This window comes from Somniosus microcephalus, chromosome 3 (assembly GCF_052327205.1).
Source record: "Somniosus microcephalus isolate GS21.2 chromosome 3, FLI_Smic_1.0, whole genome shotgun sequence".
In the NCBI taxonomy this organism is placed as follows: domain Eukaryota; kingdom Metazoa; phylum Chordata; class Chondrichthyes; order Squaliformes; family Somniosidae; genus Somniosus; species Somniosus microcephalus.
This window is the reverse complement of record NC_140989.1, coordinates 120754640-120826728: the sequence shown is the minus strand read 5'-3', so window position 1 is coordinate 120826728 and position 72089 is coordinate 120754640. Positions and strand designations below refer to the sequence as shown.

Below are 72089 nucleotides of genomic sequence, written 5' to 3'. Positions count from 1 at the left end.
GGATAAGTCCCTCCGTGTGTGTCGCGGCCGATACCTCTTTACAGTCGCAGGCTCGGCCGAGTATCTGTAGTGCCCGTAGGAATGCCTCCACCGATTCCCCGGACTGCTGTTTGCGGGATCTCAGGAGGTGTCTGGCATAGACCGTATTTACCGGGCGTGTGTAGTGTCCTTTTAGCAGATCGATAGCCGCCACGTAGGTAGTCGCGTCCTGGATGAGCGTGTAGACTTGGTGGCCCACCTTGGAGGCCAGGATTTTTAGTTTGTTTCCATCTAGTGTCACGGCTGAGGCTTCCAGGTAAGCTTCGAAGCAACGCAGCCATTGTGCGAACTTGGTAGACGAACCCGTCTCTTGACGGTCTAGGTCCAGGCATGTTGGTCTGAGGGCATGCAGCAGCGCCTGCTGCTCAGCGTTTGGTGCCGTCATTTGCTGCAGCGCCTGCTGCTCAGCGTTTGGTGTCGACATTTTGTTTTTGTTAATAAAATTGATGCGCTATTAATTACTCATAAAAGACGGAGAGTTAGGAGAGTAACTAAAAGGCTTTTATTAACAAAGAACAGAGCACGCCACTCGTGGTTGACTGGTTTCCAAGAAGGCAGGGGGCTGCAGAGCAGTCACCTTTATACCTGGGCATGTGGGTGGAGCCAGGGGCGGAGCCAGCTGAGGCATGCATAGATGCAACAGTGTGCAACAACAACAACAACGGTGAACAACAACAACAGTGGTTTACCACAGTATAGAGTACCCAAACCGGGCAACATAGTTCTGCAAGTCACTTACATTGTGCTGTACCGTGAGGTGAATTGTGGAGGGTTCTGGGATTGGAATGATCCTTTCCTGGGCCACTTGAACTTCTGCCCTAGGTTTAAAGCAAAAGCTGCTGTCCGGTATATCACACCACTCACTCGGGCCGTGCCTATACCGGCGGGCAGTCGTGGCGACACAATATGTCCCACCACCCACATATGCTATCTGTGGAGGCACATGGCCGGGCGCCATTACCTCCATCGTGCAATTTATAGGTCTGCCCCAGCAGTGCTAAACCTGCATTGTGACCTCCTGAAGGCGTTCAAGTGCTGGGGACACAGTATCACCTGTGTTCCCCGGCTACGGCAACCAGACGGGTCAGTACCCGTCACTGTGTGCTCCCACACAATGACATAGGGTGGGACCGTTGTGAAACAGACGTGTACCCCCCCACGAATGACCCCGACATTCTCCACACGATACAGGGGTGCTGGTTTGGCGGATGACCCCATCACTGGCATTCGCACAACCACACCCATAATAGTGTGGTTGGATTTCCCACAGTCAACCGGGACAGGATAGGCCTCCGACGCCACTCGGAGCTGGCATGGGCTGAGGGTGTGGCTATAGGGGTGCAGTGCCTCCAGGTGCTGGTTGCTGATCCAGGAGGGGACCCGACCTTGCCTAAGGTCTTCCAAGTTACTGCGGCCCTCTCCCAGCAACCAGGCCCCATAGAGCACACACACCTCATTCTGTGCCGCCTGATCGGAGGCCAGCCAGTCCTCCTTAATCAAGGTGTTTATTGTCCGAGCATGAGCCTCTAGCTGGGCGACAATCTCCTTCAGGTGCACTGTCATAGCCACCCCCTCGTGAAGCGTGGAGCCCAAAACATCATTCTCCTTCCCTAGGATGCTGCGCAGCTGAGACTTTAGCCCATTAATCTGTAGGGCCAGCTGCACATCATCCAGGCTGTTCATAACTGAGGCCCCAGTATTAAACCCAGTGAAAACATCGTTCAAAACCCCCCTGCGCTGTCTGCCCCTCTCGGTCGTGTCTTCTTTTGTGTACAGGTCTGCCACACTGATGCCCCCGAAGTCCAGCTCATAGAAGCTTCGGAACATCTCCCTCAGCAGAGCCTGATACAGCAACTCGGTTTTCCGGGGGCAGAACGCAGGTAGGCGAACTTCTGTTAGGTTAAGGACCACAGATGCAACTGCATAGTGCACTCCCTGGTACACCAACTTACCCGTCGGTACTAATACCAACCCATTCCCAGGTCCCCTAGTGGTGGTCGGACATCCGTGGGCGTCAATGGGTTTGGGCGTGGGTAGGGGTTTCCTCACCTGAGCCAGGAGCTCGGTGGCATTGATGGGCACTCGGATGCGAGGGGTGACGCAAGCTTCCCCGCTTCTATCCCACTCCAACCCGTACCCTGTGTCCTGCCACCACCTGACAAAGGCGATGGACAGCCCCGCTGGGCATACTTGGGCTGATCCCCATAGGCATACGTACATCCCTTCGTCGTAGGCCCACCATTTTTCCCAACACACTGTGACTTCCCCCGGTGACCCCGTGATGGTCCGGTAGGTATCGTTGCTCAGACGTTCCAAGTCTGAGCTCCTGTCCTCGATGTCCGTGCTCAATTTCCTGAGCCACCACCAGCGTCCTAAAGGTACGTCCCCCTTACACGTCAAACACACCCTTTTCCCCTCTGTCACCCTAACCCGGGAAGTGGCCACCTCGATGTTCGGACAGGGGATGGAGGCCTCTCCATAAGTAAAGCTCTTGTGGCTTGAATACCGGGTGGAATTCGAGCCCAACCACCCAGGCCATCTTCCCTCGTGGAAGTAGGTGGCCTGGTCTTCTGCCTCCATGATCCCTTCTCCCGTGGTTACGGTTGGCGCCCTGCCCCCGGAACGCCCGTACACCAGGGGCTCCTCGCTGTCCCCTCGGCGTCCGGCGCAGGTCCCCAGGTGGGTGAGTATCATCACAATGGTCTGGAGCATCTTCTGGAACACAAATTGAAAAACACAGTCTTGCCTGAGACTTCTTCAGGCTCGACTGGAGTAGCACCAACTTTTGTTTTCCTTGCTTAACCAAACACCCTCACCTCACTGTGAAATCACCCCAACTATCTTTCAAAAAAAACACTGCTATGTACAACGCCACCTGTCTCCGGGTGGCCAGGTCAGTCTCTGTAACTGCCTCCCCTTTCCTGGTCATCCTGTCGACCTTGCCCAGGGGATCGAGATACCCCTTTTTGTAGGGCTTGCAGGAGGACCTCCTTCAACTGTCCCCCTGTGTCTGGTACTCGTTCTGGGGATTGTGACGGGGACTTACCCCTCACAGTACAGAGTTTACCTTCCAGCGCTTCCTCTGCTTTTGAACCCTTGTATTCGGGGAAGGATACACGGGGGACCAAGTTACCCTGGGTCGGACCGCCTGGGAACTACACCTCACCGGCGGTACAAAGTCCCACATCATGGGCAGTATCCCTTCGTCCTCCCACTGATCCTCCCCTTCCTTTGCTTTTCCGGTTACTATGCTTAACACAATTCCCTTCTCTGCTGCGTGCCGTAGGGCTTCCTTCGGCTGCGCATTGGTTTCACACTGAGCTCCAGCCTCCCTGTGACCTTGACTTTGAACTTCCTGTCCTATCCTTCCTGCCTGTCTGTCAAGTGGTGTGATGTCTCCGCAGTGGCAGAGGACCATCCCGGGCGGCACAGCCTTTGGGCCGACATCGACCTCTGTCAAAGCTGCCACCTCCACTGGGGCGTCCCCTGTCACTTCTGGGGGTTCTCTGGGTTTGGGGACCTTCTTGCTTCCTGCCCTAGTGTGGTCAAACCGCTTACATTGGTTAATGTGGTACCACTTCACCCGGCGGGGTAATTGGACCGCATAAACCATTGGGCTGGCCTTATCAACGATACTATAAGGACCCATGTACAGTGGTTCAAACACCCCCACTCTGGCGAAGCTGCGGACCATGACCTGGTCGCCGACTTCCCAGTCCTGCTGCTTGCGGGGTTCCAGCAGCAGTTTGTTGCTGCGGTGCTGTTTCCCCATATTGGTGGCCGCTTGCCAGTGAATCTGCTGCAGTCGTTCCAGCAGATTCCCAGCAAAGCGGTCCCGGTCTGTTTCCCGAAGCTGACCTTCGGTGAGGCCGGGCACCAACACGTGTACCGAGGTCCTCATGGGCCGTCCAGTCATCAGCTCATGGGGCGAGTACCCTGTGCTCTTCGACTGACTGGCCCGAATTCCCATGAGGACCAGAGGCAAGACCTCTACCCATTTGTTCGGTGAGTCCCCAGTCTCCTTGCGGAGTCTTTCTTTAATGGTGCGGTTCAGGCGTTCCACTAGACCTGAGGACTGGGGGTTGTGGGCAACATGCCATTTTGCCCTAATTCCTAGTACCTTTAGGGTGGCCTGCATCACCTGGCCAGTGAAGTGCCTCCCCTGGTCGGACGCCACAAACTGTGGCAGTCCCCACCTTGAAAACACCTCCCTGACCAGGATCCTGGCCGTCCCTATTGCAGTGGCTGTTCGGCAGGGGAAGGCCTCCACCCACTTGGAGAATACGTCTACCAACACCAGGCAGTACTTGTATCCTCCCTGGGTGGTCGGTAGGGGTCCTATGTAGTCGACCTGGATCGACTGCCATGGTCCCTCTACCCGCCTTATGTGCCCCATGGATGCCTTTCTTTTCTGGGGGTCTGGGTTGTTTGCTGCACACACCAGGCAGGCTGCACAGAAGTCGCGGACGTCGGTCCGGAGATCTGGCCACCACGCTGCCTGTTCCACCTTCTGCCAGGTGGACTCTGGCCCGGGATGTCCTGCACCTGGGCCCTCATGGGCCAGTTGTAGGAACTCCCGCTGGTGTTGCACTGGGACCACCCAGTTGTCCCCCTTAAACAGCATCCCTTCCTTCACAGCTACGTCCACAGTATCATACGGGCCCTCTGCTTTTCCTCCACCGAGGATGGTTGTTATGGCCGCCTTGAGGACGGGATCCTGCGCCTGGACCATTCTCAGGTCCGGGGCCAATCCTACCCCTGCGCTCCCTGGTGTCCTCGGCTGGCCTCTGACAGCTACTACACTGCCTTTCTCGTACGGGTCCCAGAAGCGACTGGTCTGTGCTCCCTCTCTGGCCAGCAAGTCGGCTCGCTGGTTACCCTCTGCCCGTGGCTCGGTCTTAGAGTGGGCTTTTACTTTATGGATATAGACGTCCCTACTACTCTCTAGGGCTGCCACTATCCTCACTAGCAGGAGCTTGGTGACATGGGGTCTCCCATCCACGGAGGTGTACCCCCTGCGGGACCAAATCGCCAGATACTTCATACACGAATTGCATGTGAACATACTGTCCGAGCAAATCGTGTACGGGGTGGGGAATTTCTCGGGGTGAGTGACCACGTACATCACCGCCGAGAGTTCAGCCTGCTGGGCGCTCAGGGTGCTGGGGAGTTTAAGTGCCAAGGCTATGCCTGCCTTGGGGTCCCAAACTCCGCAGCCCGTGAGTCTTGTACCCGCGGACACTGAACTTGACCCATCGACGTAGATCTCGCGGCCTGTGGGATGTATCCCTGCCCAAAATCCGAAGTCGATGTCCCACACCCCCTCTACTGAGCATCTGTGCGGTTCCCCTGCATAAGTAAGGTTGGCTGCGAGCTTTGGCTCACAGAGGCCTCTGACCCTGATCGCCATCTGGGAGAGGAGGAGGGTCCAGCGAGTGATCCTTGCACTGCTGGCCGTCCCATCTTTTATCCTCCCATCAAGCAGCATCTGGGTCGGGGTATGATGGGTGAGGAGTGTGATAGGGGATACTCCTGTGAAGACCTGTGACCTCTTCACTGCCCAGTGAGTAGCCAACAGATGTCTCTCACAGTTCGAGTACCCCTTCTCCACATCCGTGAGGACCCTGGAGGAGTACACCACCGGTCTCAGCCGTCCGTGCCTTTCCTGTAAAAGCACGGCACTCAGGCTGTCCCCACTGGCTGCCACCTCCAAAAAGAAATCCTCACCCCCATCAATTGCCCCCAGTGCAGGTGCTTTTTGCAAATCTTGCTTCAATCGAAGGAATGCAGCCTGACAGCCGTCGTCCCATTGCCACTCAACCCCCTTGTGGAGGAGTCTGAGTAGGGGGGCTGCCGTGGCTGCATAATCCTGGATGAAGTCCCTGCAATAGCCCGTGATCCCCAGAAAGGATCGAACTCCGGACACGTTGGTCGGTACCGGGAGTTCCTGCACTGTCCGCCTTCGGGCCTCATCAATGCCCCTTTCTCCTGCCCTTAAGGTTAAACCCAGGAACTTGACTTCCCTCAATCCTATCTGGGCCTTCTTGGGGTTTATTTTAAACCCGCCGTCTTTCAGCACAGCCAACAGCTCAGCCAGCAGTGGACCGTGTTGTTCCCTGCTCTCTGTGAAGAGCAGCAGGTCGTCCACGTACTGCACCAGCTGTCCTGGCTGGCTGAAACCCTTTAGACAATTGGCCATGCACTGGTGGAAGATGCTAGGGCTATTGTGGAATCCCTGTGGGAGGCAGGTCCAAGTATACTGTTGCTCCTTGAACGTGAAAGCAAACTTGTATTGGTCTTCTCTCCTCACAGCGATCGACCAGAAGCCATTTGAAATGTCTAGCACCGTAAACGTGGTGGCTGAAGCAGGGATCTCTCGGATCAGGTCTGCAACTGCCGCCACCGTGGGAGCGCAAGCCGGGATGTTCTTATTGAGCACCCGATAGTCCACCGTGGCTCTCCACGAGTTGTCCGGTTTCCTGACCGGCCAAAGGGGAGAGTTTACGTGGGCGGCTATGGGCCTCAGAACACCCTGCTCGACTAGCGAACCCAGCGCCACCTCTAAATCGGCTTCCGCCTCTCTCGGGAAGTTGTATTGTCTTTGGGGCCTAGACATGGGATCCCCATCTATTCTGACCTCCACCCCTGTGACTCTCCCACAGTCGTGCTTGTGGGTGGCAAATGCTGCGAGATTGGCTCGCACATAGGCCCTGTACTCGGCTGGGGTGCCACTGGCCAAGAAGCTCCAGGTCGTAGCCCCCCTTTGGCTTCACTGTACAGAGAGTCCCCTTATCCTGCACCTTGTCAATCATCATAACTCCCTTCTTGGTCCCCGGGTCTACGGTTCCCCACAGACAATGGTTCCGCAAGTCCACCAGGATCTGGTGGGCGATTACAAAGTCAGCCCCCAGTATCCCCTTGTCAGCCTGCTCCCACTTCATCAGGACACACTTCCACTTCGCAGTAAGTGCGCCTAACTGAAGCGTAAGTGGGAGTGAGAAGTGCCCTGTCTTCTCATTCCCCGTGAATCCCACTAGTTCATGGGGCACCCCGCTGGATAGAGGTGAAGCTCCCGGATCCTCCGCATGGACGATGGTGCTGGAGGCACCTGTGTCCAACAGGTAGGTACCCCGTGCTCTCTCTACCTCCATCTTCACCTACAGTCTACCCCATGAGTCATTATCTAGTGGGCACAAGTAAGCAGGCTGCGTGGGCTCTAGTCATTGTTCCCGTGGTTGTGGAGCCGTGGGGATTTCCCTTCCTACGGCTACATCTATGCGTCCCGTCCCTGCCATCAATTGATGCGCTATCAATTACTCATAAAAGACGGAGAGTTAGGAGAGTAACTAAAAGGCTTTTATTAGCAAAGAACAGAGCATGCCTCTCGTGGTTGACTGGGTTCCAAGAAGGCAGGGGGCTGCAGAGCAATCACCTTTATACCTGGGCCTGTGGGTGGAGCCAGCAGAGACATGCTGAGGCATGCATAGGTACAACAGTGTGCAACAACAACAACAACGGTGAACAACAATAACAGTGGTTTACCACATTCACCCCTTGTTTAAAATTGAGTCCGGCGGGGTGAAGTGTACTAAAGGTTCGTGTAAGTAAGTCTATCAGGTGGCCTTGTATGCCGTCCTGATCGTCGTGGTGGCGGCGGTGATGGTGCAGCATCCAACGTTGAATCTGGCGTCTCATTGAGTGGTTGGGTGGTCAATGACGGGTCCTGGGGCAGCGGCATGCCGTCTACAGGGGTTGGGTTGTGGGTAGTGGTGGATGGCAATGGTAGTGTTTCAGGGGCACCCGAAGGTGCGAGGTCTCGTATGGAGACTGTGTCCTCCCGCCCGTCCGGGTACGCTACGTAAGCGTACTGGGGGTAGGCGTGGGTAGTGGTGGGTGGCGAGGGAGGTGTTTCGGGAGCACCCGAAGGTGCGAGGTCTCGTATGGAGACTGTGTCCTCCCGCCCGTCCGGGTACACCACGTAAGCATACTGAGGGTTGGCATGGAGGAGGCTCACCCTCTCGACCAGGGGGTCCGTCTTATGGGACCTCACGTGCTTCCGCAGTAGGACGGGTCCTGGAGAAGTCAGCCATGTCGGTAACGAGATCCCCGATGTGGACTTCCTGGGGAAGGAGAACATTCTCTCGTGAGGGGTAGCATTGGTGGCTGTACAGAGCAGTGACCGAATGGAATGGAGCGCCGCAGGGAGGGCTTCCTGCCAGCGAGAGGTCGGAAGGCCCTTAGATTTCAAGTTTAAAAGGACTGCCTTCCAGACCGTCGCATTCTCCCTTTCCACCTGGCCATTCCCCCGAGGGTTGTAGCTGGTGGTCCTGCTTGTAGCAATGCCTCTCACGAGCAGGTACTGCCGAAGTTCGTCGCTCATAAAGGATGAGCCCCTGTCGCTATGAATATAGCTAGGGAAACCGAACAAGGCGAAGAGGTCATTCAGACATTTAATGACCGTGGCACTGGTCATGTCTTAGCAAGGGATGGCAAACGGGAAACGGGAGTGCTCGTCAATTATGTTGAGGAAGTACACATTGCGGTCGGAGGAGGGGAGGGGCCCTTTAAAATCGACGCTCAGCCGTTCAAAGGGGCGCGTGGCTTTGATCAGGCTTGCTCTGTCTGGCCTATAAAAATGCGGTTTGCACTCGGCACAGATTTGGCAGTTCCTGGTCATGGTCCTGACCTCCTCGATGGAGTAGGGCAAGTTACGGGATTTGATGAAGTGAAAAAACCTGGTGACCCCCGGGTGGCAGAAGTCATTGTGGAGGGTCTTCAGTCTATCAACCTACGCGTTGGCGCATGTACCACGTGATAGGGCATCTGGGGGCTCATTGAGTTTCCCGGGCCAGTACAAGATATCGTAATTGTAGGTGGAGAGTTCGATTCTCCACCTCAAGATCTTGTCGTTCTTGATTTTGCCCCTCTGCTTATTATTAAACATAAAAGCTACTGAACGCTGGTCAGTGAGCAGGGTAAATCGTTTTCCGGCCAGGTAATGCCTCCAATGTCGCACAGCTTCCACAATGGCCTGGGCCTCCTTTTCGACAGAGGAGTGTCGAATCTCGGGGCCCTGGAGGGTCCTTGAGAAAAAGGCCACGGGTCTCCCCGCCTGGTTAAGGGTTGCAGCTAGGGCAAAGTCGGATGCGTCGCTTTCCACTTGGAAAGTGATGGACTCATCCACTGCGTGCATCGTGGCCCTTGCAATATCTCTTTTTATGAGAGTGAAGGCTGCACAGGCCTCTGCTGCCAGGGGGAAGGAGGTGGACTTGATGAGGGGTCTGGCTTTGTCCGCATAGTTGGGCACCCACTGAGCATAGTACGAGAAAAACCCTAGGCATCTCTTCAGTGCTTTTTGGCAGTGGGGGAGGGGGAGCTCCATAAGGGGGCGCATCCTGTCGGGGTCGGGGCCAATGACTCCGTTCTCCACTACACAGCCAAGGATGGCAAGGCGCATGGTACGAAACATACACTTGTCCTTGTTGTATGTTAGGTTCAGCCGCTGGGCCGTACGGTGGAATTTCTCTAGATTAACATCATGGTCCTGCTGGTCGTGGCCGCAGATGGTGACGTTGTCTAGATAGGGGAAAGTGGCCTGGAGCGCGTTCTGGTCAACCATCCGGTCCATCTCCCGTTGGAAGACTGAAACCCCATTGGTGACGCCGAAGGGAACTCTGAGGAAGTGGTAGAGATGACCGTCAGCTTCAAAAGCCGTGTACTGGCGGTCCTCAGCCCTGATGGGGAGCTGGTGGTATGCCGACTTCAGATCAATCGTCGAGAACACCCGGTATTGTGCTATCTGATTGACCATGTCAGATATGCGGGGGAGTGGGTATGCATCTAGCTGGGTGTAGCGATTGATCGTCTGGCTGTAGTCAATAACTAGGTGCTGTTTTTCGCCAGTCTTCACTACCACCACTTGTGCTCGCCATGGGCTGGTGCTACTTTCAATAATCCCTTCCTTCAGGAGTCTCGCTACCTCAGATTTAATGAAGCTCATATCCCCGGCACGGTAACGCCTGCTTTTGGTAGCGATGGGCTTACAGTCGCGGGTGAGGTTAGCGAACAAGGAGGGGGGGGGGACTTTAAGGGTGGCGAGGCTGCAAATGGTGCGCGGCGGGTGATTTAAAAGCTGCTGGCTGCAGACTGTGAGTGGGGGGAGGGGTCCGTCGTACGCTAATGTGACACTCTTAAGGTGGCACTGAAAATCCAACCCCAGTAGAACGGCAGCGCAGAGATGTGGCATGACCAGAAGTTTAAAATTTTTGTATTCTCTGCCCCGTACTGAAAGGGTCACTACACAGTAGCCAACGACGTCCGCTGACTGAGCTTTGGAAGCCAAAGAGATCCGATGGCGCGTCGGCAGGACCGGGAGAGAGTAATTGCGCACCGTGTCGGGGTGGATAAAGCTCTCCGTGCTCCCGCTGTCAAAAAGGCAGGTAGTGGCGCGGCCGTTTACCGTAATGTCCATCATGGACCTGGACAGTTGATGAGGGAGAGATTGGTCCAGCGTCACGGAGGCCAGCGTATGGTCGAGCGAGTCGATGTGGTCGTCAGATGAGGCGGTGGTTGAGTCCGGGTCCCCCGTGGTTGAAGTTGGAGACGTCCAAGATGGCGGACAAAATGGCGGCGCCCATGATCCCGATCCCCACGCGACTGGGGGAGCCCAAGATGGTGGACAAGATGGCTGCCCCCACGATTCGCACGCGGCGCTGCTGGCGTTAGCGGTTTTACCTTTGCAGGCGCTGACATAGTGTCCTTTCTTCCCGCAGCCGGAGCAGGTAGCGTTTCTCGCCGGGCAGCGTGCTCTGGGGTGTTTTGCCTGGCCACAAAAATAGCATTTCTGTGCCTTGGACATCGCAGCAGCAGTTGAAGGTGGCGGTCCCATGACCCAAGGTTGTGGCGTCCACGTTGCGGAGCGGTTAGGGGAGAAGGCGTCCATATTCCTGTGGGCCGCGTCGAGCGAGAGCGCGAGGGACACTGCCTTTCTCAGGTCCATTTCTCCCTTTTCCAACAGTCTCTGCCGGGAGTAGTCGGACCTTAGACCCGCAACGAAAGCATCTCGGATCAGTCCCTCCGTGTGTGCTGCGGCTGATACTTCTTTGCAATCGCAGCCTCGGCCGAGTATCCATAGTGCCCGTAGGAAGGCCTCCACCGATTCCCCGGGCTGCTGTCTGCGGGATCTTAAGAGGTGCCTGGCATAGACCGTATTTACCAGGCGCGCGTATTGCCCTTTTAGCAGATCGATAGCCGCCGCGTAGGTCGTCGCGTCCTGGAATATTGTATAAACTTGGTGGCTCACCTTTGAGGCCAGGATTTCCAGCTTGTTTTCGTCCAGGGTCACAGTTGAGGCTTGCAGGTAGGCCTCGCAGCAACGCAGCCAATGCGCGAATTTGGTAGCCGAACCCGATTCTTGGGGGTCTAGGTCCAGGCATGTTGGTCTGAGGGCTCGCAGCAGCTCCTGCTGCTCAGCGTTTGGTGCAGCAGCCTGCCGCTCAGCGTTTGTTGTCGACATTTTGTTTTTGCTAATAAAATTGATGCGCTATCAATTACTCATAAAAGACGGAGAGTTAGGAGAGTAACTAAAAGGCTTTTATTAGCAAAGAACAGAGCATGCCTCTCGTGGTTGACTGGGTTCCAAGAAGGCAGGGGGCTGCAGAGCAATCACCTTTATACCTGGGCCTGTGGGTGGAGCCAGGGGCGGAGCCAGCAGAGACATGCTGAGGCATGCATAGGTACAACAGTGTGCAACAACAACAACAACGGTGAACAACAATAACAGTGGTTTACCACAGGGATTTCCCTTCCTACGGCTACATCTATGCGTCCCGTCCCTGCCATTAGCTGTCGGAGTGCTACCACTGCATTTTCAAAAACTTCGTTTGCCTGTCCTTTCTTTCCTCCGGACTGGGCAGTCGCGGGAGGGTTCCTTCCTCCCTGCGCCTGGGGTGGATTGCTCCTACAACTACTTCGGTAGTGGCCGGGCTTCCCACACCCGTAACACACTCCCCTCTTAACGGACGGGTGCTTGCCCTCCTGATACCATTCCCTTTTTGGATTAGGGTTTGAGTGCACTTCGTGCACTCGCCCCTTTGTGGGTTTATCCAGCTTTTCATCTGGGGTTTCCCTGTTACGCTGGGTAACCGACATCCTTTCCGCCACCGCCTCTTCGGTGAGGTTAGGGTCTCTGGGGTTGAACCAGAGATCTGCCCGGGTCTTAATACAGGGCAGACTGTTTGCGATAATCATCCAGAACCACGCTTCACGCTGGTCCACTGTAAGAGCCCTTCTATCCAGGATATTGCCACAGGCTGCACGGTACACCGTCCACAGCCTGTCCACGTATACCTGCGGGGCTTCCCCAGGTAACTGGCTGGTCTTGTTGAGCCTGTCAAGGGGGTTCCCATCGTTACACCCCAGGGCTTCTAAGATGGCCCGTTGTAACCGCTCTGGGGTAACCTGCCCCATTCTACAGGCTGTTGGGAGGGCCTGGTACACCCTCCCCTCTATTGAGAATAGCAGCATCTTTACTGCTTCTTGGTCGTCACAATTGTTCATTTCTACCGCCTGTGCGATGTTTGAGAAATGTACAGATGGATCTCCCCCCCCTCTGGTGAGCGTGGGGATATGTGCAATCATGGCCTTCAGAGCTGGAGCTGCGTGCGGGACTACAAACTCACTGTCCAGTGGCCCACGGGCCTGTGCCCCATGTGGAGGCCCGTACTTTTTCTGGACCACTGGACGCATAGGTCCCGCTGCAGACTCTGTAGCTGGGGTCCCTATTTCCTCTACCTCCTCTTCCTCTGCCTCGGATTCCGATCCTACAGACCCAACTCCTTCTGTGGGTGACCCATACCCCTTGGGCTGGGCTGGACCTCCCTGTCCGGTCCCCCGCCCTGTGGGCTCCCTGGTCTGCACCCTTGTATCCTCCCGTGGCTCAACCGGACCTACCGGTGCTTCGGGAGGCGGTTGGCTGTCCTTCGCAGCCGGGTCCTCTACTATTCCCCAATACTCCGATCTGTTGTCAGCCCTCTTTGGCTCTAACAAACAGATCGTGCCCTTCGCCTGGGCAAGAGATTGGAGCAGCGACTGAACCCGTTCTCTGCAAGACCCGTGATCTGTTTTCTCAAAACCCTCCTTGCAGTTAACTCTATATGCCGCCTGCAAATCTTTCAGCTGGCCTTCCAGCTCTGCGATTTTCTGCGCATAAGTCACGTTCAACTTCTTAACCTTGCGCTCCCCAGCTTTAGCCTCGGTCAACTGCCCCTGCAGGTACTGTTGCTGGCTGCGGGAGGCTTCCTCCTCTTTGGCCCTTATTTCCCTTTCCTCAAACAGCTCTAACATGATCCTCTGCCCTGTAGCCTCCCTAGCTTCTGAGGTGAGCAGCGCCTCTCGCAGCTCCTCGCTAAGCCTGGCTATCTCGCAGTCCGATGCCCGGACCTGCCTTGTCAGACATATGAGCCAAATTGCCTTTTCTATCTTCTTATTATGCTTTGATCCTGCCATCCACTGGGCCGCCGCGTCCGCGGGATGTGGTGCCCTGCTTAGGTTCTGTACCCACTCTTTTGTGAAGCTTACCTTGGAAATAGCATAGGCGGAGATTCTCTTCTCCATCTTAGATTTACCAAAAACCACTGTTTCCGAGGCCGTGCATTCATTCACCCACTGGAGCCCTGCTGTGGTCGCCATTGTGTAGGGGGTTTTGCTCTGCCCAATTACAGGGGTCTTTAGTGCCTGTTAATGTATTGGGCCTCTGTCTCCTTTATACCCTTGCAGCTTATGTTAGCCTGCAGGTCGGGTGTCACTAAACACCCTCTAAGGAGATAGAGAACAACAGCTTATAGAGGAGGACTAGAATACGGTGACGACCCGCACAGTTTATACCTAATCTGCGGGGTACTCCTGAGCCCAAGGGCTCCTATAGTCCTCTCTCTTTTTCCCTAGCCTGCTGTTCCCTTGTTTGGCGGGTTCGAAGCGCCCTAATGCCCCTATCTGGTTCTAACTCCAGAATTTGGATGGAGAACGATGCACTTTAAATAGACACTCGGAGACAAGTAGTCCTTGGAAAAAACAGGTGACAACCAATTTTATTTGGTTCTACCACAAATGTAATAAACACACACACTCTATAACTATAAATAAAATATGGGAGAGAACGGACATAACGAAAATGTTTTACACTGTTTTAACTTTACCAAGTCCAATCCCACCTACCCACTTTCCTACCTAGACTAGACTGACAGTTGCAGGCCCTTGGATTATACTCACAGCCTACTTTGAGTGCGGTTGTTGGGTTGTTGCTGTTGTTGGTTGGTTTGTGCTTGATGGAAAAGGCTCCCGAAATAGCGGGAGTGAATGCCGTCTTCCACAGCCACTTCGGTCGTTGGTGTCTTCTTGTTGATGTCCCCGGGACGGGAGTCGGTATACGGTGCGGTTTCTTGCGGTGATGTTGCGCCGTCTGGTAGCGGAGTAAACTTTCAGTATGCCGATTGAGTCTGGGGCCTGATGGTGGATCTTCTCATCAGCGTGGTTGGAGTTCTTTAGATGGTAGTTTGCCCCAGCTCGTTTCTCCCTCAGCTTCTTAACTCGCTCTCCTGCTCTTTCTTCTGGTCTTCCTAATAATCTCTTGGTTCTGTATTTTATACCCAATTCCATTTCGGCCTCTTCGCGCCCAATTAAATTGGTGTTTACAAGTGGGAGGGCAGGGGTATTGGTTTGAGTGCACAGCGGCTCCTCCAAGTCTACGGTCCCATTGTGTCAGTCCTGGGACTTGATTATTTTGGGCCACCTCTTAACTGTAGTGATCCCAAAACTATTGTCCCTAGTCCGAGTTGATTAAGGTGATGATGGCCTGTACTCATAGCTCAATTAGGGGTGAGTCACATATTCAAACCTGGGCCAGGTAGACCCCATTGGCCGGGGATTTCCTTGCTTCAGGCCTGACTCAGTCCCCTGATTGGCCTTTGAGAATGCACTTTGTTTCGATTGGCCGACATCTATGGCTCGCTTCTGAGCCACAGTCCCCTGTATTCAGATATCCCAGCCTGCTTTTCGGGACCACTGCATTGGCCGAAAATGTTGGTTTTAAACTGTATAGGGCAATCCAATTTTGGTCACCTTGCCATTAGAGGGCTCCAATAAAACGTGGTTGTGGATTTTCAAACCCTACATACCTTTAGTACCAGTTGAACCATACTGACTTCTGTAACAGCTCTTTAACCATTTTGTGGATGTTCAAGGCTGAATAGAATGTTTGTTTTAGAAAAAAAACTCCCCACCCCTGTTGTGGACCTTTAAGAGAACTGCTTTTATGCTGTAGTACCAGCAGTGACCACACCTGTATATAAAGCAGTAGCAGGCTTCTGTACTTTCAGTTTCAGCATACCCTCTGTTCAGTAAACACCTCTTATCGTCCTCCTGCAGTCCGTGTGTTATTGATGCGCGGACACTACAACCCCCCCCCCAACTGAAGCTTCATATCTTTCTCCAAAGTTAGCTGCTGTAAGTATCCACATTGTACCTTTCTAGAATATGCAGAAGAATGTATGATCAAGGATGCATTAGTTAACATTGCCAAGATATCAATCACAGTATAAATACACTCTGTACTAGACGGATAAACTGCCAATGGGTTTTCCACACCCCCGATTTTACTTTTGGGTGAAAATAAAATCTGAATATGTACACACATTTCCCCAAGCACAAGGTAGCACATATAACAAGGCACTTCTGAGCTTCTCTGCACGAGCAACATAGGAATAGCAGTAGGCCATTCAGCCCCTCAAGCCAGTTCGGTCATTCAATTAAATCATGGGCGATCCGTACCTTAACTTCGTCTACCTTGGTTTCATAACCCTTAATACCCTTGCCTAACAAAAATCTATCAATCTCAGTTTGGAAATTTTAAATTGACCTAGCCTCAACAGCTTTTTGGGGGAAATTAGTTCCAGATTTTTCACTACTCTGTGTGAAGAAATGCTTCCTGGCATTACACCTGAACAGTCTAGCTCTAATTTTTAGGATTATGTCCCCTATTCCGGACACACCCACCAGAGGAAAGTTTCTCTCTACCCTATCAACTTCTTTGAACATCTCAATTAGATCACTCCTTAATCTTCTATATTCAATGGAATACAAGCCTCGTGTATGCAACCTGCCCTCATAATTTAACCCTTTTAGCCCCAGTATCATTCTAGTGAATCTGTACTGCACCTCCTGCAAGGCCAATATATCCTTAGTAAGGTGCAATGTCCAGAAGTGAATGCAGTACTCCAGAAGGGGTCTCGCCAGGCACTGTACAGCTATAACAGAACTTCATCCCTCTCGAGATAAAGGAAAATAGTCGTTTCAAATTATTCTTTGTATCTGTCCACTAGCTTTTAGTGATTTCTGTACTTGGACCCCTAAATCACTTTGCTCATCCAATTCCTAGCTTCTCACCACTTAGAACATACTCTGATCTGTCTTTCTTTCGGTCCAAAGTGGATGACCCCACACTTTCCTCCATCTGCCAGTTTTGCCCACTCACTTAATTTATCAATGTCCTTTTGCAACTTTCTGCTCCCACCCACACTATTTACTGTGCCACCTAATTAGTGTCATCAGCAGACTTGGAACAGCTCTCTATTCCTTCAACCAAGTCATTTATAAATATAGTGATAACCTGCGGCCCCGGTACAGATCCCAGGGGGCAGGGGGGAAGGAGACGACACACCACCAATCACATCCTGCCATTTTGAGTACATACCCATTATCCCTATTCTTATCTACCTACTAACCAATTTCCTACCCAAGCCAAGAGTCATACAGCACAGAAAGAGGCCCTTCGGCCCATCGCGTCTGCGCCAGCCATCAAGCCCTGTCTAATCTAATCCCATTTTCCAGCATTTGGTCTGTAGCCTTGTATGCTATGGCATTTCAAGTGCTCATCCAAATGCTTCTTGAATGTTGTGAGGGTTCCTGCCTCTACCACCATTTCAGGCAGTGAGTTCCAGATTCCAACCACCCTCTGGGTGAAAAAGTTTTTCCTCAAATCCCCTCTAAACCTCCTGCCCCTTACCTTGAATCTCTGCCCCCTTGTTATTGACCCCTCTACTAAGGGGAAAAGTTCCTTTCTATCTACCCTATCTATGCCCCTCATAATTTTGTACACCTCAATCGGGTCCCCCCTCAGCCTTCTCTGCTCCAAGGAAAACAACCCCAGCCTGTCCAGTCTTTCTTCATAGGTGAAGCGCTCCAGCCCAGGTAACATCCTGGTAAATCTCCTCTGCACCCTCTCCAATGCAATCACATCCTTCCTATAGTGTGGTGACCAGAACCGCAGACAGTACTCCAGCTGTGGCCTTACCAGCATTTTGTACAGCTCCATCATAACCTCCCTGCTCTTATATTCTATGCCTTGGCTAATGAAGGCAAGTATCCCATATGCCTTTTTAACCACCTTATCCACCTGTTCTGCTGCCTTCAGGGATCTATGTACATGCACACCAAGGTCCCTCTGATCCTCTGTCTTTCCTAGGGTCTTACCATTCATTGTGTATTCCCTTGCCTTGTTAGTCTGTCCAAAATGCATCACCTCACACTTTTCAGGGTTAAATTCCATTTGGAGGATGCCTCCAATTCCATGCACTCTCATTTTTGTTAAGTCTCTTATGTGGAACTTTTCCGGAAGCCCATATAAATAACATCCACAGACAATCTCTTATGTACATTAGTTACCTCCTCAAAAAATTCAACTTGGTTCATTAATGACTTGTCCTTTACAAATCTATGCTGGCTTTCTCTGATCAGCTATTTGTCCAAATGCTCAGTCACTCTGCCCCTAATGTTGGAATAAAGATCCCCCCCCCCCCCGTGGCAGGCAGTGACTAGTGGGGTACCGCAGGGATCGGTGCTAGGACCCCAGCTATTCACAATATGTATTAATGATCTAGACGAGGGAACTAGATGTAATATCTGCAAGTTTGCAGATGACACAAAGCTCGGTGGGCGTGTGTGCTGTGAGGAGGATGCCGAGAAACTCCAGTATGATTTGGACAGGTTGGGTGATTGGGCAGATGCAGTATAATGTGGATAAATGCGAGGTTATCCACTTTGGTGGCAAAAACAGGAAGGCAGATTATTATCCAAACAGCAATAGATTGGGAAAAGGGGAAGGGCACCAGTCGCTGCAGGTAAGCATGCAGGTGCAGCATGCAGTTAAGGCGGTATGTTGGCCTTCATAGTGAAGATTTGAGTACAGGAACAAGGATGTCTTGCTGCAGTTGTACAGGGCCTTGGTAAGACCACACCTTGAGTATTGTGTGCAGTTTTGGTCACCTTATCGGAGGAAAGATGATCTTGCCATGGAGTGCAGCGAAGATTCACCAGACTGATACCTGGGATGACAGGAATGACGTATGAAGAGAGATTGGGTCGATTAGGCTTATATTCGCTAGAGTTCAGAAGAATGAGAGGAGATCTCATTGAAACTTATAAAATTCTAACAGGACTAGACAGACTCGATGCAGGATGTTCCCAATGGCAGGGGTGTCCAGAATCAGGGATCACAGTCTAAGGATAAGGGGTAAGCCATTTAGGACTGAGATGAGGAGGAATTTCTTCACCCAGAGTACCACAGAAGGCAGTTGAGGCCAATTCATTAAATATATTCAAGAAGGAGTTAAGATATATTTCTTAAGGCTAAAGGGATATGGGGAGAAAGCAGGGACAGGGTACTGAATTTGGATAATCAGCCATGATTGCATTAAATGGGGGAACAGGCTCAAGGGGCCGAATGGCCTACTCCTATCTTCTATGTAATAACCGCTTCTACTAATTTCCCCACAACTGACCTTAGATTAATTAGCCTATAACTTCCTAGTTTATCTCTCCTACCCTTCTTAAACAATGGAGTGATATTGGCAGTTTTACAAGCCAAGGGGACAATTCCTGAAGAGTGTTTTGGAAGATCATCTTACTACTTCAGATGGCTGATGCAGAAGTAGAGCACAAACTATAATTTTACACCCATGACCAACATCAACAATTTCCTCACCTACTACTTTAATAGCCCGAGGTGGAAATCAGGTCCTGGAGATTTGTCTCTTAAATCTCATTAGTTCCTGCAACAGCATTCTTAAAAATTACTTGTACTGAATCTAGTTAGCTCCTCCCTGTGATTTATTTTGTTTTCCTTGCATCTCTGGTACTTTATCCTCTTCCTTTACTGTGAAGACTGATACAAAGTAGCTACTTAGTAAGTCTACCATTTCCTGATTTCCAATTACACTAAGCAGATCAAGTTCTTGCACAACAGAATCACATACAATATGCAATCAATGTTCCCGCTAAGCTATGCGGCTGTCTGCAGATCCCATGCAGGCCACTCAGTGGCTTTGCAATGGGTGAAACAGCGCATGTGTAATTTTGAATGTGCCGCACAGCCCTTTAAAGGGACCATTCACCAAAAAAAAATTAGGGGTAACATTGTATACAATACTTGGAGTTAGCAGAACCCCTCGCCATGAAATGCAGGATCGGAGTGTAAACTAGCACCCAATACACCAGCACAATTTCTGATGCATATTGTTGAAGTACAATTACTAGATTGCCTTCGGCTACATATTGTCTCAGTGTGAGTTTGTGAAAGGCAATTTTGTGAATGGCATTTTATTCAGCTCAACAAACAGCAGCAAAATCAGAATAGCTACTCTTACCAACTCTCAACTCCCATTTCAGAGTGGCAGAGCAGTACACTGGCTGGGCACTGTGTGCAATGCAAGACCACCCAAGATGGGTAGAAGGGAGAAGAGATTAAGCCATTTTCAGCTCTGCACTATCCATTTCAGCATATCTTCATTTATCAAATAGGTGAAAATGTTCCATGGAGATAAACCACAGAAGGCAATATAGTTAAAAACTCAAAGTCTTGTTCTGCAGGCAAGAATAATGTGGGACTAAAAAAGAACCAGTTGACAAACTTTTATTCAAGACTTGAATGCCAATCCTGTGCAAAAAAAAGACATAAGGTAGCATAGTTTCTAACAGCTCCCTAAGAAAAACAGTGATGCACTTTCCTCAACTCACTTAAGGAGCTGGAAACCAATAGTGTTGGTTTATAGGAATTTTGCACATATCTAATGTTTGTTAACAATGACTTTAATCTGCAGATTCCAGAAACACTTAAATATTAACTACATGTGCCACTGTAATACAAACAATAAATGAAAGCAGAAAATGACATTTTATTTTATATTTTGATATCTAACACACCGAAATACAAGTTATAATCTGACAAACACTGGCTATAGATATAACTGTTTAACAACTCAGGTGCTTCAACCATCAAGCTCTCCACTTTGAACGGCATCATGGTAACTCTTTCCTTTGTCTGGTTTATCCTCTGGATAAAGTTTGATCAGATCATCAATGCGAAGGATGGTAATGGCAGCTTCTGTTGCAAACTTCAAACTCTTTGTTTTGACCATAGTTGGCTCAAATACACCAGCTTGCTTGTTGTCCCTTGCTTTACCATTCACTAAATCAAGGCCAATCCTGTGCAAAAAAAAAATCCTTAAAAATCTGTGTGCTTCAAATAGGAATTTAAAATCAGTCCAGGCAATCAGACCGAGCATCACTAAATAAGCACGGTACTAACTTTACTTGGAGCTCGACTATGATACAGAAAGTTCATAAATCACTGGAGTTAAAATAATCAAGAGGGTGATCACTCCCAAATCTCGATGCTTCCTCTCTTCATTTACCTCCAGACTTTCAAAAAAGATCAGTTTCATTTCTTTCTTCCTTATAGCAGTCATAAACCCACGACCACCCTTCGTCAGAGCAGTGGGGTGGGGTGGAGGAGGGCCTTAGTCTCCCAGACCCTCAGCTTTATTGGATCCTTTTGCTACTTCAGGAGGTGAAAGTCGCTCCATTGCTAACGACAGCAACAATGCACCCAGCAAGGACCTATAAATATTTCTCTCTATATCTACTACCTATTAGGTCAGAATTTGTTGTCAAAATAAATGTGATGCTAATGGCCGTTATTTAAGGTTAAACGGTACAGCAACTTCAGGCGAGGAGCAGATGTCCAGTTAAATGCCAATATCCAAATTTTGCTGTCAGAGATGCCTTTGCGAAAATGGCATTTTGATGTCTGCCTCACCATTGACACGTATTGAATACTGTGAAGTTGATGTATGGTAGATAACCTGCCATTTATAAGATTACATTCAATGCATTTAAATCTACAATGAGAGTTCTCGCCATGAAATATATGGTAGATACAAACTAAACTCACCCCAGAAAATGAGGTCCTGTCATTTCAAGTGTAAGTACCTTTTAACAATGCCAATTAACCTCGCTGGCAACGCCAGCATTTATTGCCTATCCCTAATTGCCAGTGAGAAGGCGGTGGTGAGCCACCTTGAACCACCGCAGTCCATGTGAAGGTACTCCCACAGGTACGGAGTTGCAGGATTTTGACCTAGTGACGATGAAGGATTGGCAATATGTCTAAATCAGGATGGTGTGTGACTTGCTAGTTTGAGAAGGCCAAGATGTAGAAATTCCACTCCTGTATCCGGGCGCAGAAAATCGGGATTTGTGCCTTTGTGTGGCTGTTGCACCAGGCACAGATTTTCTGCTGGAGGTGGTGGTGTTCCCATGCGCCTGCTGCCCTTGTCCTTCTCGGTGGAAGAGGCCGTGGGTTTGGGAGGTGCTGCTGAAGAAACCTTGGCAAGTTGCTGCAGTGCATCTTGCAGATGGTGTACACTGCAACCACGGTGCACCGGTGGTGGAGGGAGTGAAGGTTTAAGGTGGTGGATGGGGTGCAAATCAAGCGGGCTGCTTTGTCCTGTATGGTGTCAAGCTTCGAATGTTATTAGAGCTGCACTCATCCAAGTAATTGGAGAGTGTTCCATCACACTCCTTACTTGTGCCATGTAGATGGTGGAAAGGCTTTGGGGAGTCAGGTGAGGTACTTGCCGCAGAATACGTAGCCTCGGACCTGCTCTTGTTGCCACATTATTTATGTGGCTGGTCCAGTTAAGCTTCTGGTCAATGGTGACCCCGAGGAGGATGATGGTGGGGGTTTCAGTGATGGTAATGCCGTTGAATGTCAAGGAGCGGTGGTTAGACTCTCGCTTGTTGGAGATGGTCATTGCCTGGCACTTAAGTGGCAGGTAACATTCATGCCACACATCAGCCCAAGCCTGAAAGTCATCCAAGTCTTGTTGCATGCGGGCATGGACTGCTTCATTAGCTGAGGAGTTGTGAATGGCGCTGAATGACTGTACCCTTATGTTGGAGGGAAGGTCATTGATGAAGCAGCTGAAGATGGTTGAGCCGAGGACACTGCCCTGAGGAATTCCTGCAGCGATGTCCTGGGGCTGTGATGACTGACCTTCAACCACCACAACCATCCTCCTTTGTGCTAGGTATGACTCCAGCCAGCGGAGAGTTTCCCCCCCCCCCGATTCCCATTGATTTCAATTTTACTAAGGCTCCTTGATGCCACACTTGGTCAAATACTGCCTTGGTGTTAAGGGCTGTCACTCTCACCTCACCTCTGGAATTCAGTTCTTTTGTCCATGTTTGGACCAAGGCTGCAATGAGGTCTGGAGCAGAGTGGTCCTGGCGGAACCCAAACTGAGCCAGTAGTGAGGAGGTTATTGGTGAGTAAGTGCCGCTTGATAGCACTGTTGATGACACCTTCCATCACTGTGCTGATGATTGAGAGTAGACTGATGGGGCGGTAATTGGCCGGGTTGGATTTGTCCTGCTTTTTGTGGACAGGACACGCCTGGGCAGTTATCCACATTGTCGGGTAGATGCCAGTGTTGTAGCTGTACTGGAACAGCTTGGCTAGAGGCGTGGCTACTTCTGGAGCGCAAGTCTTCAGCTCGACAGCCGGGATGTTGTTGGGGCCCATAGTCTTTGCTGTATCCAGTACGCTCAGCCATTTTTGATATCACGTGGAGTGAATCGAATGGGCTAAGACTGGCTTCTGCGATAGTGGGGGCATCAGAAGGCCGATATGGATCATCCACTTGGCACTTCTGGCTGAAGATGGTTGCAAACACATCAGCCTTGTCTTTTGGACTCACGTGCTGGGCTCCACCATCATTGAGTTTGGAGATATTCATGGAGCCTCCTCCTCCATTGAGTTTGGAGATATTCATGGAGACTCCTCCTCCAGTTAGTTGTTTAATGGTCCACTACCATTCACGACTGGAAGTGGCAGGACTGCAGAGCTTTGATCTGATCCATTGATTGTGGGATCTATAGCATGCTGCTTCTGCTTTTTAGCATGCATGTAGTCCTGTGTTGCAGCTTCCCCAGGTACACCTGGTGCTGTCCCTGGCATGCTCTTCTACACCCCTCACTGAACTAAGGTTGGTCCCCTGGCTTGATGGTAATGGTAGAGTTGGGGATGCCAGGCCGTGAGGTTACAGATTGTGGTGGAATACAATTCGACTGCTGCTGGTGGCCCACAGCACCTCATGGATACCCAGTTTTGAGCTGCTAGATCTGTTCTGAATCTATCCCATTTAGTACGGTTGTCACCGCTACCAATACTGTCATGAACAGATGCATCTGCGACAGGTAGATTGGTGAGGACGAGGTCAAGTAGGGTTTTCCCACGTGTTGGTTCTCTCATCACCTGTCGCAGGCCCAGACCGGCAGCTATGTCCTTCAGGACTTGGCCAGCACTGGTGCCACCGAGCCACTCTTGGTGATGGGCATTGAAGTCCCCCACCCAGAGTACATTCTGTGCCCTTGCTGCTCTCAGTGCTTCTTCCAAGTGGTGGTCAACATGGCAGAGTACTGATTCAACAGCAGAGGGAAAGCAGTAGGTGGTAATCAGCAGGAGGTTTCCTTACCCATGCTTGAGCTGAAGCCATGAGACTTCATGGGGCCCGGAGTCAATGTTGAGGACTCCCAAGGCCATCCTTCCCGACTGTATACCACTGTGCCCCCACCCCTGGTGGGTCTGTCCTGCTGGCGGGACAGGACATACCCAGGGATGGGGATGGAGAAATGTGGGACATTGGCTGAAAGGTATGGTTTTGAGTGTATGACTATGTCAGGCTGTTGCTTGACTAGTCTGTGGGACAGCTCTCCCAATTTTGGCACAAGTCCCAGATGTTGGTGAGGAGGACTTTGCAGGGTCAACTGGGTGTGTCGTTAACGTGTCCGTAGCCGAGGTCGATGCTGCGTGGTCCGTCTGGTTTCATTCTTATTATTGTATTTCGTAGCGGTTCGTTACAACGGAGTGGCTTGCTAGGCCATTTCAGAGGGCACTTAGAGTCAACCGCATTGCTGTGGGTCTGGAGTCACATATAGGCCAGACCAGGTAAAGACAGCAGATTTCCTTCCCTAAAAAGGACATTAGTGAACCAGATTGTTTTTTGTTTTTACGACAGTTTCATGGTCACCATTACTAATACTAGCTTTTTATTCCAGATTTATCTAATTAACTGAATTTAAATACCCCAGCTGCCGTGGTGGGATTTGAACTCACGTCTCTGGATCATTAGTCTAGGCCTCTGGATTACTAACCCAGTGATATTACCACTACGCTACCCTTCCCACAAGTGGGAGTCTCATTCCTTCAGGTGTTGAATTTGGGAGATTTAAAAAAATGTTTACTTTTCGTTAGTCTCTTTTCCCCCCTCTTTGGATCCAATTATTTCCCCCCCTCGATTTCTCCTTCTGTACCTGATCTGACATTGAATTCATCCCCCGTCTCAGTCCTTGCTGTGTTTATTTCTCAATCCTCAAATCTCATTGGTGCCTTGTTCACTCAGGTCCCAGATGTCCCATTTCCCACACTGCACCGTTAGCAAAAAATGTTTTTGAGCTGAAGGATGCATGGGCAAGTCTAACCAACAGCAGATGCCCTGCTATAGCAAAATCTGTTCCATTGTGTTCACAACCTGCCATTTATTAAGATTACATTCAATGCATTTAAGTCTACAATTTGGGAGTCCTTGCCATGACGTCTACAATTTGGGATTATCCCACAGCAGGAGTAGGATGCGCAATGAGTCTTTAGCCCTCCGAGAATGAAATGGGAAAATGCCAAGCAGGCTATCCCGGCATGGTTGCGCAAATCTAAACTGGATACTTAGTCACCCACTTATTGAATAAACCTCTGTGTCCAAATCAAACGCAACTGCTGGAATGTCCAAACCATAATACCACTGCCCAGCAGTCATTTGAGATCCTGCTACTCCCACCTCAAATGTCAAAAAATATCAATGCTTGGCTCACCCAATCTAAAGTTAACAAAATGCATTAATCCCCAAATAAAACGAGAGAGAAGTCACACTGGAGATGTTAAGAGAAATTAATCCATATGTTTTGGGGCTGGAGTGATTTTAAAACTCTTCAGACAAGGCCTTTTACTTTGTTCAGTCATTATCACCTCTTTCTTCTACTCTGAAGTAATCTAAGCTTGCTACCAGGGCCTAAAGTTCAGGCTAAACTGTCTCCACAAAGTCTTAATCGCCAGAAAGAAACTGATTTAGCAAGGAATGAATGCCCATCATCAAAGGCAGATAGCAGAACCTGAGCATCCATTTGTCCACCTCCCTTTATTACCTAGAACACCATCACCTCCAAGTCATGGACCACCATGATCCCCATCGCCGCTGGGTCAATATCCTGAAATTCCCGATTAAATTGCATCTCACTCAGTTTTAAAAATTATTTATAGCCCCTGAATACTGCAAGCAAGTTTGTGCTTTTGTATATGCCTGTTTATTCAACACTTTTCTATCTATTCCTACTTTTCCATTCGTTTTCTGAACTTTTAGACTGAATTATTCTCAATTGGTGTCTTAAATGCACCGAAGCAGAACAGTTTTAAAAAAGTGTGCAGAAGGGTCCCACACTTCTCGCCCAGTTTTGAATTCATCCCACAAGGACAACTACCCACCAGATAGGGCACCGGAGGAATGCAAGAGTTGCTAGTCTAATTATGCCTTTCCTACAGCAGCCCACACAATACTGGAAAGGTAGGCCTTCTGCTTGGGTGAAAATGAAGCTGCACCCCATGGAGCCATGTAACCAAAACGTAACTGTTCACCAGGTTTTAACACAGATGTTGAACTGTACTTTCACTTATGAATAGCTGCCTTTTCACTGGTCGAACTAGTAACTCGTCCAGTGGTGTACAGCTAAAGCTGCGGATAATAGCACATGACACTACCTATAGCAGAAAAGATGTACTTACCATTTCAGATTTTTGCGTTCAGGATTTACCTGGGCTTCGTTGTGGAATGCACGCAACTTAGCAACCAGGTCCGTAGAATCCTGAGCTGCATTTACTGCCAAAGTCTTTGGAATAACCAATAAGGCCCGGGCAAATTCAGCAATTGCAAGCTGCTCACGTGATCCCTAAAGAGAGAAAATCTTCAATTACATTAAATACTTACTAATTTCATGACAATTTCCCCCGATATTACAACTAAATAGGCGCAATAAAATCAGTGACAACTAATCCACTGCACAAGGCAAACTGGAAATTCCTTAAAAAAATCTTGAGGAAGTGTTCTTTCTCTGCATAGAAATAAAAAAAGGAATATATAAAATCTCAGCCTACTTTTATAAATCTCTCCCTCACCCTCCAACACATTCAACCAAGAGGACAGTGAAACAGGTTAAATACTTCCTGTAGCACTTAATATTGTCATGATCTTTTGCATGGACAATTAGAGGTGGTATTTTTCTCTACGAAAATACAATGACCATTCAACACTCACTTGAGGGTATAAACTACGATGGATATTAAAATTTGGCCAACAAATGATTGGAGGTTCCAGTTCCTGACCATTCGTCTGGACCTTGGGCACCATCAAAACAGGGCATAAATAAACAATTTAAAATGGTGACCAGGAAGGAATTTTTTTTTTAAATAAAGAAAAACCTTACATTTGCCTTTTCCCCCCCACGGAAATGTCCAAGTTAAACTCATACCAAACTAGTTGCGTAGTTCTCCAAGTAGATGGAGAGTGCAGCTTCCACAGCACCACCACCTGGCACCAATGACTTTGATTCCAGCACTCTCTTCACCACACTCAGTGCATCATGGAGGGAACGTTCCATCTCATCACACATGAAATCATTTGCTCCGCGCAGGATAATGGAAGCAGAAGTACGAGCCTTTGTGCTAAAAAGAGTGAAAAAGCCCCGTCAAAATGGCATCACATGCTGGATATACAAAAGTCAGGTTCAACTCATTTTAAACCTGCAGCATCCAAGCTTATTGGCATGCAAAAGTCACATTTGAGAATTCATCGTTTTAAAATCAGCACAAAATTGTAACTTGCATTTATACAGCACCACAAACATTGCCAAGACGCTTCACAGGAACAATTACCAAACAAAATTTGACACTGAGCCACATAAGGAGAGAATAGGACAGGTGACCAAAACCGTGATCAAAGAGCATCTTAAAAGGAGAGGGGTGGAGGGATGTAGGGAGGGAATTCTAGAGTTTAGCAACTAGGCAGCTAAAAACAGACTGCCATGGAAATCAGGGGTGTAGGATAGGCCAGGAATGGAGAGTTGCAAGGCTGGAGAACGTTAGAGATAGGAGGGGTGAGGCCATGGAGGGATTTGAATACAAGGATGAGAATTTAAAAATTGAGGTGTTGTCGGACTGGGAGCCAACGTATGTCAGTGATGGTGAACAGGACTTGGTGGGAGTTAGGATGCGGGCAGTTCCAGGCTCTGGATTTTTTTTTTTTTGTGGATATCTTAAGTCACTTAATTTAGTATCTTCATAGTTTGAGAAATTTTCATTTTGGTTCAAGCAATACTTCAGCAACTGAATGGCACAATGCAGACCCAAATTTAAATCCTGCCCAAGTCTTCTCACTTTTCAGCTGCAAGGGACCCTTGTGAAATGAGTTTTGGCAATCTCAATCCAGCTCACAGTGGGTGCAACTTCAGAAGACAAAATGGTCAATAAATGATCCAAGTTACCAGTCCCAGAAAGAGGCCACAAAGATATAGGGTAAGAAATATCAAATTGGCAAAGGATAGGGTAAGCTTTCTAAGCTTCAGGAAGAGTGGGGGAGCTTTATTCTGTAATTGGATTGCTTGATGCTGAAACTGAATAAAGATAGTATTTCATTCGCCAGCGCCTCCATGCCTCACCATCATGAGCAACAAAAAAAAATCCTAAAAGCAACAGGAGCTTGATCTTTAATCATACATAAGGAAAATGAAACTCTTTCTTTCCCAAACAAACTATCATTTTTGAACTTAATTTTTCCCTTCTTTTCTTGGACACACTTTTACCAGAGTGCACTTCCACAATACCAGCAGCTCCTAGGCACCTTACTTCATGCAAAAACCTAGACACCAAGCTCTTCAACTCTGTAGGGCATTTCAATCAAGCCTGATCTCGTCCAACCCAACATCCACCCACATGCACTTTCCAGTAAAGATTAATGAACAGCAGGAACCCTGGCAAGTGTCCACATATTCCTCTGCCCAGACACATCAAGCCACATAGAAACATAGAAGATAGGAGCAGGAGTAGGCCATTCGGCCCCTCGAGCCTGCTCCGCCATTCAATGAGATCATGGCTGATCATCCAAATTCAGTACCCTGTCCCTATAGAAACATAGAAGCCACCGGAGATGACACCAGCTAATTCAGCATAGGCCAAAGATCAAACCTGGCATTTTTCTGGTCTTAATGTGATGCACTTACCCACCAAATCACTGGGACAGTGATAGCAGTGTCTATTTCAGAAGGGGTAACTACATTCTCTATGTCCACAACCCAGAACCATTAAAATTCCTTTCCATTATAGTGGATTCTATAGTTGTAACTGTCCCTCCATTAATTTCTCTGATCTGATGGTGGCATCTTGTGGTGCCAGTAGTCCTCCAGTACCTTGTGCATGAGCATCAGCAGGCTAAACAACCATGGAAACCAAAGCAAAGCAGAGACTGAAGATGTACCTGACCAATGTTCATACAAAAGCACTTCTATCAGGGGCCTACGATTTCTCCCCCATTCCAAGAACACAGCCCAATTTAACTGGCTCAATGCGGAGAAACTAAAAGCCGACAAATCCCCTGGACCTGAATGCTTACATCCTAGGGATCTAAAAGAGATGGCTGAAGAGATAGTGGATGCATTGGTTTTGAGCTACCAAAATTCCCTAGATTCTGGAATGGTGCCAGCGGATTGGAAAGTCGCAAATGTAACACCGCTATTCAAGAAAGGAGGGAAAGAGAAAACAGGCCAGTTAGCCTGACATCAGTCGTTGGGAAAATGCTGGAATCCATTGTTAAGGAAGTGGTATCAAGTCACTTAGAAAATCATAACATGATTAGGCAGAGTTGACATGGTTTTATGAAGGGGAAATCATGTTTGACAAAGTTTTTTGAGGATGTAACTAGCCGGGTAGATAAAGGGGAACCAGTGGACGTACTATATTTGGATTTCCAAAAGGCATTCGATAAGGTGCCATATAAAAGATTATTACACAAGATTAGGGCTCATGGGGTTGGGGGTAATATAGTAGCATGGATAGAGGATTGGTTAACGGACAGAAAATAAAAAGAGTAGGGATAAACGGATCTTTTTCAGGTTGGCAGACTGTAACTAGTGGGGTGCTGCAAGGATCAGTGTTGGGGCCTCAGCTATTTACAATCTATATTAATGACCTAGATGAAGGGACCGAGTGTAATGTATCCAAGTTGCTGATGATACAAAGCTAGGTGGGACAGTAAGCTGCGAGGAGAACACAGTCTGCAAAGGGATATAGATAGACTAAGTGAGTGAGCAGTAAGGTGGCAGATGGAATATAATGTAGGGAAATGTGAGGTTATTCACTTTGGTAGGAATATTTTTTATATGGCAAGAAACCTTCAAATGTTGGTGTTGAGAGAGATTTGGGTGCCCTCATGCAAGGAACACAGAAAGCTAGCATGCAGGTACAGCAAGCAATAAGGAAGGCAAATGGCATGTTGGCTTTTATTGCAAGAGGGTTGGAGTATAAGAGTAAGGAAGTCTTGCTACAATTGTACAGGGCCTTGGTGAGACCACACCTGGAGTACTGTGCACAGTTCTGGTCTCCTTATCTAAGGAAGGATATACTTGCCTTGGAGGCAGTGCAACGAAGGTTCACTAGATTGCTTCCTGGGATGAGGGGGCTGTCCTATGACGAGAGATTGTGTAGAATGGGCCTATACTCTCTGGAGTTTAGAAGAATGAGAGGGGATCGCATTGAAACATACAAGATTCTGAAGGGAATTGACAGGGTAGATGCTGAGAGGTTGTTTCCCCTGGCTGGAGTGTCTGGAACTAGGGGGCATAGTCTCAGAATAAGGGGTAGGCCATTTAAGACTGAAATGAGGAGGAATTTCTTCACTCAGAGGGTTGTGAATCTTTGGAATTCTCTGCCCCAGAGGGCTGTGAATGCGGAGTCTTTGAGTATATTCAAGGCGGAGTTAGATTGATTTTTGGACTCGTGGAATCAAGGGATATGGAGATCGGGCAGGAAAGTGGAGTTGAGGTCAATGATCAGCCATGATCTTATTGAATGGCGAAGCAGGCTCAAGGGCCCATATGTTCCACTCCTGCTCTTATTTCTTATGTTCTTATGATCATCTAAACTAAATCAGGAATCAAACATGAACCATTCTCTGTACATTTATTCATTTTGGCATCAAAGCAGCTTATGAACTCAACATGAGACGTAGATCAGATTGGGCTACAAAACTGCTTGTAACTAGTTTAAGTAACTATGTCAGGAACAGGTGCAAGAGATTCAGGAATTTGTTTAGATTGATACGACAGATTTGATCTGTATCGATACAACTAATACAATAGTAGACACAGCACACACCAGCTCATTGTATTGTGGATACAAGTGAGAATAGGATTTATGTACAGCCCATGCCATTACAATAGCAGTGCCATTCAGTTGTGCACAATTGAATATTCTCTATCCCACGCGTATAACTGCTCACTACGGAGATCAGTATGGCAGCAAATAAATGGGAATTTCAGCACCGAGTATCGCAAAGAAACCCTCAGATAATGTGTAATTTAATAAATTTAACCGAACATTCAACTTGGGTATCATAACTTGGACATCATGCTCTGAATGGTTTACACAGCTAAACTGCAGCTGGTAAAGTAACCAAACAATGCATTGTGTACGGCAGCAAACTGACACCTGACAAAAGTTTTGTTAACGTCTACCAAAGCTTTGATACATATCTCATTATTATGCATTCAAAATGCTTGGTGTCACGCGTTAAAAGGAGATTTCAACCGTCAAACTATTTGGGATAACTGATGGTTTTCCCCCAATGCCCCTTCTATTACTAAGATAATTGGAAGGGAAACTTCAAGCAAGTAATCCTACAAGTCTACAAATTGTCCAAGAGCAGAAAGAAAGTCCAAAGTGGACCAGTACTTTGATAAAAAGGAAATGCTTTAATTTAAACAAACTCTTAAAAAAAAAAAAAAAAAAAAAATCCAGGGCATAGACTGCGAAAAGAACACTTCCCCCCCAACCTTACTTTTTAATTAGGATCAGTTCATCGTCACATATCCTTTCTTGAACCACTTCCTCAGCCTGGCCCAACATGGAGACTTCAAAAGTCTCCTCTCCTTCCAAGTTTGCCAGTGTTGAACACATAGTTGCTGCAAACAAAACAAGGGGTAAAATGTGAAATAAGTACAGGAAACTTTGTGCTATCCGGAGGTTGAATGTCCGGCAGCTTCGATCCAACGGCAGAAATCAGCAGCCGTTTTGGTTAGGTTTTTTTTCTTCTCCTAGCATTCTTTTCACAGGCAGGCTCTGGAAAGCGTCTTTGTAGCTTAGCAACAGCTTCAGAGACACTTCCAAGCTACTGGGCCGAGTGTTTACAAGCTGTTGCTGAGCAACAGTGTTTGTGGTCAGATACAGCAGGCTCTGGAAGGTGTCTCTGTATCTTAGCAACAGCTTCAGAGACGCTTCCAAGCCATGGGCTGAGTGTTGACAAGCTGTTGCTAAGCAACAGTCTTTGTTGTCAAATACGGAGATGAAAAGCTCCTATCTGATAACATTGACGCTGGTCTATCCAGAAGTTTTGAGGTAACGGCAGTAGCTCGGTCCCGTGGGTGCCGGATAGCACAAAGTTTCCTGTACTCCCGGACTTTCGGCTGCCTTCAATGCACTAATATATAAAATTGGCGCCATTGAAAGGCAGAACAAAGAAAGTACTTCATTAATCAAAATGATAGCTGTACACAATGTGATGTTAATACTGTCACATTGAGCCTTCAAAAGCTCTACCTACATACCTCGAACTAAACATATTTTTGCCAAGATTTTGTAACTGCATATTTGACCATCTTAAGTTACTTTATTATTAGGGGGATAGATAGAGTTCTCTGCAGCCGAGAGCGAGAGTCCCGAAGGCTGTGTTGCCTACCCGGTGCCAGGGTTAAGGACATCTCCTCTGGGCTGGAAAGAAAGTGCAGTGGGAGGGGGTGGATCCAGTTGTCGTGGTCCATGTTGGTACAAACGACGTAGATAGGACTAGGAAGCCAGTTCTGTTAAAAGGAGTATGAGCAGCTAGGGGTCAAATTAAAAAACAGAACCACAAGGGTAATAATCTCTGGATTACCACCTGAGCCACGAGCGAATTTGGCTAGGACAAATAAAATTAGAGTTAAATGTGTGGCTCAAAGACTGGTGTGGGAGAAATGGGTTTTGCTTCCTGGGACACTGGCACCAGTACTGGGGCAGGAGGGAGCTGGCGGATCATATAACTAGGGCTGTAGAGAGGGCTTTAAACTAACTAGTGGGGGGGGGGGGGGGGGGGAAGGGGGAGGTTCCTAGAGAGCAAATAATAAAAATGACAACAGAGAAGGTCATAGACTTAGGTAGCAGTGGGGAAATTAAAAACCAGAGCATGTCAGGAAGGGGCAGAAGGTATGGAGTAAAAGGTAAAGTAATAAAAAAGGGCAAAAGCAGGAACTAAGTGTCACAAAACATATTTGAAAGTTCTCTATCTGAATGCACGTAGCATTCGTAACAAAATAGACGAGTTAATGGCACAAATAACTACATATGGGTATGATCTTGTGACCATTACAGAAACATGGCTGCAGGGTGACAATGCCTGGGAATTAAACATACCAGGTTATTTAACGATCAGGAAGGACAGGCAGGAAGGAAGGGGAGGTGGGGTGGCTATGTTAATAAAAGGAAGGAATCACTAATACAGAGAAATGATATTGGGTCAAAAGATCAGGATAATGAAACAGTTTGGTGGAGGTAAGGAATAATAAGGGGTAAAAAACACTAGTGGGCGTAGTCTATAGGCCTCCGAACAGTTGCAACTCTGTTGGACGGAGTATCAATCAGGAAATAGTTGAGGCTTGTAATAAGGGAACATCTATAATTATGGGGGATTTTAACTATCATATTAATTGGACAAATCAAATTGGGCAGGGCTGCCTTGAGGATGAGTTCATTGAGTGTATTAGGGATGGGTTTCTTGAGCAGTGTGTAACTGAACCGACCAGGGGGCAAGCAACCTTAGATCTGGTCCTGTGTAACGAGACAGGATTAATTAAAAATGTCCTAGTAAAAGGATCCCCTTGGAATGAGTGACCATAACATGGTTGAATTCCATATTCAATTAGAGGGTGAGAAGGTTGGATCTCAAACAAGCGTGCTAAGCTTGAATAAAGGAGACTATGAAGGTATGAGAGCGGAATTGAGTAGAGTGGATTGGGAAAATAGATTAAAGGGTAAGACGATACATGATCAGTGGTGTACATTTAAGGAGTTATTTTACAACTTCCAAAAAATATATATTCCACTGAGAAGGGTGTAAAAGAAAAGACAGCCATCCGTGGCTAAGTAAAGAAATTAAGGATAGTATTCGACTAAAAACAAGGGCATATAAGGTAGCCAAATCTAGTGGGAGGATAGAGGATTGGGAAAACTTTAAAAGACAGCAAAAAATAACAAAAAGATTGATTAAGAAAGGGAAGATAGATTATGAAATTAGCAAAAAAATGAGAGAGTAAGAGTTTTTATAGTTATATAAAAAGAAAAAGGGTGGCTAAAGTAAATGTTGGTCCCTTAGAGGATGAGACCGGGAAACTAATGGTGGGAAATATGGAGATGGCAAAAACACTGAATGAATATTTTGTATCAGTCTTTACAGTAGAAGACACTAAGAATATCCCAACACTGGACAAACAGGGGGCTAAAAAGGGGGGGGGGGGGGGGGGGGGGGGAGGAGCTAAACACGATCAAAATCACTAAGGAAGTGGTACTCGGTAAAATAATGGGACTCAAGGCGGATAAATCACCTGGACCTGATGGCTTACATCCTAGGGTCTTGAGGGAAGTGGCGGTAGGGATTGTGGATGCGTTGGTAATAATTTTCCAAAACTCCCTGGACTCGGCAAAGGTCCCGGCAGACTGGAAAACTGCTAGTAACACCCTTATTTAAAAAAGGGCAGTAGACAGAAGGCTGGAAACTATAGACCGGTTAGCCTAACATCTGTGGTAGGTAAAATTTTGGAGTCCATTATTAAGGAGACAGTAACAGGACATTTGGATAATCATAATTTAATAGGACAAAGTCAGCATGGTTTTATGAAGGGGAAGTCATGTTTGACAAATTTGCTGGAGTTCTTTGAGGAAGTAACATAGGGTGGATAAAGGGGAACCAGTGGACGTAGTGTATTTAGACTTCCAAAAGGCATTTGACAAGGTGCCACACAAAAGATTATTGCTTAAGATAAAAAATCACGAGATTGGGGGTAATATTCTGGCATGGATAGAGGATTGGCTATCTAACAGAAGGCAGAGAGTTGGGATAAATGGTTCATTCTCAGACTGGCAATCAGTAACTAGTGGTGTTCCGCAGGGGTCAGTGCTGGGTCCCCAACTCTTTACAATCTATATTAACGATTTGGAGGAGGGGACCGAGTGTAACATATCAAAGTTTGCAGATGATACTAAGATGGGAGGGAAAGTAGTGAGTGAGGAGGACATCAAAAACCTGCAGGGGGACATAGACAGGCTAAGTAAGTGGGCAGAGATTTGGCAGATGGAATACAATACTGGAAAGTGTGAAGTTATACACTTTGGCAGGAAAAATCGTAGAGCAAGTTATTATCTTAATGGCAAGAAACTGGAAAGTACTGAAGTACAAAGGGATCTGGGGGTCCTGGTGCACGAAACTCAAAAGGTTAGTATGCAGGTGCAGCAAGTGATTAAGAAGGCCAATGGAATGTTGGCTTTCATTGCTAGGGGGATAGAATATAAAAATAGGGAGGTATTGCTTCAGTTGTACAAGGTATTGGTGAGACCGCACCTGGAATACTGCATACAGTTTTGGTGTCCATACTTAAGAAAAGACATACTTGCTCTCGAGTCAGTACAAAGGTGGTTCACTCGGTTAATCCCGGGGATGAGGGGATGGACATATGAGGAGAGGTTGAGTAGATTGGGACTCTACTCATTGGAGTTCAGAAGAATGAGGCGCGATCTTATTGAAACATATAAGATTGTGAAGGGGTTGGATCGGGTGGATGCGGGGAGGATGTTCCCGATGATGGGTGAAACTAGAACTAGGGGGCATAGTCTTAGAATAAGGGGCCGCTCTTTCAAAACTGAGATGAGGAGGAACTACTTCACTCAGAGGGTGGTAGGTCCATGGAATATGCTGCCCCAAAAAGCTGTAGAAGCTACATCATTACATAAATTTAAAACAGAAATAGACAGTTTCCGAGAAGTAAAGGGAATTTAGGGTTACGGGGAGCGGGCAGGAATTTGGACACGAGTCTAGGTTCGGATCGGACATGGCCCTGTGGGTAGCGGAGTGGGCCCAGGGGCCGTGTAGCCTGATCCTGCTCCTATTTCGTGTGTCTAATTCTGTTAGATTCAGGAGATGGTTCTGTGATAGTAGATTGGCGGTTAGGATCAGATCAGCCATGATCTTATTGAATGGCGGAGCAGGCTCGAGGGGCCGATTGGCCTACTCCTGCTCCTATTTCTTATGTTCTTAAAGAATGTACAGTTACACAATAGCAGAACCGTGAAACAAATGTACACTTCGTAGAATCAATGAAAAAATGTGCCCCTTCGCATTCAAAAATGAAAGAGTAAAAAAAACACATTTCCAAGTATGTGCAATTTGTTACTGTGGTGTAGATACACTGTACAATCCCTAACTTAGTAAGTCAGATTCTTGCACTTACCTCCACTTGCCTTTGCAATTCGCTTCAAGTCTCTCTTCAGACAGCGGCGTGCTGCCATGGCACCAGCATCCACAAAATATTTTAGACACATATCATCAATGCCACCGGTGGTCAAGATGACATTCGCACCTGTAGCCAAGATCTTCTGGATTCGCTCTTTGGTAATATCAGACTCTCTGAAAATCAAAAACATCAACTATAAGTACCTACATTGTACATCAAGAAGGAAAAATGAATACAAAAACGTATATAGGAGTGATTACAATGCACTAAGCCAGAGGGCTCCTGATTTGTTAGTTAAATCTCAGGCATCGTGGTAAAACTGATTTAGAACACAAGAAACAGGAGCAGGAGTAGGCCAATTGGCCCCTCGAGCCTGCTCCGCCATTCAATAAGATCATGGCTGATCCAATCTTCGCCTCAACACCACTTTCCCGCTTTCTCCCCATACCCCTTGACTCCCTTGTAGTTCAAATATCTGTCAATCTCTGCCTTGAATATATTCAATGACTCCGCCTACACAGCTCTCTGGGGTAGAGAATTCCAAAGATTCATGACCCTCAGAGGAAATTCCTCCTCATCTCCTTAAATGGGTGACCCCTTACTCTGAAACTATGCCCCCTAGTTCTAGATACCCCCACTAGAGGAAACATCCTCTCAGCACCCACCCTGACAATTCCCCTCAGAATCTTATATAAGATCACCTCTCATTCTTCTAAACTCCAATGAGTATAGGCCCAACCTGCTCAACCTTTTGTCATACGTCAACCGCTTCATCCCAGGAATCAACCTAGTGAACCTTCGTTGCACTGCCTCCAATGCAAGTATATCCTTCCTTAAATATGGAGACCAAAACTGTACGCAGTACTCCAGGTGCAGTCTCACCAGTGCCCTGTAAAGTTGCATCAAAACTTCCCTACTTTTATACTCCATACCCCTTGCAATAAAGGCCAACATTCCATTAGCCTTCCTAATTACTTGCTGTACGTGCATGCTAACTTTGTGTGTTTCATGTACTAGGACCCCCCGATCCCTTTGTACTGCAGCATTTTGTAGACTCACATTTATTTAAGTAATAATTTGCTTTTTCATTCTTCCTTCCAAAGTGGATAGCCTCAAATTATAATCCATCTGCCAAACTTTTGCCCACTCACCTATCGATATCCCTTTGCAGATTCTGTCGTCCTCACAACTTTCTAACCCACCCATCTCTATCAGCAAATTTGGCTACAGTATACATGGTCCCTTCATCCAAGTCATTAATAGATTGTAAATAGTTGAGGCCCCAGCACTGATCCCTGGGGCACCCCACTAGTTACAGATTGCCAACCAGAAAATGACCCATTTATCCCAACTCTGTTTTCTGTTCGTTAGCCAATCCCCTATCCATGCCAATATATTACCCTCAACCCCGTGAGCTCTTATCTTGTGCAGTAACCTTTTATGTGGCACCTTATCAAATGCCTTCTGGAAATCCAAATACACATCTACTGGCTCCCTTTTATCCACCCTGTTTTGTTACATCCTCAAAGAACTCTAGCAAATTTGTCAATCACAATTTCCCTTTCATAAAACCATGTTGACTTTGCTCGATTGTCTTATGATTTTCTAAATGTCCTGCTATTACCTCCTTAATAATGGATTCCAACATTTTCCCAATGACAGATGTTAGGCTAACTGGCCTATAGTTTCCCGCTTTCCGTCTCCCTCCTTTCTTGATTGTCGCGTTACATTTGCGGTTTTCCAATCCGCTGGGACCTCTCCAGAATCCAGGGAATTTTGGTAGATTACAACCAACGCATCCACTATCTCTGCAGCCACTTCTTTTAAGACCCTAGGATGCAGGCCATCAGGTCCAGGGGACTAGTCGGCCTTTAGCCCCATTAGTTTGCCTAGTACTTTTTCTCTAGTGATAGAGATTGTTTTAAGTTCCTCCCTCCCTATAGCCCCTTGGTTATCTATTATTAATGGGGTGTTTTTAGAGTCTTCTACTGTGAAGACTGATCCAAAATAATTGTTTAGAATCTTTGCCATTTCCCATTATTAATTCCCCAGTCTCATCCTCTAAGGGACCAATATTTACTTTAGCTACTCTCTTCCTTTTTATATACCTGTAGAAGCTCTTACTGTCTGTTTTTATATTATTTGCTAGTTTACTCTCATACTCTATCTTCTCCTTCTTTATAATTCTTTGTCATCCCTTGTTGGTTTCTAAAAATTTCCCAATCCTCTGGCCTACCACTAATCTTCACAACATTGTATGCCTTTTCTTTCAATTTGATACCATCCTTAACTTCCTTAGTTAGTCATGGATGGTGCGTCCTTCTCGTAGAGCCTCTCTTGCTCAATGGAATATACCTTTGCTGAGATTTATGAAATATCTCCTTAAATGTCTGCCACTGCTTTACTGTCTTACCCTTTAATCTGTTTTCCCAGTCCACTTTAGCCAACTCTGTCCTCATACCCTTGTAATTGCCTTTATTTAAGTTTAAGTTTAGGACACTAGTTTCAGACCCAAGTTTCTCACCCTCAAACTGAGTTTGAAATTCTACCATGCTATGATCACTCTTTCCTAGGGGATCCTTTACTAGGAGATCATTCATTAATCCGGTCTTATTACACATTACCAGATCTAAAATAGCTTGCTCCCTGGTTGATTCCTCAATGTATTGCTCTAAGAAAACATCCCAAATACATTATGAACTCGTCCTCAAGGTTACCCGTGCCAATTTGATTTGTCCAATCTATATGATGATTAAAATCATGCATGATTATTGCAGTACCTTTCTTACAAGCCCCCATTATTTCTTTATTTATACTGTCCTACGGTATAGCTACTGTTAAGGGGCATATATACTACTCCCACCAGTGACTTCTTATCTCCACCCAAACTGATTCTACATCTTGAGCTTCTGAGCCAATATCATTCTTCACCACTGCAGTGATCTCATCCTTGATTAATAAAGCTACCCCAGCTCCTTTTCCTTTCTGCCTATCCTTCCGAAATGTCAAATACCCCTGAATATTCAGTTCCCAGCCTTGGTCACCTTGCAACCACGTCTCTGTAACGACTATCAGATCATTTAGCAAGTGACTATCATAAATCTGATCACACAAGTCTAAAACTACTGGCTTTAATCTCCAGTGTTGCGAGCAAAAATTATATAAAGTGCATTTACTATATGTACACAAACTATAGATTTATTGCACTAAACATATATCTATTTATATACTTCCTGCTATTTCCCTGTTCAGTTGCCTATACCACACATGCATATTTAAAAGTCTTGCATCTATAAATGCAGCGATAGGGAGGGGCGAGGCCATGGAGGGATTTGAAAACAAGGATGGTAATTTACATTATTTAAAAGAAAATCGGGGTCTTGCTGGACCGCGAGCACAGGTGGACTTGGTGCAAGTTAGACTATGAGCAGCAGAGTTTTGGATGAGCTCAAGTTTACAGAGGGTGCAAGGTGGGAGGCTGGCCAGGAGAGCATTGGAATAGTCGACTCTGGAGTTAACAAACATGGCTGTGTGTTTCAGCAGCAGAAGAGCTGAATCAGAGATGGAGACGGGCGATGGAGGTTACGGGGTTGGAAGCTCAACTCAGGGTCAAATAAGGTTGTGAACCGTGTGGATTAGCCTCAGATAGTGGCAGGGAGAGGAATGAAGTCAGTGGCTAGGGAATGGAATTTGTGGGGGTGGTGGGGAGATGGAAGACAATAGCTTTGGTCTTTCCAATATCTACTCACCCAATACTAGATGTTGGACAAGCAGCGTGACAAATCAGAGGCAGTGTCGAGAGGTGGTGGTGAGGTAGAGTTGGGTATTGTCAGCGTACTTGTGCAACCTGACGTTGCGTTCTCCAACAAATTTGATCTGTATCGGTACAGCTAATACAATGGTAGACACAGCAACCAAATTGAAGTCCAAGCACCAAATGAATTCATGTGACAAATGTCACAGGCACAGCTACCCATACCAGCTCATTGTATTGTGGATACAAGTGAGAATAGGATTTATGTACAGCCCATGCCATTACTGTTAACACAATAGCAGTGCCATTCAGTTTTGCATGACTGAATATTCTCTATTCCATGCGTATAACTGCTCACACTACCGAGATCAGTATGGCAGCAAATAAATGGGAATTTCAGCACCGAGTATCGCAAAGAAACCCTCAGATAATGTGTAATTTAATAAATTTAGCCGAACATTCAGCTTGGGTGTCATAACTTGGACATCATGCTCCGAATGGTTTACACAGCCAATCTAGCATGGCGTTGCTTTCTGCTTGAAGGTGCTGGTAGTTAAGGGCTCCCCCAATTGCTTAGTTTGTGAAACGCATTGTGTAACAGGCGTATGTCGCCGAGGGGCATCATGTAGATGAGGAATAGGATGAGGCCCTGGGGGACTCGAGAGGCAACAGTGCTGGAGTGTGAAGAGAAGCCACTGCAGGAGATTTTCTGGCTACGATTGGATAGATAGGAATGGAACAAGGTGAGGGCAGTCCCACCCAGCAGGACAGCGGAAGAGGGGTGTTGGAGGAGGCTGCACACAGGTTGACTAGGATGAGGAGGGATAGTTCACCAGTCGGTCACACTGGATGTAATTTGTGACTCTGATAAAGGGTGGTTTCAGTACTGTGGCAGCAGATACCTGATTGGAGAGCTTCAAACATGGAGTTGCGGGAAAGCTGGACATGTATTTGGGAGACGAGAACATGTTCAAGGACTTGGAGATGGGGAGGTAGTTTGCAAGGAGTCATGGGTGGATTTTTTGAAAGGGGGTTTGATGATGGCAAATTTGACTGGGAGTCAGCAGTACATGAGAAGGAAACATCAACAATATCAGCTAACGAGGGCCAGGAAGGGAAGCTGGACGGTCAGCAGTTTGATAGGAATAGGGTCGAGGGAGCAGGAGGTGAATCTCATGGATGAGTTTGGAGAGGGCACGAGAACAGACAGGAGAGAAATCCCTCAACTCCAATTACAACAAAATTGAACGCCCTACAAACTCAATACCAATCTCAGGATAAACAAACTAAAAACACAATTCTTTTAATTTAGGAGGTTAAGGGCCCCAGCATTCACTAGGTTAATAAATGATTAAAAAGGAAAGAACACTTTCCCTCATCTCCAGTTTCAAACCTGCCATACCTCTGTCTGATTTGGTCCAATTTTTCTGGGTCAGAGATGATAACTTGAACACCCAGCTTCATTTTTGTCTTCTGCAGGCTGAAGTCCAAACATGCAATCTTAGCATTAAGTATTCTTTTGGTCATTCCTAAACACAAGAAGGTTTCAATTAATCTCAATTCAATTAATTTAAAATAAAACTAAATTACATTAAATTAATAACTCAAGATCTGGATATGGAAAGTAAACTCTGGTGGAACAGAAAGCTGAAAACGTCAGATCTCAAGTTAATGATTTCAAAAGTGCACCACAATTTAGCATTTTTTTTAATTAAAGGCAAAGAATATTACTTTTTAAAACAGGCAATTATAAATAAAAATTAAAATGCGCATAAGCTTCCTCGATAGCTTAGTGGATAGAAGTAACAGGCAGGTACTCGAGCAAACAGACTAGGTCAGTTACAATCCCTGGTCGTCATGGTTAGCTGGCCTTAACCAGGGCAGCAGTTGGGGTGCAATTGATTCAGCCGATTATGGCAACTTGTCTGTAATGTTCCAATAGTCTGCAGTCGATTAGCCTGGCAATACCCACTGCCTGAGCACATATAGGAAGAATGGGCATTTGGGCTACCAACATCTGTGTAACCAGATCCCAGCACCAGTCACCTTCAAGTTCATCTCAGTATATTTCCATTTATGAACCTGGGACAATATGTGCATTAGTTATTCAGTGTATAGTTATATAGTAATGGAATATTTAGGGTCAAGGCATTCTGACCAAAAGGGGACAATGAATAAAAAAAATTAAAACCTTGGGAGTGATTAAAATCAGTTGGACAACAGAAATTCAGATGACTGGACAGAAGTTTTAATAATTTATACCAACATAACTTCATCCACCGGCATTGGCTCAGTGTCCTTGTATATCCTTGGCAAGCAAAAATCTATCGATCTCATTTAAAATTATGAATTCAGCTAGCATCCACTACTTTTTGTGGGAGAGTTTTCCACACGTCTACCAGGCTTTGCGCGAAGAAGTGTTGCTTAACCTCTCCTGAATGGACTGGCTCTGATTTTAAGGTTATGCCCCCTTGTCCTAGACTCCCACACCAGCAGACACAGTTTATCTCTACCATATCAATTCCTTTCAAAATCCTAAAAACCTCAATCAAATCACCTCAACCTTCTACGTTCCAAGGAATATAAGCCTAGCTCATATAATCTCTCCTCATAATCTAACCCTTGGAGCCCTGGTAACATTCTGGTGAATCTGTGCTGCACTCTTTCCAAGGCCAATATATCCTTTCAAAAAGTTCCCAGAACTGTACACAGTACTCCAGATGTGGACTAACCGGGAGTTTGTATAGCTGTAACTAAACTTCCTCCCCATTATATTCTAGCTCTCTGGTTACATTCCATTAGCCTTTGATTATTTTTTGTAGCCGACTACATTTTAGCAATCTGTGTATTTGGACCTCCACTGTTCCTAGCTTTTCACTATTTAAATACTCAAACCTAGCCTTTTTTCAACCAAAATACAGGAAACTTTGATATCCGGCACTGACGGGACCGAGCTGGTGCCGTAACATCAAAAGTGCCGGACATACCAGAGTTAATGTTTAAACATACAGAACTGAGAAGCTCCGTGTGAATCAACAAACCCTGTTGCTTGGCAACAGCTTCAAAACAATCGGCTGCAGCCACAAGCGTCTGTAGCTGTTGCTACAGCTACAGACCTTGCAGTGCTTGACTGGGGAAAAAAAAAGCAACGAGAACTAAAAAAAAAAATAGAAAACGGCTCCTGATTTTTGCCGTTAGATCAAGTATTCCGGACATATAACCTCCGGATAAACCAAAGTTTCCTGTAGATTACCTCACACTTACCTGCATTGAAATCACCTGCCACTGCTTTTGCCCACTCAATCTATCAATGTCTGCCATTTTATGTTCCCATCTACACTACTTTCTATACCACCAATCTTTGTGTCATTGGCAAACTTGGATATATGGCTCTCTATTGGGTTATCCAAGTCATTAATAAATAATAGTGAACAGTTTAGGCCCCAACACAGATACCCCCACCACTAGTCACTTCCTTCCAATTCAAATAAATACCTATTATCCTACTCTGTCTACCACCTAACCAATCTCTCAAACAGGTCAATAATTTTCCTTCCATTCCATGAGCTTTAATTTTCACCGACAGTCCCTTATGTAGAACCTTATCGAATGCCTGCTGGAAGTTCATATAAACTAGATCCATACAGTCCCGTCTACTACTTTAGTTACTTCCTCACAAAAATCAATTAGGTTCACTAGACATGACCTACACTTCACAAATCTATGCTGGCTCTAATCAGCTCAGTCACTCTCCATAATTCTAGATTCCAATTACTTCCTCACAACAGATGTTAGTCCAACGGGTCTATAATTTCCTTGTTTCTCACCTTTTTTAAATAATGGAGTTACATTTGCAACTTTCCAACCTAAAAAAGGGACAATTCCTGAATTGTGCGCACTTTGAAAGATTACGGATGAAGTATCTGCAATTTCCTCATCTACTTCCTTTAAAACCCTGCGGTGGAAACCAAAGTTCCCTCCAATTTTTTTTGGGTGCGTGGCCCATTCAAGGGGTTGCGCAGCCCATTCAATGTCGGTCCCAGGCTGTGCGGGACCAGCAGAGTTGTGCAGCCACACAACTTATAGGGAAGGTTAGTGGAAACCATCAGGTTCTTGGGGGGGGGGGGGGGGGGGGTTGGTTTGTCAGTCTTTAGGGCCATTACTTTTTCTAATACTGTTTCCTTGCATACGTTAACTTTAGTGAACTCCAGTCTGGCTGCATATTGTGACACCACTATACCCAGCCAGAACAGAGATGATTAATTGCCCCGTCAATCATGCCTGGAGATCACTGCTTTAAGTGATTAATTTTACACGCATAATTTGCATGTTATCTACCCTCCACTCACTGCATTGAAATCACCGTGCTTTTATTGGGAGAAGTTGTTGAATCCTGTTAGGTGCAGTCCATGGAGACTCTTTTTATATAGACTTTGTAAATAGATTGTGTTTGCTTTGCTGAGTAAGAAGTCTTGCCATAAGTCCCGCCCAGCCTCCAACTTATTGGCTGACAGTGGTGTCAATAGACACTCTGCTGAAAGTACGAGTGGTATTATAACTGGCATTTAAAAATGTTAATTCATTTAACCAGAGAACAAGCTTACATGCTGTTAATATTTACCTTGTGAACCAACAGTAGAATTAAGTGCATACCCATTCACCAAAAGACTCTCTTTCTGGCTGCGTCCATGTGCCTTTAGCAGATTAATAGCCTTGATTGGATAGCGAGCCTGGCCCTTGGCATCTGTAAATTTTACTGCATGAGCAGCATCTACCACCATGTTGGCAAAGAAGTCTGCATCACTATATGATTCAAGTCAAGGTTCATAAGGATTGCTGAAGTTTTAAAATAGATCCATAATTGCATAAATAAAGCACATCTGAAAACTCAATTCACCTCATGGCGAGGAGCTACATTATTTTGAAAAATACTATCCCTTAATATCTGCCAACTTGGAGCCTGGTCAGACATGTACATAATGCAAGCATCGAATGTCACAGGGTAGTTTCCAGTCACACACAATTCAAATGGTACAGATGGTTTTAAAACCATAAATAAATAAAATTGCTAACTGCATAGCTAAGCTTGTTAGAATAATCTACATCAAATCAAATTTGTAGGTTAACAATGCACATGAAAACATCATGCTGTCATTTCAACACAAGTAGAAACAAATAGCAAAAAAATTAGTCAATGAGCACCACAACACCCAACTGTACTTTGTAGTAGAAATTAGCCAAGTAGTGTAAAAAGCTTTTACTGAGGTACTTTTACATATCAAGATAGCATCAGGTTTAGATGGTACCATAACTTAAGCGGGTTAGAGAACATCAGCGGGAACGGTAGCATAGTGGTTGTTACTGGATTAGTAATCCAGATGCCTGGACTAATGATCCGGAGACAGGAGTTCCAATCCCACCACGGAATTTAAATTCAGTTAAATAAATCTGGAATAAAAAGCTAGCATCAGTAATGGTGACCAGGAAACTATCCGATTGTCATAAAAACTCATCTGGTTCACTAACGTCCTTTTAGGAAATGAAATCCGCTGTCCTCACCTGGCTACGCCAGACCCACAGCAATGTGGTTGATTTTGAACTGCTCTCGGAAATGGCCTAACGAGCCACTCAGTTGTAACAAACCGCCAAAGAAATAATAAAACTGGATGGACCACCCGGCATCGACCTAGGCACCCAGCCCATTCGACCCTGCAAAATCCTCCTCACTAACATCTGGGGACATGTGCAAAAATTGGGAGTTGTCCTATAAACTAGTCACTCTCATACTTTCAGCCAATCTCCCAGACTCCTCCATCAGCATCCCTAGATATGTCCTGTCCCACCAGCACATCAGACCCTCCAGGGGTGACAGCACAGTGGTATACAGTCAGGAGTGAGTGGCCCTGGGAGTCAACATCGACTCCAGACCCCATTAAGTCTCATGGCTTCAGGTCAAGCATGGACAAGGAAACCTCCTGCTAATTACCACCTACCACCCTCCCCCAGCTGATGAATCAGTACCACTTCATGTTGAACACCACTTGGAAGCAGCACTGAGGGCACAGAATTGACTCTGGTTGGGGGGACTTCAATGTCCATCACCAAGAGTGGCTCAGTTGCACCACTACTGACCGAGCCATGAAGGACATAGCTGCCAGACTGGGCCTGCGGCAGGTGGTGAGAGAACCAACACAAGGGAAAAACATGCTTGACCTCGTCCTCGCCAATCTACCTGCTGCAGATGCATCTGTCCACAACAGCATTGGTAGCAGTGACCACTGCACAGTACTTGTAGAGACAAAGTCCCGTCTTCACACGGAGGACACCCTCCATTGTGTTGTGTGGCACTACCACTGTTAAATGGGATAGATTCATAACAGATCTAGCAGCTCAAAACTAGGCATCCATGAGGTGCAGTGTCCATCATCAGCAGCAGAATTGTATACCACCACCATCTGTAACCTCATGGCCCGGCATATCCCTCACTCTACCATTACCATCAAGCCAGGGGACCCTGGCTTCAATAAGGAGTGTAGAAGAGCATGCCAGGAGCAGCACCAGACTTACCTAAAAATGAGGTGCCAACCTGGGGAAACTGCAACACAGGATTACTTGCATGCTGCTTCTGCTGTTTAGCATGCTAGACAGAGCTAAGCAATCCCACAATCAACAGATCAGATCAAAGATCTGCAGTCCTGCCATATCCAATTGTGAATGGTGATGGACAATTAAACAAGTAACAGGAGGAGGAGGCTCCATGAATACCCCCTTCCTCAATGATGGCAGAGCCCAGCACAGAGTGCAAAAGACAAGGCTGAAGCAGTTGCAACCATCTTCAGCCAGAAGTGCAGAGTGGAAAATTCATATCAGCCGCCTCCCGAGGTCCCCACCATCAGTCTTCAGCCAATTCAATTCACTCCATGTGGTATCAAGAAACGGCTGAGCACACTGGATACAGCAAAGGTGACGGGCCCTGACAACATCCCGGCTGTCGAGCTGCTCCAGTACAGCTACAACACTGGCATCTACCAAACAATGTGGAAAACTGCCCAGGTATGTCCTGTCCACAAAAAGCAGGACAAATCCAATCCAGCTAATTATCACCCCATCAGTCCACTCCCAATCATCATCAGCAAAATGATGGAAAGCGTCGTCAACAGTGCTATCAAGCGGCACTTACTCACCAACAAGCTTCTCACCAATGCTCAGTTTCGGTTTCACCAGGAACACTCGGCTCCAGACCTCATTACAGCCTTGGTCCAAACATGGATAAAAGAGCTAAATTCCAGAGGGGAGGAGAGAGTGACAGCCTTTGACATCAAGGTAGCATTTGACAGAGTGTGGCATCAAGGAGTCCGAGTAAAGTTAAAGTCAATGGGAATCAGGGAGAAACTCTCCACTGGATGGAGTCATACCTGGCACAAAGGAAAATGGTTGTCATTGTTGGAGGTCAATCATCTCAGCCCCAAGATATTGCTGCAGAAATTACTCAGGGCAGGCTGCTTCACCAATGACCTTCCCTCCATCATAAGGTCAGAAGTGGGGATATTTGCTGATGATTGCAGCGTTCAGTTCCATTTGTAACTCCTCAGATGAAGCAGCAGTCCATGCCCGCATGCAGCAAGACCTGGTTGACACTCAGGCTTGGGCTGATAAGTGGTAACATTCATGCCACACAAATGCCTGGCAATGACTATCTCCAACAAGCGAGAGTCTAACCACCACCCCATGACATTCAACGGCATTACCATTGCAGAATCCCCCACCATCAACATCCTGGGGGTCACCATTGACCAGAAACGTAACTGGACCAGCTACATAAATACTGTCTCACCTCCTTACTCCCCAAAGTCTACAAGGCACAAGTCAGGAGTGTGATGGAATACTCTCCACTTGCCTGGAAGACTGCAGCTCCAACAACACAAGAAGCTCGGTGTCTTCCAGGACAAAGCAGCCCGCTTGAGTGGCACCCCATCCACCACCTTAAACATTCACTCCCTCCACCACCAGCGCACCATGGCTGCAGTGTGTACCACCTACAAGATGCACTTAAGCAACTCGCCAAGGTTTCTTCGGCAGCACCTCCCAAACCCACGACCTCTACCACCTAGAAGGATAAGGACAGCACATGCATGGGAACACCATCACCTTCAAGTCACACACCATCCTGACTTGGAAATATATCGTCGTTCCTTCACCACACGGACTGCAGCGGTTCAAAAAGGTGGCTCACCACCACCTTCTCAAGAGCAATAAATGCTGGCCTTGCCAGTGACACCCACATCTCATGAATGAATTAAAAAAAAAGACTTCTCCAGCTATGTAGCAAAGTGTAATACTGCAGGTATTAAACTAACTTAAGGATCCATTTTGAAACTTGTATTTGAATGAAAAAGATGGTTTTAAATTTTTGTATTGCATTCAAAATACTTGGTTCTCTCCTTGAAGAAAACTCAACAGAAACAAGAATGTAACCTTGGAGATGTTGCGTTAGCCAATCCCAACCGAGGCTCAGTAAGGGAGTTTCAATAGACCTCAGCATTAACAGTAAAAAATACAGCCAGTCTTCTTGCCCCGATGGAAATGCCCCATTCTAGGTGCACTCATTTGGAGTGGCCACTGGAGTAAATTACAAGTGACTCACAGCGTTTAACTATTACTCTCAGCAAGAATGAAATCTGCAGCTGAGGAGTTAGGAAAGAAAAATTACACAGAAGTAAAGTGCATCAGCCATTTCTGCTAGAAAGATACACTCCAATTATCTTTGATGACATGGAAGTTTTAGCAGCATTGACAAGGCACTCTCTGCCTAGCTCATCCATGTTAATCGTCAGGTTTTCCTGGATGTAACGGACTGCCTCCCTGTTAAAAAGGAATATATTTACATTATATCCCATCTTTATTCAATAATAATATTTACAGTTTAAATGTTTACAAAAACAGACAAAAATAAAGGCACCAATATCAAAATTCGTAACTAAGTCAATGTTCAGTTCTATGAATAAAACATCCATTAAAAATTTACTAAATACCTAATTCAATTTATTTTAAATGACTGAATTTGCATTTTTAAATTAAACAAGCATTACAGAGCATGTTAAATTACCTGAATTATGAACATACAGTTCTAGATGCTTCAGTGACATCAATTCAACAGCAAGTTTGTTAATCGAAACTCTTCGACATTAGACCACCATAAGCTAGCTGTTCCTCTCATTAGAATGGTTAAAGCAGCCTCTACCCTACCCAAATTGCTCAGCGAATAAACACCACAAATCTAGCACTGCGCTACCTAGATTAGGAATGTTTCTGATTCAATCCCTGCTTTATTATGAGAAATTCTCACTCAGGGCAATAATTGTAATCATTTTATGTAGCTATTTGGAGTAGAGCACAAGTAAAAGCGTACAACAGCAACATTCTGTAATGTTTAGACCTGTGTGCAGCCATTTCATTTGTACAGAAACAAATTCAGCACAATATTATGAATGACAATATTTTTCTCCCCACGAGCAATAACTAGCAAGTCAGGATAAAAAGCCAAGCTAGCCAAACGATGTGGGTTCTTGCAAAGTTTAATTATTTATCAAATCTAACACTAGACAAGGCATTAACTGGTAAAACAATTCTTTAAAAAAAAAAAATATACCTGAATTTTTATCTAATCAAAGTATTAAGACTGAAGGGATATTAACCATTGCTTCTTCTACCATTCTTTTAAAACCTGAGGTCTAAGGAAACAAAATGACTCCTCACCAATGGCACTGATGGCAGTTGTGTTTATTAATGGAGTTCATCCAGTGCAAAATGCAACAGTAACAAACAATAGAAGATGGCCACTGAGGTGCACATTTGGATCACAGAGGAGAAAGTTAAGGTTCAGCCCCAACAATTTCTGAAAAAGGACAGGTAGCTGTCCTGGTTAGGTACATAACTCACCCAAGAGAATAATTAATAGCCACAAACTATTTAGCCACCAATAATAGCCACTTATTGCCTGATGAAAACATTTAACATGATCCCAATGTTTTCCACATGGCTCAGGGAAAGGGCAACCACAATTATTTTTAAGAGTAATCAGGCCTCAAAATCATTCTGCTAAAAAAAAAAAACCACTTCTGCATCGAGTGTAAACAGCATCAATTCCCCATATCAAACAAAATGCTTCCTGAAAGTTATGGGTATATTCAAAAAATGTTTTTTATTCAAAACTCTACAAGAACCTTTTGGAATACCTGTAACGTCAAGTCCATTAAGTATGTTTTAGTGCCCAGACCCAATTACCAAACTAATTTTATTAAAAAAAGGACTCATTTGTATTATAGAACGGTTGTAAACTTTTTCTTCCCAATTGTTCATTCCAAACTACTTGGATTTACCTTCTATTCTCACATACTTCTTTCAAGCTATAGTTGTGTCCGGCATTATAGGCATTGGCTCTTTACCATGGTTTCCTGATAAAATGGACTTTAAACAATGACGAAGCATTCAAGGTTTGACAAATTTTAACTCACCTGAATAACCGGAACTATCAGGCAAATCTCAACTTGTTCACAAAATCAACCAGTATCTCTTGCCAGAAAAATTAGTCTAAGTTAAAATCTGCAATACATTCTGTAAAGGGACGCCAATGATCGTATTACTTGTTTCCGTTTGACTTATCTAATACTTTATATCAGAACTTACTTGCAGGCAAGACGATAACCAGCAATGATTGAGGTTGGATGAATTTTCTGTTTGACCAATTCATCCGCACCCTTCAGTAGCTCTGCAGCGATAATAACCTGTATTAAGGACAAGGGAACTCAGTCTGTCAAAGTATCAACTATCTCCCCCCCCACCAACCATTCACTTTCATAGCAGACAGATGAATTTGTTTGACCTAGCATTCAAAAAATATGAAAAACAAAAAAGGTGAATTAAAAAAAGCCAACCCCATCTCTAATCCATACACAAAACCTAGAAATGTCTTAAACTGGAGGAAATTCACTGTATACAGTCTAGTCATCTTAATCCAAAGTCATTTATTTCAAATTATCTGAAAATTCAATTTTTAAAAAATTTAAAAAAAAAAAGCCAAATTCCAATTTTCCTATGTCATTACGTTGCTTAATTTAAATTGCTGCATAATTCCATTTTTAATTAGAAAAAGTAAGTTAGTCTTTATGTCTAAAATGTTGTATTCATGACCATAAAGCATAATGCGTTACTAACTTGGGACCAACAGGAGACAGAAAATAATTTATATATAACCCACTCATCATTCAGGTCCCAAGTTAAGTCTTTGCATCTCAAAATATTTCCCTGCAACCCCTCCAGCCCAATCATGTGGACAACTGTGTTTCTGCTGCATCTTCTTCAGAGTTAATTCTAGACAAGTCAGTGACAACATGATTATACAGCCTATGGTACTGACAGTTTTGCTACAACATATCGATTATTGATGGAAGATTCTGTTGGTCAGTAAAGGGCTAAAATAGTTAGTGATCAATATATATTTATATACTTTAGAACATTTTAGGTTAATCCACAAACATTCCCCACTAATATGGAGTTTTTAAATAAACCTAGTCAGCCGATACAAATATACTTACAACTGACGTTGTACCATCCCCTACTTCATTGTCCTGAAGATCAGCTAATTCACATAACACTTTGGCAGCTGGATGCTCGACTTCAAGTAGCTTCAGAATTGTTGCTCCATCATTAGTGATGGTGACATCCTACAGAATATCAGAAATATGTATAATTTGGAAGTGTGAAGCAAACATTTGAGATTTTTGTTTTGAATTCTACTACAGGAAACTGTGTGTTATCCGGAGGCAAGCTCCAGCCACCAGCAAAAATCAGGAGCCGTTTTGTTAGGCTTTTTTTCCCCCAATAGTCAGGCTCTGCAAAGTCTCTCTGAAGCTGTTGCTAAGCGACAGACGCTTCCAAGGTACAGCCGACTGTTTAGAAGCTGTTGCTAAGCAACAGTGTTTGTTGCCAGATACGGAGCTTCCGTATGCTTCAACATTAACGCTGGTTTGTCCGGCAGTTTTGAGGGAATGGCAACAGCTCGGTCCCGTCGGTGCCGGATAGCACAAAGTTTCCTGTAGATCCTTTAAATCCACCGTAAATATTTTCAGTGATACCTTAAAGTTATGTATTTTCTTTTAGCCCTAAAACAGACACTTTCTTCACGTTGTATGGACAGTGCAGATTATTAGAATGATTACACAGCTTTACCTTCCTTGTGCAGCTTTTTAAAAAACAAACCTTTTTCTGCAGAATCACACCAAGTCAGCCACCATGTGACATCACCAAAGGAGAGCAGCGCAGGGTGGTTATTTTGAATACCAGAGTTCAGGAAAGTACACCATCAGCTGGGTACAGATTTCCCAAATACAATTTTCTCCCCTCTGGTTTATTTCCATTGGTGGTAATTACCCTCTCAGATACCTCATGCTAGTGTGGCCATTTTTTAGTGCAAGCATGGAAAATACTCAACGGTGAGGGCATTCCAGTCAAATCCAAAAGGAACCTAAGCTGATTGTTATACTTCTCTAGCCAGAAACTGAAGCCAATGGTACTCCAACCGCCACCCAAGTTGAAATCACCAGACTGGGGATCAAACCTGGAATCTTAGTCAATGTGGCCCAAATGGACACTGACTACTGCATATACTATCTGAACCAGCACTTCTAGGAAGGAGGTGAGCTAGATGATCATTTTGCAAATGTGTTAGGTTATTTCAAACACAGGGCCCAAAATAAAATACAATGCAACAATACATTGGCTGCCCTAAATGCCCAGCAAGTTTATCCACTTGATAGGCCGAGGGAAAATGGCAGCTGGAACAGCCATTTTCTGTTATGGAGCTCAGTCACACAGGCTGGAAGGGTTCCAGACTCGATCCCCAGTGTACTGAACTAGGTGATCGTATCCAGGAGAAAGTGGGGGTGCTGCAATTGACCTCAGCATTACTGGGTTAAGCGAACAACACTTTGATAACACTGGATATATAGATACCTCAGAATTCTTTACAGGACAGCGAGTGGACACTAATCTGGGTATTTGAGGGGAAACAGCAGCAAAGCACGGAGTCTTGAGCCTTTGAAAGTGGGAAGGGAGGCTACAAGGCAGAGAAGCTGAAGGGGTGGAGGGGAATCAGGATAAATCTGGATGACTTCTATGGAAGTGAAAATCAAACAGCAAACCATTCCAGATCTCTCTGTTTGGGCGTGGGGACAAGATTGGGGTTGACTGGCTCAACAGTCAACACTCACTTGCACAACTCAAGAATATTGGCCATTTGGGTATCAGCGGCCACCCAGTGGCCGAGGAAGAGCTCCACAACAATTGAAGAGGAAACATTTGCTGACAAAAATATTTTAACATAGCAGCAAATTTTACTTACACCAATATCATCCACCAACATCTTATCCAGACCAACTGGTCCTAAGGAGCTTTTCACAATGTTGGCAATGGAGGCTGCCGCCATCACTGAAAAAAACAAGCAAATATACCAGTACAAGGCAGCAAACTAGAATAATCTTTGGAATTCTGTTACAAGCATTGGGTATGCTCATATCAGATCTACACAAAACTCTGCCCCAATAACTTAAGAACAAAGCAACTCTTAGTAAAGACTGGCAAACAGCAGCAATTTAATAAGTGAACTAGCCCAATTATTCAAGCCCGTCTTCATTATGACAATAGAAAAGCAAAATACTGCAGAAGCTGGAAATCCAAAATTAAAAGCAGAAAATTCTGGAAAATATTCAACAGGTCAGGCAGCATCCGTGGAGCGAGAAACAGAGTTAACGGCCCCAGGCAGAGTGGGGGAGGATTTCGGAGAACTCGGTTACATCATACGTCAGAGTTTTCCCAGTCGGTTTCCTGCATGGCAGGGGTGGAAGCCAGAGATCGAGCCCCCCAATATTCCATTTAAGCAGCCCAGCTGTGCAGCGCTCTGGAAGTCCTGACTTTTAATGGGAAAATTTTGAATGGGTTCCACGGCCCCCAAAAATCAGGGGGACATTTGGAGGCACGGGGGGTTCAGAGATCGAAGGGGGCGGGGGAAAGAGGGTAGTTGGTCGGCCAGCGATCGGGGGATGTGGCAGGTCAGCCAGTTATCGGGGGGGGACGGGACGACATTAGTTAACCCCTTTGAAGACATGCTTGGTAGAGTAGGAGCAACCGTCTACAATAAGTCACATCATAAATTACATTTCAATCTATTAAGAAACTAACATGCACATAATCACAATCTGGTGTTCAATTTGACTGTTATACATTGAGTGCTATATACATTTCAACATAATCTAATACTTGATTAGTTTTAATAAAGATTAATTCCCATTCAATTTAAATTTAAATTTCTAAAATTACAATAAATCTTACAGGGCCACAATGTCTCTACAAATTATAACTGAATGATCTGAAAAGCATTTAAATACTAGAGAAAAATTAATAGAAACTAACATTTATGAATGCAAGAAAATGAGGATTATTAATAGTAATAAAGCCTCAACTATCTATACCATTATCCACAATCTGGAAGAGTAGGATTTGAGGCTTCAGGTCAGGCCCTACACACACGTGAATTAAACTTCCATGCATACTTCTCGTTGGGTCAAGTCTTTTGCTGTAATGTACAAAATCTACTTAGAATAAAGCACATTATACTTGATCCTTTAGGTCTGAAGTTGGGTCATATATTTTGGTGAGCTACCACTTCAGGTTGGGTCTTCAGCACTGAGCTGCAACTCAAATATTTACTAATTTTAATTAACTTTGTTGGATGCAGACTACATGACAATTTATGATATGGATGGAATTGCACATCTTACTTTAAGCCTTAAATTTAATGTTCTGCCATGTCATACAGGCAAGACAAGACAAACACCACCTCCCTCAGACCCATGGCAGTTTCTCTCTTTCCCATTAGCATCGCCACCCATTCAGTTGTTTCAAATGAGTAGCACTAAAATGGGAAATTTGTCTTTTCACCACTGAAATGACAGCAAGCACACAAATTAATCTGAGTTTCCAATTAACACATTAATGAAGCACCAACAGCTAAAACACAATGTCGCACCTTGGAGCAGCAGGAAACATGTCTAATAGGATATGCTCCTGAACTCCATGCCTTATCCGTACCACTGTGATCAAGCAAGAGATCACACACCAAAGGGGCTGGGAAGAAGTTATTTCCTCAATTTTTATATAGATGATTTAGACTTGGGGTATCAGAAACATACTATCCAAACTTGCTGACGACACAAAGGTAGACGCGACTTAGCAGTGTGGATAACTGTAAAAGACTTGAGAAAGGTGACCAGGTTATTCTAATATAGGCAGACTCAATTCAATGCAGAGAAATGTGCGGGAGGAAATAGTTAAAGATTGTTTCCATTGATGAGCGAATGAGGAAGGAACAAGGGTATGGAGACTAAGGATTCTCACTAAGACCATTCTCTGCATTTTAAATCGATCCAACGCCGATTTCAGGCAACTCCCAGGTAAGTGTAACCTGTTCACCTCCGTTAAATAACACTCTGCGAGCATTACCAACTCCTGCAACACGCCAGGCTTTGTCTCAAGGCTGGGGGAGGGGCGGATGCCGGGCCGGTTGTTAGGGCGGGGAGATTCTAGAACTTTCCAACAGTCGGCGGCGCCCCACACCAAGCTGACGGGTCCAACCCGAGCCCGGAGGCACAGCACTTTCCCGAATTACTCCTCGCACGCACCCGCCGACACGCACGTGTCTTGTCCCCGCGAGGGCCCGCGCTTACCAGCCCAAGCCTTACTGCTTGCGCTAATGCCGCCCGGAGCAGATCGGCACTGGCAATAGTGTCCTTCCTTGCTTCTGTGTGAAGATGCTGTCTCTTACCGTTCTGAGTGCGGATCGCATCACCGGAGGTTTTCTGGCCGAGCACATTTAACGCACCTTCCATCGCCGCCATCTTCAGCTCACACCGCGCACTGACCAAGCCGCGCCAGGGCTATACCGGGAGACTGTGGCATTGTGGGTAATTCTTCCGGCTTGGTTGCTATGGGGTTGATTAAACAAATTTTAATGCGATCCCACTCCTAACCCACGTAAAAAACTTATTATAATAATAAGTTGCTCGCGATGCTCATTTTTTTCGCCATTTGTTTGTAGCATTCCGCCGTTCAGTGACTTAACCTGTTGCCTAGGTAACCGCACGAATGTCGACGAGTGTGTGCAGCGCGATGATGTCAGACGCACCTCGAGCGCGCTGTTTTGAAGTCGGTCGTAGCTGCGCTATGCGCATGTGCTCGATGGCCCCGGTGAACGGGTTGATTTTCAGAAGGAAGCATCAGAATAGGTGAGTGTCCCCATTGCACAACGGTTCATGCTCTTCAGGGTTATTGCTTCATTGTGCACAAGTCTGGGCAATCAGTACATTTTAACTTGGGGATATCCCACCACTACCATTTTCATTCATGCAGCCTCAGTAAGGTAGAAAAATATTCCACGGAGCTTTTTTTTAATTTGTTCATGGGATGTGGGCGTCGCTGTCAAGGCGGGCATTTATTACCCATACCATAGCAAAATACTGCAGATGCTGGAAATCTGAAATAACAACAGAACATGCTGGAAAAACTCAGCAGGCCAGGCAACATCCGTGGAGAGAGAAATAGAGTCAGCGTTTCAGGTCGAAACCCTTCATCAGGACTGCGAAAACACAGGAAATGAAACAGATTAAAAGGCCAGTTTGGGGGCTGGGAAATGGGGATGAAAGAACAAAAGAGAAGTGAAGAGACATTAAGAGGTATTCAAGACGAGAGGAGATGGTGATAGGACTAGTAAAGAGACAAAAGATGGCTCTAGATGTTTATTAAATGGATGCAGTGTGAATTGTGCTGGCAGAATGAGTGACAGCTGCCATGTGGGAGAGAAAAAAAGGGAGAAGGGCACAAAACAAAGGTGTGGATAAAAAATATATTAAAAATGTAATAGGGGCTGAGGTTATGATCTGAAATTGTTGAACTCGATATTGAGTCCAGAAGGCTGTAAAGTGCCTAATCGGAAGATGACGTGCTGTTCATCGAGCTTACGCTGGGTTTCCGTGGAACAATGCAAGAGCCCAAGGACGGTGAGGTCTGAGTGAGAATGGGGTGGTGAATTAAAATGACAGGCGACCAGAAGCTCGGGGTCACCCTTACGGACTGAATGGAGGTGTTCCGCAAAGCGGTCACCCAATTTATTACCCATCCCTGGTTGCCCTTGAGAAGGTGGTGGTGAGCCGCCTTCTTCAACTGCTGCAGTCCATGTGGTGAAGGTACTCCCATGGTGCTGCTAGGGAGGGAGTTCCAGGATTTTGGCCCAGTGACGATGAAGTAACGGCAATATATTTCCAAGTCGGGATGGTGTGTGACTTGGAGGGGAGCTTGGAGTTGATGGTGTTCCCATGCGCCTACAGAAGTGGATGTGAGCCAAGACATGAGAGTTGGCGCAGGAGAGTTAGAACAGGATACCTTTGTTGAAAATATGAGTTTTGAGGTATTTTAGAGTGGTGGATGGATGTCGGGAGGGAATTCCAGAGAGTCTGGCCGAGGCAGCTGAAGCCTCTGCCATCCATGGTGGGGTGCACTGTTGTCTCTAAAGCTAAGTATTTTGTGTTTGAGACACCAGATATTCAAACTCATATATCAAACTACCACAAGGAGTAGTTGATGCAAATAGCATAGATACATTTATGAGGAAGCTAGATTAACATGAGAGTGAAAGGAATAGAAGGTTATGCTGATAGGATTAGATGAAGAGGCTTGTGTGCAGCATCGATCAGTTGGGCCGAATGGCCTGTTTCTGTGCTGTACATTCCATGTAATTCAATGTAATAGGTAATGACTTTATTAGCAACAGTCTTGAGTACAGAAAGAGCATAATTACCTCCATGGTCTCCCAAGTCTGTTCTGCCAGATTTTAGCTATGCTATCTATCTTTATACTACATCCGTGACTGATCTTGCTCTAGGCATAACCACAAGGCCTTGTTCTGACCATGACAACAAGGCCAGTTTGTGATACAATGAATTATTTTACTGAAATAATTAAATTTCCTTGAAAGAATTGAAAAAATGATCAAAGGCAGTAGATCAACTAAAATGAAACAAATAAAACCAGTGAATGAAAGAAAAAGCATTTTTCGCTGAAATAAAACACTTTGTGAAAGAAATAAGATTTATAAGCAGTGAAAATCAGTAAAATGAAAAATAAAAAATCAGTGATTGAAAGAAAAGGCATTAACTCGCTGAAGTAAAATGCTTTTCTTGAAATAAATGAAAGATTGATGAGCAGTAAAAATCTGTAAAATGAAAGAACTAAAACAAGTGTCTGAAATAAAAAGCATTAACTCACAAATGTAATACCTTCCCTGAAAGAAATGAAAAATGATGAAAAGTACTAGGAAACATAGAAACATAGAAGATAGGAGCAGGAGTAGGCCATTCGGCCCCTCGAGCCTGCTCCGCCATTCAATGAGATCATGGCTGATCATCCAAATTCAGTACCCTGTCCCTGCCTTCTCTCCATATCCCTTGATCCCTTAAGAAATATATCCCACTCCTTCTTGAATATATTTAATAAATTGGCCTCTACTGCCTTCTGTGGTAGAGAATTCCACAGGTTCACCACTCTCTGGGTGAAGAAATTCCTCCTCATCTCTGTCCTAAATGGCTTGCCCCTTACCCTTAGACTGTGACCCCTGGTTCTGGACTCCCCAGCCATCGGGAACATCCTTCCTGCATCTAGTCTGTCTAGTCCTGTTAGAATTTTATAAGTTTCAATGAGATCCCCTCTCATTCTTCTAAACTCCAGCGAGTATAAGCCCAATCGACCCAATCTCTCCTCATATGTCAATCCTGCCACCCCAGGTATCAGTCTGGTGAATCTTCGCTGCACTCCCTCCATGTCAAGAACATCCTTCCTCAGATAAGGTGACCAAAACTGCAGACAATACTCAAGATGTGGTCTCACCAAGGCCCTGTACAACTGCAGCAAGACATCCTTGTTCCTGTACTCGAACCCTCTCGCTACAAAGGCCAACATACCATTTGCCTTCCTAACCTTCAGCGACTGGTGCACAAGGACACCCAGGTCTCGTTGCACTTCCCCTTCTCCCAATCTATTACCATTCAGATAATAATCTGCCTTCCTGTTTTTGACACCAAAGAGGATAACCTCGCATTTATCCACGTTATATTGCATCTGCCATGCTTCTGCCCAATCACCTAACCTGTCCAAATCATACTGGAGTTTCTCGGCATCCTCCTCACAGCACACACGCCCACCCAGCTTTATGTCGTCTGCAAACTTGGAGATATTACATCTCGTTCCCTCGTCTAGATCATTAATATATATTGTGAATAGCTGGGGTCCTAGGACCGATCCCTGCGGTACCCCACTAGTCACTGCCTGTCACTCGGAAAAAGACCTGTTTATTCCAACTCTTTGCTTTCTGTCTGCCAACCAGTTCTCTATCCAAGTCAATACCTTGCCCCCAATCCCATGTGCCTTAACTTTACACGCTAATCTCTTATGTTGAGTAACTAAAATTATAGAAATAAATCAAGTGAATGAAAGAAAAAGCATAAGCTCACTGAAATAAAACACTTTCCTTGAAAATTTAAAAAGTGATAAAAGGCAGTAGAAATAACTAAAATGAAAGAAACAAAACAAGTGATTAAAAGAAAAAACATTAGCTCACTGAAATGGGCCACAGCGCAGCCAGTCTTCTTCTTAGGCAGTCCCTCGGAACCGAGGATGACTTGCTTCCACATTAAAAATGAGTTCTCAGGTGACTGATGAGTCCAATGCGGGACCAACAGTCTCTGTCACAGGTAGGGCAGATGGTGGTCGAAGGGGCGGGTGGATGGCGTACTTGGGTTGACGTGCGCTGCTATCGCTTGCTCCTGGCGAAGAGACTCGAGGTGTTCGGCGCATTCTCGGATGCTTCTCCTCCACTTTGTGCAGTCTTGGGCCAGGGATTCCCAGGTGTCAGCGGGGATGTTGCACTTTTTCAAGGAGGCTTTGAGTGCAGCCAGTGTCAGAGCAGTGACTGACTGACCACAACTTAAGGATTTCCGTGTTAGGATGCGCATGTGCTAAATCTTGACATTGCAGTCAGTTTCAAAGGGGTAATAACAGCGAATGCTGTTCATTCGCTGTTATCACTCCCTGCAAATTCCGGGTCAATGGTTGTCTGAAATAAAAAAAACATTAACTCACTGAAATAAAACACCTTCCTTGAAAGAAATGAAGGTAGTAGAAATAACTCAAATGAAAGAAATAAAATGAGTGTCTAAAAGAAAAAGCATAAACAACTTTCTTGAAAGAAATGAGAAAATGATGAACATAAGAACATAAGAAGTAAGAGCAGGAGCAGGCCATACGGCCCCTCGAGCCTGCAATTCAATAAGATCATGGCCCTCAACTCCACTTTCCCGCTCGATCTCCATATCCCTTGATTCTGCTGTAGTCCAACAATCTAGCGATCTCAGCCTTGAATATACTCAAAGACTCAGCATTCACAGCCCTCTGGGGCAGAGAATTCCAAAGATTCACACCCTCTGAGTTAAAGAAATTCCTCCTCATCTCAGTCTTAAATGGCAGACCCCTTATCCTGAGACTAGCCAGAAAAAGCAGTAAACCTGAGGATTGGGAACAGTTTAGGATTCAACAAAGGAGGACAAAGGGATTAATTAAGAGGGGGAAAATAGAATATGAGAGTAAGCTTGCCGGGAACATAAAAACTGACTAAAAGCTTTTATAGATATGTGAAGAGAAAAAGATTGGTGAAGTCAAGCGCAGGTTGACTCCACGGAAGCTCAACGTAAACTCGAGGAACAGCACCTCATCTTCCGATTAGGCACTCTGCAGCCTTCCGGACTCAATATCGAGTTCAACAATTTCAGATCATAACCTCGGCCCCTATTTCATTTTTTCTTGTAATTTTTCCACTCCTTCCCCCCCCCCTTTCCTTTGGTTTCGCTCTCACACCTGGCAGCTATCCCTTGCCCTGCCAGTACACTTTACACCCAATCTCAGCCTATTACCATCTCGTCTAGCTTCCAACACCTTTTATTGTCTCTTTTTTACTTCTTTTGTTTCTTTTGTCCGATCGCAGCCCTGCCTCCGATCTATCTTTTCTTTCCAGTTTTGAAGAAGGGTTCGACCCGAAACGTCAACTCAAATTTCTGTCCATGGATGTTGCCTGACCTGCTGAGTTTTTCCAGCATTTTCTGTTGTTATTTCGGATTTCCAACATCCGCAGTATTTTGCTATCGTAGGTCCCTTGCAGTCAGAATCAGGGGAATTTATAATGGGGAGCAAAGAAATGGCAGACCCATTAAATACATACTTTGGTTCTGTCTTCACAAAGGAGGACACAAATAACCTCCCAAAGATGTCAGGGAACATAGGGTCTAATGACAGGGAGGAACTGATAGAAATCAGTATTTGTAGGGAAATGGTGTTAGGGAAATTGATGGGATTGAGGGCTGATAAATCCTCAGGGCCTGATAATCTACATCCTAGGGTACTTAAGGAATTGGCCCTAGAAATAGTAGATGCATTGCCGATCATCTTCCAAAATGCGATAGACTCTGGAACAGTCCCCATGGATTGGCGGGTAGCTAATGTTACCCCACCGTTCAAAAAGGGTGGTAGAGAGAAACGGGGAATTACAGACCGGTAAGCCTGACAATTGTAGTGTATGTACCTTTAAGAGGAACTATTTTTTTTGAAGCCCCTGTGTACTGTAGTACCGGTAGTGACCACTCGGGTATATAAGCCTGTATAGCGTCTTGTATAGTTAGTTCACCTCCAGACTTTGTTCAGTAAACACTTGTTAAATCAACTCCTGCATTCCGTGTCTCCATTAACACACGGATTCAACAACATCGGTAGTGGGGAAAATGCTAGAGTCCATTGTAAAAGATGTAATAGCAGAGCACTTGGAAAAAAGTGACCGGATCGAACAAAGTCAACATGGAATTACAAAAGGTAAATCGTGCTTGACTAATCTACTGGAATTTTTTGAGGATGTAACTGGTAAAATAGATAAGGGAGAACCAGTGGATGTGGTGTATTTGGATTTTCAAAAGGCTTTCGATAAGGTCCCGCATAAGAGATTAGCGAGTAAAATTAAGGCACATGGGATTGGGAGCAAGGTATTGACTTGGACAGAGAACTGGTTGGCAGACAGAAAGCAAAGAGTTGGAATAAACGGGTCTTTTTCCGAGTGGCAGGCAGTGACTAGTGGGGTACCGCAGGGATCGGTCCTTGGACCCCAGCTATTCACAATATATATTAATGATCTGGATGAGGGAACTAGATGTAATATCTCCAAGTTTGCAGACGACACAAAGCTGGGTGGGCGTGTGTGCTGTGAGGAGGATACCGAGAAACTCCAGTATGATTTGGACAGGTTGGGTGATTGGGCAGAAGCATGGCAGATGCAATATAACGTGGATAAATGCGAGGTTATCCACTTTGGTGTCAAAAACAGGAAGGCAGATTATTATCTGAATGGCAATAGATTGGGAGAAGGGGAAGTGCAACGAGACCTGGGTGTCCGTGTGCACCAGTCGCTGAAAGTAAGCATGCAGGTGCAGCAGGTGGTTAAGAAGGCAAATGGTAGGTTGGCCTTCGTAGCGAGAGGGTTTGAGTACAGGAACAAGGATGTCTTGCTGCAGTTGTACAGGGCCTTGGTGAGACCACATCTGGAGTATTGTGTGCAGTTTTGGTCGCCTTATCTGAGGAAGGATGTTCTTGCCATGGAAGGAGTGCAGCGAAGATTCACCAGGCTGATACCTGGGATGGCAGGATTGACGTATGAGGAGAGATTGGGTCGATTGGGCTTGTACTCGCTGGAGTTTAGAAGAATGAGAGGGGATCTCATTGAAACTTATAAAATTCTAACAGGACTAGATGCTGGAAGGATGTTCCCGATGGTCGGGGAGTCCAGAACCAGGGGTCACAGTCTAAGGATAAGGGGTAAGCCATTTAGGACAGAGATGAGGAATTTCTTCACCCAGAGAGTGGTGAACCTGTGGAATTCTCTACCAAAGAAGGCAGTAGAGGCCAATTCATTAAATATATTCAAGAAGGAGTTGGATATATTTCTTAAGGCTAGGGGGATCAAGGGATATGGAGAGAAGGCAGGGACAGGGTACTGAATTTGGACGATCAGCCATGATCTCATTGAATGGCAGAGCAGGCTCGAGGGGCCGAATGGCCCACTCCTGCTCCTATCTTCTATGCTTCTATGCTCCCTGGTTCTAGACACTCCAGCCAGGGGAAACAACCTCTCAGCATCTACCCTGTCAATCCCCTTCAGAATCTTGTATGTTTCAATGAGATCACCTCTCATTCTTCTAAACTCCAGAGAGTATAGGCCCATTCTACACGATCTCTCATCATAGGACAGCCCTCTCTTCCCAGGAATCAATCTAGTGAACCTTCGTTGCACCGCCTCCAAGGCAAGTATATCCTTCCTTAGATAAGGAGACCAGAACTGTGCACAGTACTCCAGGTGTGGTCTCACCAAGGCCCTGTACAATTGTAGCAAGACTTCCTTACTCTTATACTCCAACCCCTTGCAATAAAGGCCAACATGCCATTTGCTTTCCTTATTGCTTGCTGTACCTGCATGCTAGCTTTCTGTGTTTCTTGCACGAGGACACTCAAATCTCTCTGAAGATCAACATTTGAAAGTTTCTCACCATTTAAAAAAAATATTTTTCTATTCTTCCTACCAAAGTGAATAACCTCACATTTCCCTACATTATACTCCATCTGCCACCTTACTGCCCACTCACTTAGTCTATCTATATCCCTTTGCAGACTCTGTGTTCTCCTCACAGCTTACTGTCCCACCTAGCTTTGTATCAGCAACTTGGATACATTACACTTGGTCCCTTTATCTGGATCATTGATATATATTGTAAATAGCTGAGGCCCCAACACTGATCCTTGCTAACCTGAAAAAGATCCGTTTATCCTGTTTTCTGTCTGTTAACCAATCCTCTATCCATGCTACTATATTACCCCCAACCCCATGAGCCCTAATCCTGTGTAATAATCTTTTATATGGCACCTTACTTATCAATACCTTTTGGAAATTCAAATATACTACATCCACTGGTTCCCTTTTATCCTACCCTGCTTGTTGCATCCTCAAAAAACTCTTTGTTGAACATGATTTCCCTTTCATAAAACCATGTCAACTCTGCCTAATCATGTTATGATTTTCTAAGTGACTTGATACCACTTCCTTAACAATGGATTCCAGCATTTTCCCAACGACTGATGTCCGGCTAACTGGCTGTAGTTCCCTGTTTTCTCTCTCCCTCCTTTCTTGAATAGTGGTGTTACATTTGCGACCTTCCAATCCGCTGGGACAATTCCCGAATCTAGGGAATTTTGGAAGATGAAAACCAATGCATCCACGATCTCTCTTCAGCCACCTCTTTTAGAATCCTTTGATGTAGGCCGTCCGGTCCAGGGGATTTGTCGGATTTTAGTCCCATTGGTTTCTCCAGTACTTTTTCTCTACTTATATTAATTACATTAAGTTCCTCACCCTCATTAGACTCTTGGTTCTCCACCATTTTTGGTATGCTTTTTGTGTCTTCTACTATGAAGATGGATACAAAATATTTGTTTAACGTTTCTGCCATTTCCTTATTCCCCATAATAATTTCTCCGGTCTCTGCCTCTAAGGGACCAACGGTTACTTTGCTACTCTTTTCCTTTTTACATACTTGTAGAAATTCTTACAATCTGCTTTTATATTTCTCGCTAGTTTTCTCTCATTCTATTTTTTCCCTTTTTATCAATTTTTTGGGCAACCTTTGCTGGTTTCTGAAACTCTCCCAATCCTCAGGCTTACTATTACTCTTTGCAACCATTATAAGCTTCTTCTTTCAATCTAATGCTACCCTTAACTTCTTTAGTTAGCCACGGTTGGATCTCTTTTCCCGTGGAGTTTTTGTTTCTCAATGGAATGTATTTTTGTTGAGAATTATGAAATATTTCTTTAAATGCTAGCCACTGCTTATCTACTGTCATACCTTTTAATCTATTTTTCCAATCTACCTTAGCCAACTCGTCCCTCATACCTATGTAATTGGCTTTACTTAAGTTTAAGACTCTAGTTTCAGACTTAGGCAAGTCACTCTCAAAATTAATGTAAAATTCTATCATATTATGATCACTCTGCCCCAGAGGATCCTTTACTATGATTTTGCTAATTAACCCTGTTTCATTACACAATACAAGATCTAAAATAGCGTGTTCCCTGGTTGGTTCCATGACACATTGTTCTAGGAAACTGTCCCAAATGCATTCCATGAACTTGTCCTCCATACTACTTTTGCCAATTTGATTTGTCCAGTCTATATGAAGATTGCCATAGAGGGAGTGCAGCGAAGGTTCACTAGACTGATTCCTGGGATGGCAGGACTGTCGTATGAGGAGAGATTGGGTCGACTCGGCCTGTATTCACTAGAGTTTAGAAGAATGAGAGGGGATCTCATTGAAACGTATAAAATTCTGATAGGGCTAGACAGACTGGATGCAGAGAGGATGTTTCCCCTGGCTGGGGGTTCTAGAACGAGGGGTCACAGTCTCAGGATATGGGGTAGGACATTTAGGACTGAGATGAGGAGAAATTTCTTCACTCAGAGGGTGGTGAACCTGTGGAATTCTCTACCACAGAAAGCTGAGAAGGCCAAGTCACTGAATATATTGTAAGAAGGAGATAGATAGATTTCTAGATACAAAAGGCATCAAGGGGTATGGGGAGAGAGCGGGAATATGGCATTGAGATAGAGGATCAGCCATGATCATATTGAATGGCGGAGCAGGCTCGAAGGGCTGAATGGCCTACTCTGGCTCCTATGTTTCCATTAAAGTCCCCCAAGATTATTGCATTACCTTTGTTGCAAGCTGCTACTATTTCTTGATTAATATTCTGTCCAACGGTATAGCTACTGTTAGGGGGCCTATATACTTCTACCAGTGTTTTCAGTGAAAGGTAGTAGCTATAACTAAAATGACATAAATAAAATAAGGTAATTAAAAAAAGCATTAACAGTGAAATAAATGCTTTACATAAAAAAAATCAAAAACTGGTAAGAAATATTAAAAATCATTAGATTTTTAGAACAAAATTAATGCATGAGAGAAAAAACTTTAACTGTTTTCAAGTAGTTTATTTATTTCAATCAAAAAGTGATTACTACTCAAAATAACCAAGATTTGAAGCAAAAATTGAACATGGAAAAAGCATAAATTCAGTGAAACAGATGCTTTACTTGATAAACATCAAACAGTGATGAACTGTTTAAAAATGAGTAGTGTTAGTGGATTTCCCTATGGTAATTGTCGCAACACAGGGTTGTTCATCCGGCAACAATAACTCCGCTCAGATTCTAGCCTGAGTAGTTTTTAAACAACAAGCTTTACTTGAATTGTCTTAACGGTATTAGGTTTTATATAACTTTTCTACAATATTAAATTAAATGACAAGATAACATGCAAATAATACAACCTGGTTCCTAGGCCTGGAGTGATCACTTTTGGCTCTCTAGGCTGCCTGCATGGCTGTGGGCTTCCGACTACCCAAGAGAGCAACACTTGATCCAGGCCTGGAACGACCGCGCTCCAGCCCTCCAGGCCTGGAGTACGGCTGCGTGGCTCCTGACCACCCTGAGAACGCTCTGGATTTTAAGAGAAAAATGTCCCATTCTTATACTATTTGCCTACCTTGGAATGCGTCTAGGCACAACAGCGTGGGTTCCTGTTTGCTAAAGCCACATATTTAGGTGTTTACCCTGCTTCTCATCTTTTTGGCTTTCATCACTGTTCTACAAGCTTTGTTTAATTTTGACGACTTTTTACTATCTCTTACTGTGCTATATGTTGTCTCAGCAGCTGCTCCCTTTTCTCGGTATGGGCCTACTCTTGCTCTGGGTGGTTATCTGTCGAGTTACCAAACTGTCTTTGCTCATACATTTGCTAGAGAACTAAAAATGCTAAAACAAAGCATGCTGGGAAACTTTGACCAACTTAAACCTTTTTAAGATATTCTAGCAGGTAGAATTTTAGAAAACAAATGCATGGAAGAAAACGCACTAACAGTGAAAAAAAAGCTTTACTTGAAGAAAATCAAAAAATGATAAGAACTATTAGAAATTAATGTTAAGAAAAAATGAAAGAAAAATAATTAACTCACACATAAATATTTGAAAACAATCAAAAAGTAATCAGAACTATTGAAAATGAGTAGATTTGAAGGAAAATAATGAAGGAATGGTAGAAAAAGTGTTAACCCAGTGAAATAAATACTTGAAAGCAATCAAAACATGAACTATTAAAAATGAGTAGAATTTATGAGAAAAAGTGAATGGAAGAAAAGCATTAACAGTGATATAAATGCTTTATTTTTCAATGAAAGTACTTATTTGACTGACGAAGCTTTTTCTTTCATGGATTAATGTTTTTGCTTCAAATCTAGTGGTCGGGAACAGTGGTGGTGGGGTAGAGCAGGATGTTGTCAGTATACATGTGAACCTTGGCGTCATATCTTCAAATGATGTTGCTGAGGGGCAGCATGCAGATGAGAAATAGGAGGGGGCCAAGGATAGATCCATGGAGGACTCCAGAGGTAATGGTGCAGGGATAGAAAGAGAAGCCATTGCAGGAGATTTTCTGGCTACGACTGGCTAGGTAATAGTGGAACCAAGCAAGAGCAGTCCCCACAAGTGGAAACATCTTCTCTACATCTACCCTATCAAACCCCTTCATAATTTTAAAGACCTCTATTAAGTCACCGCTCAGCCTTCTCTTCTAGAGAAAGAGCCCCAACCTGTGTGCATATATAAGGGCCTCGACTCCACATGTATGGTGTCATGGGACAAGTGCAGTCTTAGGTCAAGCGGGATGTGTGAGCAGGAATAATTGAAGTAATTCTGAGTGACGACTGATACTGGAGTCCAAAGGAAGAATGTAGAATGGGTGGGAGGGAGATAATAGAGTGGGGTTAGAGACCAAGAGAAGAAAGAGTAGGTAGAGAATAGCAATAGGCAAACAGCAGAGGAGAGTTAACGGCCAGGGGAAATCTAGAATCAAAGGCTGCCGGAGTGGGACGGGGACCCAGATAAACTGGCTGCACTGGTGGAACCAGTGACACCAGTATGGTAGGCTTAGCCAGGGCTGAGCTGAGGAGAAGAGAAGGAGGTGGAGGAGGTGACGGTGCAAATGGATGTGGGGAAGGGGACTGGAAGGATGGAGTTCTTGTACAGAAGAATTTATTTTAAGTATATACTGTATAATATTTTAATTTTTTAAGTACAAAATGTATGTCTATTTTTAATTATATGTATATATAATGTGCAACTCAAGTATATTTTAAGAAAATATGTTAGTTCACATTCTGTGTGTATATATAGCAGGTCAAAGACATTTTTATATAGGTAGTATTTCATATTCTTTGAGTATGTAATTAATATAAATTCTCTTATCTGTAATATTAAAAATGCTCAGTGGTCCAGTAGATTGCAGAACCACAAGAGCAATTAAATGGCAGAGATTCAAACTGCTGTCCATTCTGAACAGAGCATTGTGACTATGAGTTGAAACCCTAGACTCTATCTCTCTCCCTCTTCTCCCAACTCCACTGGACCCTGGCCCAGTATCACCCACCCCTTCCCTACCATCCATTACCCACTTTCCTCCAGCTCCGCCCCTCCCCCCAATCTTGATTCAGTTATCTTGTCGCCTTTTAACCCTGCTTGATCTGAATACTCCCTGTGTGTAATGCCAAAGATGATAGTTGCCTAGTTGCGAGTGGGCTATCTGCTCCCTGGCACCTGCTGCTCTAACCATTTTACGAGGGGTGAGAGAGTGTGCCAGGATGACTCGCACTTATATTTGCTCTTTACTTAAGTATCTTGTCTGCATTTGTAGCAATTATTACCCTGCACCTCCTACAGAGGGTGGTTCGTGGACCTGAATCCGCCTTAACAGAAACACCAGCACACGTTGATTTCACACGCAAATCTGATTTATGAAAGAATCACAAATCACACAGATAAGCAATTGCATATGACCTGCCTTGGAGTTTTCAAGAGCATCTGATTGATCAGACTGGGGTAAACTTGAGGCTCGGAGTCGATTCTCCTCATGGGTGGCTCCTTGTTCAGATGAGCTCCTTGGTGCCCACTGACTGCAGGGCCAGACCTGCCAAGATGTCTTTTTATACAAAAACAAAATATTGTGGATGCTGGAAATCTGAAATAAAAACAGAAAATGCTGGAAATACTCAGCAGGTCAGGCAGCATCTGTGGAGAGAGAAACAGAGTTAACGTTTCAGGTCGACGACCTTTTTGTTAGAACTGGAAAAAGTTAGAGATGCAGCTTTTAAATGTTTCCAGTTCTGATGAAAGATCATCGACCTGATATGTTATCTCTTTCTCTCTCCGCAGATGCTGCCTGACCTGGTGAGTAATTCCAGCATTTTCTGTTTTTATTTCAGATTTCCAGCATTTGCAGTGTTTTGCTTTTTATATTGTTTCTGCCAGTTGAGGTGTAAGTTAAAGTTATGTGAAGATCTGTTTTGTCCAATTATCCTCCATTGCTAAACATTAATGATGGATGGTTGGCTGTTTGGTGTGTGTCACCCATCGTCCTTAGAGGTTACAACAGCTTGTTTTGCAGCTTTTCAGTCCAAGTTGAATTTACTTGTTTTTGTCATGTTTCTCTGCAACGAATGGTCCCTCTCTCTCTCTCTCTCTCTCTCTCAAGACCACAGCTAGTTATCAGTTTAAGAATGCCTGTGGCTGTTGGGAACCTTCCCAATAAAGTTCCCTACCAACTATTAGTAGTTGTTTTAATTGCTTTTAGGATCATTTTAATATTAGGGTTTTTAAACTACAGAAGTAATCCAAGGAAATGGTTTCTTTTACTAGATCGCAGTCGTAATCTCCAACTGCCCTGGTGACTCTCATGGCCTTATCTAAGGTCCTCATCTTGTTAGCATTACATATATTCTCGAGCCATTTGCTCTTTTAGTCAAAGTTTCATTTGGCCAATATTGCACATCATGATACAGAGAAAGAAAATCAGAGTACAGAAAGCTACAGTGTACCATTTTATCAAGAAATCATGAACTTAAAAGATTCTTCAACTCTCCTCTTATCATGCTAAGTATTATTTCTCCCAACACCTCAATTGTCCCAATGTCATTGTTAACTCAAAGGAACCCAAGCCTGAATTTTGGAAATCCAAATTCTATGTCCCTCTTTACTTTAAATTTAATCCTTCTGATACCAGTATGTTTAACTTTATCCTGATTGTTTCATAAAAAGGTTGGTTTCTCTATGGAACATGTGTCAGTGCCTTGCATAAAATGTTTTCTCACTCCCAAGTAACTGAGCATGCCTGAGACTTGTTCTTCAGTGCATCTTCACCATGCATCTCTGCATGCTAGTTGCCTCACACACAACAAATCACATTTGCACACGTACACTGGTATCCCAATATCATGCCACGTGTGACATCTGATACAAGCCATTCTTGGGCTTTCAGGTTATCTTATCAACAGATCGTGGGCAGTGGGTGTCTGGAGATTTTTGTCTCATCTCCCCCTGCATGGTCCCGATGCCTCGGGTAGTGGCCAGGCTTTCAAATGCAGTTTTCTTACTGTTCAGTATAGGCAAGGACACAAACTTCTCCAAGAGTAAAGCTATAAGAACATAAGAACATCAGAAATAGGAGCAGGAATAGGCCACTTGGCCCCTCGAGCTTGCTCCGCCATTCAATAAGATCATGGCTGACCTTGGGCTCAAAGCCACTTCCCAGCCCACTCCCCATAACCCTTCACTCCCTTATCTTGCAAAAATCTGTCTATCTCCACCTTAAATGTATCTAATGACCCAGTCTCCACAACTCTCTGTGGCAGAGAATTCCACAGATTTACGACCCTCTGAGAAGAAATTCCTCCTCATCTCAGTTCTAAAAGGGCAACCCTTTATTCTGAAACTATGCCCGAGTTCTAGATTTCCCCACGAGGGGAAACATCCTCTCTGCATCTACCTTGTCGAGCCCCCTCAGTATCTTGTATGTTTCAATAAAATCTACTCTCATTCTTCTAAATTCCAATGAGTATAGACCCAACCTGCTCAACCTTTCCTCATAAGTCAACCCCCTCGTCTCTGGAATTAACCTAGTAAGAACATAAGAAGTAGGAGCAGGAGTAGGCCATACGGCCCCTCGGGCCTGCTCCGCCATTCAATAGGATCATGGCTGATTCGAACCTAGACTCACGTCCACTTCCCTGCCTGCTCCCCGTAACCCCTAATTCCCTTATCAGCTAGGAAACTGTCTCCGTTTTAAATTTATTTAATGTCGCAGCTTCCACAGCTCTCTGGGGTAGCAAATTCCATAGATTTACTTCCCTCTGAGTGAAGAAGTTTCTCCTCATCTCAGTTTTGAAAGGGCAGCCCCTTATTCTAAGATTATTCCCCCTAGTTCTAGTCTCACCCATCAGTGGAAACATCCTCACCGCATCCACCCGATCAAGCCCCCTCACAATCTTATATGTTTCGATAAGATCGCCTCTCATTCTTCTGAATTCCAATGAGTAGAGGCCCAACCTACTCAACCTTTCCTCATAAGTCAACCCCCTCATCTCCGGAATCAACCGAGTGAACCTTCTCTGAACTGCCTCGAGAGCAAGTATATCTTTTCTTAAATATGGAAACCAAAACTGTACGCAGTATCCCAGGTGTGGCCTCACCAGTACCCTGTATAACTGCAGCAAGACTTCCCTGCTTTTATACTCCATCCCCCTTGCAATAAAAGCCAAGATTCCATTGGCCTTCCTGATCACCTGCTGTACCTGCATACTAACCTTCTGTGTTTCATGCACCAGGACCCCCAGATCCCTTTGTACTGTAGCACTTTGCAGTTTCTTTCCACTTAGATAATAACTTGCTCTTTGATTTTTTTCTGCCAAAGTGCATAACCTCACACTTTC

General features: G+C 45.3%; 1 protein-coding gene, 1 non-coding gene and 1 pseudogene across 2 annotated transcripts; all 3 read right to left on the bottom strand.

Moving 5' to 3' along the window:
* LOC147121309 (uncharacterized) overlaps positions 1-1879 on the bottom strand; it is a 6210-nt pseudogene extending 4331 nt beyond the window's left edge.
* Positions 1880-19986: 18107 nt separating this feature from the next.
* On the bottom strand, positions 19987-56042 carry tcp1 (t-complex 1). Its single transcript, XM_085981539.1, has 12 exons — positions 55911-56042; positions 53433-53518; positions 51628-51756; positions 50720-50817; positions 48785-48895; positions 44655-44836; positions 41436-41562; positions 36277-36452; positions 31584-31707; positions 27007-27199; positions 26264-26427; positions 19987-20574 (listed from the first exon to the last, which is right to left on the bottom strand). The coding sequence occupies exons 1-12, from the start codon at positions 55981-55983 to the stop codon at positions 20358-20360; spliced, it is 1680 nt and encodes a 559-aa protein (XP_085837665.1). The 5' UTR covers positions 55984-56042; the 3' UTR covers positions 19987-20357.
* On the bottom strand, positions 54879-55014 carry LOC147121308 (small nucleolar RNA SNORA29). Its single transcript, XR_015077771.1, has one exon. It is a non-coding gene; the product is annotated as a small nucleolar RNA SNORA29 (small nucleolar RNA).
* Positions 56043-72089: the final 16047 nt, after the last annotated feature.

Coding starts and splice junctions, on each gene's coding strand:
- tcp1 (XM_085981539.1), bottom strand. CDS start 55,983: ATGGCGGCGATGGAAGGTGCGTTAAATGTGCTCGGCCAGAAAACCTCC. Junction 48,896..50,719: donor GGTTATCGTCTTGCCTGCAA/GTAAGTTCTGAT, acceptor CCTTTTTAACAG/GGAGGCAGTCCGTTACATCC. Junction 44,837..48,784: donor TCATCAAAGATAATTGGAGT/GTATCTTTCTAG, acceptor TGAATCATATAG/TGATGCAGACTTCTTTGCCA.